Source organism: Oncorhynchus gorbuscha, linkage group LG26 (genome assembly GCF_021184085.1).
Source record: "Oncorhynchus gorbuscha isolate QuinsamMale2020 ecotype Even-year linkage group LG26, OgorEven_v1.0, whole genome shotgun sequence".
NCBI lineage: Eukaryota > Metazoa > Chordata > Actinopteri > Salmoniformes > Salmonidae > Oncorhynchus > Oncorhynchus gorbuscha.
Window position 1 is genome coordinate 21,977,135 of NC_060198.1, and position 60,948 is coordinate 22,038,082.

Here is a 60,948-nt window from a genome sequence, read left to right on the forward strand (position 1 = left end):
CACTGTCAAACATGGTGGTGGCAGCATCATGGTTTGGGCCTGCTTTTCTTCAGCAGGGACAGGGAAGATGGTTACAATTGATGGGAAGATGGATGGAGCCAAATACAGGACCATTCTGGAAGAAAACCTGATGGAGTCTGCAAAAGACCTGAGACTGGGACGGAGATTTGTCTTCCAACAAGAAAATGATCCAAAACATAAAGCAAAATCTAAAATGGAATGGTTCAAAAATAAACATATCCAGGTGTTAGAATGGCCAAGTCAAAGTCCAGACCTGAATCCAATCGAGAATCTGTGGAAAGAACTGAAAACTGCTGTTCACAAATGCTCTCCATCCAATCTCACTGAGCTCGAGCTGTTTTGCAAGGAGGAATGGGAAAAAATTTCAGTCTCTCGATGTGCAAAACTGATAGAGACATACCCCAAGCGACTTACAGCTGTAATCGCAGCAAAAGGTGGCGCTACAAAGTATTAACTTAAGGGGGCTGAATAATTTTGCACGCCCAATTTTTCAGTTTTTGATTTGTTTAAAAAGTTTGAAATATCCAATAAATGTCGTTTCACTTCATGATTGTGTCCCACTTGTTGTTGATTCTTCACAAAAATATACAGTTTTATATCTTTATGTTTGAAGCCTGAAATGTGGAAAAAGGTCGCAAAGTTCAAGGGGGCCGAATACTTTCGCAAGGCACTATACATCCGGACCGTCCTTGGACACTGTGCTATCTAACCTCCAAACGAGCTTCAATGCCATACAACACTCCTTCCGTGGCCTCCAACTGCTCTTAAACGCTAATAAAACCAAATGCATGCTTTTCAACCGTTCGCTGCCTGCACCCGCACGCCTGACCAGCATCACCACCCTGGATGGTTCCGACCTTGAATATGTGGACATCTATAAGTACCTAGGTGTCTGGCTAGACTGTAAACTCTCCTTCCAGACTCATATCAAACATTTCAATCTAAAATCAAATCTAGAGTCTGCTTTCTATTCCGTAACAAAGCCTCCTTCACTCACGCCGCCAAACTTACCCTGGTAAAACTGACTATCCTACCGATCCCCGACTTCGGCGATGTCATCTACAAAATTGCTTCCAACACTCTACTCAGCAAACTGGATGGAGTTTATCACAGTGCCATACGTTTTGTCACTAAAGCACCTTATACCACCCACCACTACGACCTATATGCTCTAGCCGGCTGGCCCTCGCTACATATTCGTCGCCAGACCCACTGGCTCCAGGTCATCTACAAGTCCATGCTAGGTAAAGCTCCGCCTTATCTCAGTTCTCTGGTCACGATGGCAACACCCATCCGTAGCACGCGCTCCAGCAGGTGTATCTCACTGATAATCCCTAAAGCCAACACCTAATTTGGCCGCCTTTCGTTCCAGTTCTCTGCTGCCTGTGACTGGAACGAATTGCAAAAATCGCTGAAGTTGGAGACTTTTATCTCCCTCACCAACTTCAAACATCTGCTTTCTGAGCAGCTAACCGATCGCTGCAGCTGTACATAGTCTATCAGTAAATAGCCCACCCATTTACCTACCTCATCCCCATACTGTTTTATTTATTTACTTTTCTGCTCTTTTGCACACCAATATCTCTACCTGTACATGACCATCTGATCATTTATCACTCCAGTGTTAATCTGCAAAATTGTAATTATTCGCCTACATAGCAGTGTGAACAGACAACACAGAGTTACACATGGAGTAAACAATTGACTTGTTAATTGTTTACTCCATGTGTAACTCTGTGTTGTCTGTTCACACTGCTATGCTTTATCTTGGCCAGGTCGCAGTTGCAAATGAGAACTTGTTCTCAACTAACCTACCTGGTTAAATAAAGGTGAAATATATATATTTTTTTAAATGTCATCGCATGTGTGCCTGGTGGAACTGAAAGGTTGGATAAGGTATAATGAGCAGGGCTAGAGGCTCTACAGTGAAATAAGCCAATAAACACTAACCAGAACAGCAATGGACAAGGCATATTGACATGAAGTAGAGGCATGCTTAGCCGAGTGATCAAAAGGGTCCAGTGAGTAGTGAGGTTGGTTGGGGTCACGGCGATTCAGACAGCTAGCCGGGCCATCGGTAGCAAGCTAGCATAGGATGGAGGTCTGTTTTTAGCCACCTTGTGCGTTTCCGTCGGTCGATTAGTGGGGTTCCGTGTGATAGAGGGGACCAATCCAATTGGCAAAATAGATATAGTTATAGTGACCCAAGAAAATTGTCCGATAGACCTATTCAGATAGCAGCCGATAAGACAGCTAACGATTAGCAGGCCGCAGATGGGCATTCAGGTAACGTCGTGACGGAGGGGCCAGTTGGATAACTCCCTCGGGCAGATAACGCCGGTAGCCCAGGAGTGGCTGATGGAACTCTTCAGCTGGCTAGCTCCGGAATAATTGATGTTTGCCCCGGGATCGACGTAAGCAATAGTCACTCGGATAGCAGCTAGCTCGCGGCAAGATCCAGGTGTAAATATCCAGAGCTTGCGGTTGAAATCCGGGGATATGGAGAGAAAATAGTTCCGATATGCTCTGGTCTGAGTCGTGTTGTACAAAACGGGTAATAGCTTTTCAAGCTAAAGGATAGCCGATGACCACCAACCGTGGTTAGCTGAATACTAACATTAGCAAGTAAACTGGTTAGCTTCTGGCTAGCTTCTGGCTAGCTTCTGGCTAGCTTCTATTGTGGATTTGAGGTGAATAATACTTTTTTATATTTTTTATCGGTGAGACATGGTCAAGTGAGAAACAAGTAAACATGAACACAGGTAAGAGAGTAAGGAACACAAGACGGAGAAGGTTGAAAAACAGAGATTATTCATTTGTCCCAATGCCTAACCCAAAACCTTTATAGTGTTGCCATGCAGCTGCACAACTAAAGTGAAAATCCTTATAGGATCTCATAAATTAAAGACGTCAGATCAACTGGGATTCTTGGAAGACATTTATACACAGCAAGTCACATCTGCACTTACATCAACACACACACACGTACTGTGTATACACACCATGCAAACACACAGTGGAGAAGGAGGTGTTGACTGGTTCACCTCAGGACCCAACAATCAAAGCAAATAATCAGACAGGCCCAGACAGCACTGAGCCACTGCGGAATAATCACAAGAGACAAAAAGCAGTAACCGCATCCGAATATCTGCCATGTTTATACGCCTGTGTCTATATACACCTCATTATATATAAGTGAAATGATCGTTTATTAAATCGTTTTGGGGAGACAGCTGCCGGTAAAGAGATGATGATGATCATTGAGTGAGTTCCATGGGCAAGCCAGACCTGGGTTCAAATAATACTTTCTGTTTTGGTTGAGCCTGCCTGGAGTGCAGACACCACAGAGTCCCAGTGTTTGGGCTTGTGGGACCATTCCATTGGTCCCATTGCACTAAGATCAATCAAGGGCATCTTAAGTAGTTGAACGAAAACACTTACACACAACACAGGTGTCTACACTGTAAAACGGTGACCTCCCTGCCAGTGACCTCCCTGCCTAGAGCAGAGGAATGGTAAAGAAGCAAGAGGAGGAAGAACCTCATGAAATAAAACACATGATGTTTTACCAGCGAGGGAAGGAAATGAGAGAGTAGGAGTGAGCGTTAGTGGTTAAAGAGGGAGAGAGGGAAAGAGAGAGAGAGAGAGAGAAAGAGGGGAAATCCACATCTCACCTCTAAGGAGGAGAGGGAGAGGGTGCGCCACCTGTTAGGTGTGAAGCCAAAAGGCTTGACTACATTCCTAGCCAGCTGCTCTCCTCTCCTGCAGGGCTTTCCATTGGGTTGCTCCCTCTTGGCACTCCAAATACAATGAAAATTGTGTCGGAAAACAATGTGAGCTCTCGGCAATGTGGAAAGAAAAGGTTTGGAGTGGCCTACTTTGACAGGGGTAGCAGAGAACTGTGTCAAGGATGTGATGCTTGACTGCATGCACAACAGAGCAGGGGACTGACTACGTCGTTTTATAATGTAGGGCCTTGCTATTTAACCTCAGATCTTAAAGTTTCTTCATTCACAGTGGTAGCACCTCACCATAAAGTTAGCTGTAAATGCAACACCCTGGCAAACTCACCTTGTGCATTTTGCTAGCCCGTACAAACGGAAACATTTGTGAAGTCAACATTTTCAGGTTGGTGTTCTGGGTTCATGAATCAATGCAGGCATGATGGGCTTGATTCCAAATTGACCTTTGATCCCTGGATGATAGTCAAATCAACACGTTTGAGCTACGATAAGAACTCTTTCCATCGTTGGTCTGCTTTCATACATTACAGAGCAGCCAAATCCTGCCCCACCCTTCCGCGCTACTCACAGCTCCATATGGCTTTCACATCAGCTCTCCTCTCGCCTCTTCCTCTCCTCTCGCCTCTCCTCCTTCAGCTTCCTCTCCTGTGTTTGTTTGTCCTCTGTTCAGGTCCCAGGTGTTTTCCTCCGCTGGCTCAGGATCTGCGTTCTGTAGCGGAAAGAGTTGGTTAAGCCCGTCATCCTCTGACTCAGGTACAAGTGGTTCCCCTCCCTCTCCTTCGCTTCTCTTCTCCTCCTTCACCGCCGTGGTCCTACACCTCCCGTATCCGCCCCGGAACCCTGCTCCCGGCTTCCTCACTCTTTCCCCGCATCCAACAATAACACAACAAACTCCACTTCCTGTCAGAACGGGAACAATAGTAGGATAGCTTTGATGGCGTGTGGTAGGTTGTTGTAGGTGCTGGCTTATCAACCCTGAAATCACAACCTGAGTCATAGATTTGGAGTCAAACTCAATCTTGGTTGCTCTTATGTTCCTAATATCTTTGAAATAAATCGTTTTTGTTCATATGATGTGGTCATTTTACTGTAGCAGACACTATTATTCAGTCAACACATATATCCAGTGTATAAGGGATGAAACCCAGAACTGTGCCCTAACAACAGCTGTACAGATTAGTTGGAGTTGTGTATGTGTTATGAAACAAACCCCAGCGAAGCACAAAGAGGTGTATGTGTTATGATGCAAACCGCAGCTAGGCAGGTGCTGCAGATGACAGAGGTAGTCATTAAGAAATGCATCAGGAGACTACTGTGTAAACACTGAATACTGCATCAGCTCTCTCCCTCTGCCATATGGTGCCTTCAGCCTCCGGCCTCCAGTGCTGAGCCTTCAGCCTTCAGTCCGACTAGAGCCACTAGAGCCTGGACATTACCTCTCCTGGACTTTACCTAATAAAACAGCTATGCGTGTCTGAAATTGCACCCTATTCCCTATACAGTGAACCACTTTTGTCCAAAGCCCTAAGGGCCGTGGTAAAAAGTAGTGCACTACATAGGGAATAGGGTGCCATTTCGGACACAGGTCCTAGACAGCCAGTGGACTCAGTTCACTCATTGAGCCTCTCTGATGTGTTAGTCATAAACATCTCTCTCTCTCTCTCTCTCTCTCTCTCTCTCTCTCTCTCTCTCTCTCTCTCTCTCTCTCTCTCTCTCTCTCTCTCTCTCTCTCTGCCTCCCTCCGACTCATTCTCTCCATCTATCAATGCCTCCATTTATTCGATTAGGCCCGAGTCCTCCCAGGGTCATCCTTGTGTTAGGATTCCGAGTTGCCCATGGCAACAATTTGATCATCCCGCCTCCGCAACCAAGGCCCTGTCCCTTTTGTCCACACACACAGTGGACGGACGGAGGGAGTGGAGGTTTCGAGGGGTGTTTGGGAAGGTTAGAGAGGGGAGGGAGGCAATGACTCATGCCACATACCAACCTGCAGGGCACAACAGCACCCCCTGATGATGGTTACCCCGTGGCGTGGGTGTATTGTCTCTAGAGAGTGCAGACATGTCATCACATAACAGGATATCTCCCACTCACCTCTTTGGTTTATGTGGCTGGGGTGCGAGTGGGGGGGGGGGGCACAGGTGGGAACTAGTGTGTTGTTCTTTCTTTCTACTGTACCCACGGCGATAGGCTACTCTTACTCGATCAATGCCCTCCATCGTTTAATTTCATGAGCATTTAGCAGGATTAACATTGCACAGCATTGATGGATATATACTGTATAATTGCACAAACAGATATTCTGACAGACGGTACAGATTGAGGAGTGTGAGGCCGCTGCTGTAACATTCGCCTTGGAAATCAGAATCCTTGGCAGACTCATTATACAACTAGCTGTTCTGTGATGTGACCGCATGTCTTGACGTTTTGACGACGTCATAATAATAATGGACTATTATCATCGTCATGTGTTACGATGTGTTGCTACGTGTTACTATGCACTACTTGTTGTTTTGTTATTTTTGTAACAGTTCTGTTAGGCATTGACGTCATCCCTTGTTATGACCATCTGTGCCCTCATACAGGAAACATAGTGTTTATTGAGTTGTGAGAACGATGGATCGTCTTGTCAACAGGTGTACCTCGGGTCTCGTCTGAAACATGTGCTAAGTGAGTGTGAGTACCCTCCCTCTCTGCCGTCACACTAGCCCTGTCACACACACACACATACACACGCATGTGCACAGACACACACACAAACGCATGCCAGCATGCACATACACACACACACACACCCACCAAGACACACACACACTCGCGGCGCGGCAGGGAGAGGAAACTGCAACACAATGATAAGGTCTCAGAACACAATGGGTCCAGCAGAGCTCACACAGAGCCAGGACCAGTTTAGCTCTGAAAGGTCAACAAGCCTCTCCAGGCTTTCATTCGGTTCCCGACGTTATTATTGTTCACATTCTAATGATTACTCTGATGGTCTTTATTTTGCAAATGTGGAACCATCCGGAAATACCAATGAAATATGAAAATGCAGGCCAGAAAAAAAAGAGAGACGGCGAATGTGTTTGACGTCGAGCTTCCCGTTGCCTGTGAGTTGTTCAGCTCTGTGGCTGCTGCTGCTGGGATCGCTGGTGAGCTGCCAGAACAACAGCCCTTAGTCCTTTTGTCTTTGTCTGGGCAGCTAACGGAACAATACCCATCACTGGACAATGCATGGGGCAGTTTTGGAGGTTTGGGTTGTGTTTTAGGAGTTTTCCACTATTCAGACTGAATACGGCACAGTAGAATGTCTCGTGTGGTGATGCTGAATGTCAGGAGAAGGTCATGGATTGTGTCCATATTTTACCCTCCGATGTTTTAGAGTAGCTACAGTGTATTACAAAATCCAACTTTTTCAAGGTACTATATAAAGATACTATATATGGAGCGTTTGCCTCCGGGGGTGCTCATGAGCCAAAAAGGGGTGCCTAAATAGAGGAGTGAAACTTTCCCTTTAGATTAGTGATGAATCACCCTATAGACAGAATACAGAGAGAGGACCCGTCTTAACTTCGGTAAGACCGGATCGAGAAAGACAGCAATTCTTCTCGACAACAGTGGCCATGTAGCAGCATCTGTCTGCTCTATCCTCAAAGGAGAGGGGAGCAGGAGCACGTCAGCCCACCCAAATGTCATCCCCGGCTGTTACACAAGCCAGCACTGTATTCTGTTCTCTATTATGGCACATATGCAACTAACATTCTCCATTCTGAACACTCCCAATGCAGCGGGAAAGGTCACGGAATAAAAAAAGAAGAAGGTATTGTCGCTGACCACTGGCGTCAGGCAAAGGTTATCGTGGAGAGATGACGACTGGGGGTGCGTTTTTGGAGGCTGTTTACCCCCCTGGTGTTATGTCTGTGATTCATTAATTATGTTTTATCTGCAACGAATGGATTGCACTCATTTATCAATACCATAATACGGGTTAACCGTTAACGTGAGCCGTATGGACATAAGGCCATTGTTGACCATTATATCTCAATAATCGGTTATCTGTAATTAAAGGATAACTGCAATAGAATTTGTAAAACTACCCTCTGTGTTAGTTTGAAACGTTCCAGGTCCATGAAGATGGCATTCTTTAGAACGTGGGTAATGACTGCAATTTCACATTGTACACAAAGACAGGCAGTGCATCACAATAAAAATGTCAGAAGAACAAATATAACCCCAACTATAACTGGTGGTTATGAATTCATCATTGTTTTTTGTTGTTAAAGCCCGCTTTTGATGAACCTCAGAAAACGACTGATCCTATACTCTTACTCCTGCTGCTACTGGGGAGGCTGGCAGTCAGAGAAATCCGACCTAAAGACAGAGACGCTCTTTCTTGGAGCCTCTTTAGTTCTAATTACATGGTGATAAAGACAACAACAATGACACATTTACCAGAGGAATAAAATAAGAACAGTGGAGGAGATAAAGTGTTGGCTCCACTCTTTCTCATCTCCACCCTTTCTCATCTCCACCCTTTCTCATCTCCACCCTTTCTCATCTCCACCCTTTCTCATCTCCACTCTTTCTCATCTCCACTCTTTCTCTCTCTCATGATCTCTCTCTCTGTCTCTCTCTGTCTCTCTCTTTCTCTGGCTCTGTCTCTCTCTGTCTCTCTCTCATGATCTCTCTCTCTCTTTCTCTGTCTCTCACTCATGATCTCTCTCTTTCTCTTTCTCTCTGTCTCTCTCTCATGATCTCTCTCTGTCTCTCTCTCCCTCATGATCTCCCTCTCTCTCTCTCTCTCTCTCTCTCTCTCTCTCTCTCTCTCTCTCTCTCTCTCTCTCTCTCTCTCTCTCTCTCTCTCTCTCATGCACGTACACCCACACGCACACGCACACGCACTCATCAAGCTTCTCATTAGATCAAACAACTGCCTTTGTGTGAACTACGGTGAGGTGTGGAATTCAGCCTCTGTTTGACTGTCAGCTTGTCACAACAGAGCTAAGTCAAGACAGACGGAGAGGGAGATTTGTGTGAATGATAAGAGAAGTAGAGAAATTGATACAGTATGATATCTGACCAGAGCAGAATATAGGATTATTAAAATGTCAGTGTTTCTTAATCCTGATTGTTAATTTTGCCCTGGCACTACACACCTGATTCCACTAATCAAAGGTAGGATTTGTTGATTAGTGGAATCAGGTGTGTAGTGCTAGTGAAAAAACTCAAATGTGCACCCATTTGCGTCCCCAGGACCAGGACTAAGGAGCACTGGGTTAAATGCTTCCCCAGGTATTGGAAAGATTTGTCGATCTACTTACGCCTGCGAAGAATCTGTGCCTCTCAAACCCGCACATTGACAGTGGGTTGTGGGATGACAAGGGGAGGGGACAGAAGGCAGAGAGATGGATGGGAGAGGTACATTGTCCAAATAGCAAGGTTGGCAAGAAGACGAGGCAGTGAAGGGGTGAAGGACACAGAAAGTGGACTTCAATATTCAGGGATGGACATGTGAATAACAGTGTCAGAGAAGAGAGTCAAGCCAATATAAAGGAACAAGCATGTTCATTGTCTCTCCATTACTCTTGCCTTCCACTCTCCTCCTAATGCATCAGTGTGCAACCTGTGTGTCTGTGTGTGTTTGTTTTGCACACACTACAAGAAGGGGGAAGCTCTGCATTGTCTAAGATCTCCACTCAGTCATCTCTCCCCACCATCATCAGCCTACCCCCTTCCACCCCCACTCCCTGTCTTGTGCATATTAACAATAGTCTATTCTGTGGCGCCCCGTGCAAGAAGGGACACACCCAACCCAAGGCCGTGCTGCAGGGAGAGAGAGTTGGGAGGTGGCCAGTCATCAGGGACAGTGGCTCGATTCTCGTCTGGGAGCGGGGACAGGGGGCGGTGGTCTGTCTTAACTGTCACATGCTGATTCTCATGGTGTGTTTGAGTGAGAGAGCGAGCGAGATAGAGTGAGAGATAGTGTGTGTGTTTATGCGTGCCTATGTGCATGCGTGTGTGTGTGTCATTATTATGTCTCAGTCTGTTCATATCAGCCCAGTACATCTATAGCATGGGGCATTTTTGATTCACTGTGAACTGATTTGGTTTCTCTCTCTTTCTCAATCCCTCCCTTTATCCTTCTCTTTCAATCCCTCCCTTTCTCTCTCTCACTCACTCACTCTCTCTCTCAGTTCAATTCAATTCAAATGTATTTTTTGGCATGGGAAACACATGCTTACATTTCCAAAGCAAATGGAATAGGCAATAAACACAATAGAAATAAACAAGGGAAACATTAGTGAACATTGCACACACAAAAGTTAAAGAATATAGACATTTAAAATGTGCTAAAAATCTTTCTGCTTTGATTGCACACTGTGGGATTTCGCCTAACAGATATGGGAGTTCATCAATGTTTGATTTGTTTTCAAATTCTTTGTGGGTCTGTGTGATCTGTGGGTATTTGATGTCTCTAATGTGGTCTCTCTCTCTCTCTCTCTCTCAATCCCTTCCTTTCTCTCTTTTTGTACATTACATGGGCCCCCGTGTCCAGCAGCTAGTGCCGATTGGGCCGCTGACCCAAAAAAAGTCCCCACCCGCGTTACATAGAATCACAATGCACCCCATTACAGTGGGGGACAGACCAGACAGAAGGTCACTCCCTCGCCCTCATGCTCCGACACGACAATCTCCCTCCCTAACTACACAGACCACAGTCTTTTGAGCCAGACTTCTTCCATTGTCACATACGCAAATATACCGTTTCTGAGTGGCTGGGTCTGCACACTAGTGCAATTATATAATTATGTGATTGTCGCGCGGGGGGGAAAAGAAAGAGACGAGGGCTTTTGTGTGCCGGTGGATGGAATGTGGTGCACATGGCATTTTTCTGCAAAAGGGCAGTTTTCTGGAACCTTGTGCCAAGGAGAGGAGGGTGAGATCACAGCTGGTAGTGCCCACTCTGTATCTCTCTCCCTCTTACTCTCCCGACCCCCCCCCCCATTCCGTTTTTCTCTCTCATCTCTCTCTCTCTCTCTCTCTCTCTCTCTCTCTCTCTCTCTCTCTCTCTCTCTCTCTCTCTCTCTCTCTCTCTCTCTCTCTCTCTCTCTCTCTCTCTCTCTCTCTCTCTCTCTCTCTCTCTCTCTCTCTCTCTCTCTCTCTCTCTCTCTCTCTCTCTCTCTCTCTCTCTCTCTCTCTACCTGTCCCGTAGAGTTCCAGGTTCGTGCCGCTGCTCTTGGACAGATCTGGCCTTTCGCTGGGTCTGGAGCAGTATTTTGGGAGTCAGAAGATAAGGGTTAGGGCACACTGTGAGACCACGGTCCGAGGGCCTGGGGCGAGTGCTCCGTTCTGCGATAGTGGAGCAGCACTATTGTTGCTGGTCAAGAGCTGTTAGTGGGATAAGAGCCATTTGAATCGAGGCAGGTGTTTATTGAGATTACAGTAGGCTGCAGCACGGCGGCCTATTGAATGAAAGTCGAGACTAACAAATCAGGCATTTCATCAACCATTCTCTTTTACTGGAAGAGAATGTCTCACTCTCAACCGTTGCAAGATTTTCATCGATGACCTCTCTATTTTAACTCAGTTTTTTTTATTAGGTGTTATTGCTTTATCAGGGGGCCTCCTTTGCCATTTAATGAAAACAGCAGGACCCAAGGTTCTGTGGCACCACGACCAGTTTAGGAATTCCTCCTCATTAGATGTACCGTACACAATTTCAATCCCGTCTCGTGAAAATATCTATTAGTCTCTGCTACTTAATCCAAGTTATGTTCCCACTCTACTTGCAATGGTTCACAGTACTAGGCCTGCAGTGGCCCCAATGTCTTACTTAGTACACTATAAACAATAAACCAAGTTTGAAACGAAACCAAAAAGAAAAAAAACGGGTACTTGGGGGAAAATTCCCATCGAATTCCAGCATGTCTGATCCCCTCGCCTCTCGTCAAAGGCCCCGTCACGAGATCACACAGCGTGTAGTATGTGAAAGAATGCCAAAGGGGGACGGGGGGGCAAAAAGAGCTAGGGGCCTTGAGATTCCCCGTCTAAAACCGATTACGCCGCATTCGAATGGACGCCAAAGGTATTTTATAGCGGCAGTAAAAGTTGTGAAGTACAAAGAAGTAGAATCAAAGGTCATTTAATATCATCCTATTGTCCACACAGACTGAACTGCATAAACGTGGAGATGAGTCAAGGACTGGACCCCTGCGATCACCCTGGCTGGCCTTGTAATCAAGATACTCAGTTCATCTTAAAATACCCCTAACACATTGTTTGCGAATGCAAAATGTCTGGCTCGACCAGGGGTATCTTCCAAAATGTTTTGGCATGTCACCAGAATGACATTTTCCCATCAGTATGATCATGCAATGCAGCTCCATGGTGCTCCATAGTGCAGTGCCTCCGGTGGCCATGTCTGTCCCTACAGGGCTGACGGAGAACATCTATGGAGTGGAGTAGAAGGCGCTAAACTAACATTAGACGAGGAGGTGCAACCTAAAATCATGAGCACATTTGAAGGGTATATGCGCAACTCTTTCTCACATTTTAAAAACGTTGTGTTTCATTAGCTGCTTGAAATAGCTCACAGAATATATTGTACCCACAGAAGTAAGTTATGTGGCACAGTCGGGCTAGGCTGTAAAGGACATGGGAGATAGGACCAGAACTCCGTGTTGTATTAACCTTGAAATTTTTGTAATATAAACGCAACATTCTGTATTTCTACGTTATGACAAAATTGTCCCTTGCTGCTAAAGAAAATGTGACATTACATTTATTTAACAGTGACATTTCACATTACATCATTGTGAACTTTTCCTTTCCTGCAGGCTCAAACATCCCTCCAGTCTCCCTCCATCCTCTCTTTCTCTCTCTCACCCCCTTATTCATTGTTAGCCAGCTGACAGGTGGAATAGACAGACAAAGGCCAGACTTTTCCTGATGTGGTGACAAAATGCTACTGCCACGTGTTCAATACACACGTAACACAACATTAGGCAAACACACTATTGCTCCATAAATAAGGTTGCAGAACATCAAAACCATCCAATCTGTAAGGCATGTTATATTTAATGAGTTTACTTGATTTTTGTGACACCGAAAGATATGTCGTATACTGTAAAGCTTCAAAAGTGTTCAATACGCTCAAGTGAGTATAGGTCAGTCGACGTAAATGGCTTGGTGGCGCCACCATGTGGTATAATTAACTAAATTACAGTCCAGCACCTCTACGTCATCCTCACATAATTAAATATACGATAAATAAAAATGACACATGACACTCTCCATGATGTATTGTATATTGAATATGAATCAGGGGTCATTTTCCCCATTACCGCCCTGCTAGCTGTGCTACCATACATTCTAACATACATTCTTACCACAGGAGGCTGCTGAGGGGACGACGGCTCATAATAATGTCGTCCTCCCCTCAGGGTGTATAGAATGGGAAACCATGTGTTTGATAATATTCCATTTAATTCCACTCCAGCAATGAGCCCGTCCTCCTCAATGAAGGTGCCTCCGGCCGCCTGTGACTCTGATGAGACCGTTGGTGCTCTGGGTCTCGCTGAGACCTTGCTTCTGCATAGTGAGCTGGTGACAGTCGATTGAGACGGAGCTCAGAGCAAAACAGGTCAAACAGGCCAAAGAAGGACATGATCAGAGCCCACTCAGAAATGGCTGCTCCAGAGCAGAAGGGCACATGAGAGAGTATGCCTACAGACACTAAAGTAGGGAAAGGGCAGTCAAGATATTGGTTTCTGTGTTGACAGTACGTGATCTTCCTCATTCTGTATAGACAGATTCTGATTTGATTGTGCTGCCATGGAATCATATACACTTCACCATACAAAACAGCTAGGCAACAGCATGTTTAACTCAACAGAGTAAACAGTTGAGAAAATCGAATCAAATCAAATGTTATTTGTCACATGCCCCGAATATGTTTACTTACAAGCCCTTAACCAACAAAGCAGTTAAGAAAAATAATATTTACTAAATAAACTAAAGAAAACATTTAATCAAAGAGCAACAATAAAATAACAATAATGAGCCTAAATATAGAGGGTACCGGTACTGAGTCAATGTGTGGGGGTACAGGTTAATATGAGATAATATGTACATGTAGGTAAGGGTAAAGTGACTTTGCATAGATAATAAACAGCAGCAGTATAAAAAAGGGGGGGGGTCAATGCAAATAGTCCTGGTAGCCATGGTGCTCTGGTACCGCTTGCCATGCGGTAGCAGAGAGAACAGTCTATGACTAGGGTGGCTTGAGTCTTTGACAATTTTCAGGGCCTTCCTCTGACACCGCCTGGTATAGAGGTCCTGGATGGCAGGAGGCTTGGCCCCAGTGATGTACTGGGCTGTACGCACTACCCTCTGTAGTGCCTTGCGTTCGGAGGCCGAGCAGTTGCCATACTAGGCGGTGATGCAACCAGTCAGGATGTTCTCGATGGTGCAGCTGTAGAGCCTTTTGAAGATCTGAAGACCCATGCCAAATCTGTTCAGTCTCCTGAGGAGGAATAGGCGTTGTCGTGCCCTCTTCACCACTGTCTTGGTGTGTTTTGACCATAATAGTTTGTTGGTGATGTGGGCACCAAGGAACATGAATCTCTTATCTTGCTCTACTATAGCCCGATGAGAATGGGGACGTGCGCCTCACAAGTCCTCAACTGGCAGTTTCATTAAATAGTACCCGCAAAACACCAGTCTCAACTTCAACAGTGATGTGGCGACTCCGCGATGCTGGCCTTCTAGGAAGAGTTGCAAAGAAAAGGCCATATCTCAGACTGGCCAATAAAAAGATTATGATGGGCAAAAGAACTCAGACATTGGATAGAGGACTTCTGTCTAGAAGGCCAGCATCCCGGAGTCTCCTCTTCACTGTTGACAGTGAGAGTGGTGTTTTCCAGGTACTATTTAATGAAGCTGCCAGTTGAGGACTTGTGAGGCGTCTGTTTCTCAAACTAGACACTAATGTACTTGTCCTCTTGCTCAGTTGTGCACCGGTGCCTCCCACTCCTCTTTCTATTCTGGTTAGTGCCAGTTTGCACTGTTCTGTGAAGGGAGTAATACACAGCTTTGTACGAGATCTTCAGTTTCTTGGCCATTTCTTGTATGGAATAGCCTTCATTTCTCAGAACAAGAATATACTGATGAGTTTCGGAAGAAAGTTATTTGTTTCTGGCAATTTTGAGCCTGTAATCAAACCCGCCAATTCTGATGCTCCAGATACTCAACTAGTCTAAAGAAGGCCAGTTGTATTGCTTATTTATTCAGAACTGTTTTCAGCTGTGCTAACATAATTGCAAAAGGGTTTTCTAATGATCAATTAGCCTTTTAAAATGATAAACTTGGATTAGCTAACACATCGTGCCATTGGAACACAGGAGTGATGGTTGTTGATAATGGGCCTCTGTGAGAAACTGCTATGTAGATATTCCATTAAAAAATCTGAACAGTAGTACACGTGTACAGGTTGGAGAAGGGGGCTGTCACACTGGGCGCCTATGGAACAGTTGTTGTGGGTGGTTAGGTTCCTTGCTCAAGTGCACAACAGCAGGCAATGGCATCTAGCATTGGATAGTAGCAACCCTCCAGTTTCCAGCTCACTTCCCACCCGACCTGGATTCAAACTGGCAACCATCCGTTTGCTGGCATGCCTCTCTAACCGCTAGGCTACCGGGCGCACTGACGATTTAAAATGGAAGTATTGCCATTGTACTTTTCCTCTCTATGCCCAGTCATAGAATTCATAAACTTAATCTCCACTTAAATTGGATTATTAGTGGCAACATGATTTGTGTACTGTAGGTCTGCGTTACTCTGGAGTCGTGAAACACTTTACAGTGTGGTAAAGACCAGTGTGACTCCTACCTGATGTAGGGGAATCTCTCTGTGATATTAAAAGTCTCAGCAATACCCGGCAAGAACAAGAACTGTGTTTAGTATTTCAACACTTCAGTGAAAAAAAATCATAATCAGAACACACTGTGGAGTTTGACACCAACAGAATGTAGCTATTCAGTTCGTGTTTTGTTTCTCGCTCTCAGAACGTACGTTTCCTGTGTCTATTACAACAGACACCAATCGACACCATTTCATTGTACATTAGCTTGAGATACCGGTGACCGGTATACAAATTCTCCCCTTTCAACAGAAACAAAGATGTAGGCTCTAGGTGAATAGATGCTGCAGACTACTTACTCCCAAACAAATCTTCACATAGAATTGGGTGTCATGCCATGTCTATAAATTGTATTTCTATCTGCAATGTTTTTAATGGGTAGTTCTGAAGAAAATGAAGGGCAGCACAGCTGATCACAGCCACCCCCCGCAAACAGCCCTCACCTAGAGTAAATCAGGAAGTGGTAAGTTTCCCAAAGGTATTCTTTATGTTTTTTGGTAACCCACACCCAAGGCTGCTTGTCCTAAAGGCTTGGACACATAATGCTAATATGATTTGGTACTATATATTGGTACTATATATCAGCAATATGGACCTTTGCAACTGCACATTGATTGTTTAAATGTTTGTAAAAATACATCTGATATAACTGCTGTTTTAAAATGTTTTTAGATTCTGTTTTAAATGTGTTTGCACTGAGAAAACAAATGTCATGTTTTATTTTTTTGACGTGACAGACACTGAGGGAAAGCTCGATATTCTCTGTACAGTATGTTTAAAGTTACATTTGATTTAACATCAGCAAAATAAATTAAAAACACTTACAGTTACGTAAACCCTCATCAGACACTTGTGTAAACCCCCATGACTGTATCACATCTTCTTCTACATAAATAGTGTAGATATGTTTACAGTGTTCATGTCTTGATGTGCTCATTTAAATCATTTATGTTGGTACAAAAATAAAGGCAAAAGGGAGAAAATCTTAGATCTGCTTGACTGAAAACCAGTACAAGACGACAATTAGATTTGTGATACAAAAATCATTATCTGAAAGCCACGCCCCTAATAGGCCAAGCCTCATGAAAATAGCCTGGGTTACATTAAAAAAAAGACCCAGCTGCTGGGTCAACCATACTGGCGGTTAAAAAACTACAAATGGTTAAATTAACCCATGTTTGGGTATTCCAAACAACTTGTTGTTTGTTTGGAATACCCAAACATGGGTTAATTTAATCATTGGTAGTTTATTTAACAGTCAGTTGGGTTATTCACGCAACCCAACTAGCTGGGTCAAAATAACCCAGTGTGTGTGTGTCTTTAGATGTTAAGCTATGAACAGTGTATCAATGCATGGTCACGGGCTCATTGTTATGTATTTTTTAACCTTTATAGGCAAGTCAGTTAAGAACAAATTCTTATTTTCAATGACGGCCTAGGAACTGTGGGTTGTTCAGGGGCAGAACGACAGATGTTTTTTTTTACCTTGTCAGCTCGGGGATTCAATTTTGCAACCTTTCGGTTACTAGTCCAACACTCTAACCACTAGGCTACCTGCCTCATTGGCTGTACTATGAAACATCATTCATTCTGACCACTCCGTTGGTTCTCTGAGTCTTCAGACGTTGTTTCTGCATGGTGAGCTGGTGGAAGTCGATGTGACGGAACTCGGACCCAAAGAGGCCAAAAAGGACAAAGAAGGACATGACCAAGGCCCACTCACAAATGGCCGCTCCAGATTTGTAGCCGGTATTATGAAGTATAGCCACTGGGGAGGGAAAGGCCAGTCAAGGAGCAACAACACAAGCAGATGACCTGTCAATGTCTAAACGATACAGTTTGTATACAGTCTCATTCCCAGCTAAGTGTTCTGCCAGTCTGGCCAGGGAATATACACTACAGCCTCCACTGTATTTGTGTCATATTTTCACCGGTATTCAAGTTGATATATTTTGCATACTCACTTTTGATGCATGCTAAACAGTGTTTATGTATGCACACATGACTGTAAGTCGCTTTGGATAAAAGCGTCTGCTAAATGGCATATATTATTATTATTATATATTCCTACATGAAGAGACATTCTCTGAGAATGGAGTGTTATATCTGTAAGGATACTGGTGATGACCAGGACGGTGCAGATGCTACAGAATGTAGCTCGAAGAGGTCCAACCCAGTGACGGTCTTTCAAGGGATGGGCTTTGTAGCAGAGCCACACCTGCAGCCAGAAGTAGGCCAGGCCCACGAAGAACGCCAAGAACGCTCCCAACAAGTGGATCCCCATCACTACAGATTGCTGAAAGAGAGGGATGAAGAGAGGGAGGGAGGGATGGGAGAGAAGATGGAATGAAGGAGATATTGTCAGCAATTATCAGGGTATAACAATATGTCAACTTTCCATGTGTACATGCAAGATGTGGAGGATATTTAAGCAATAAGGCCCAAGGAGGTGTGGTATATGGCTGTTCTTATACACGACGCAACGCAGAGTGCCTGGACACAGCCCTTCGCCATGATGTATTGGCATTATAACACAAACCCCCAAGTTGGGGCGGCAGGGTAGCCTAGTGGTTAGAGCGTTGGACTAGTAACCGAAAGGTTGCAAGTTTGAATCCCCGAGCTGACAAGGTACAAATCTGTCATTCTGCCCTGAACAGGCAGTTAACCCACTGTTCCTAGGCCGTCATTGAAAATAAGAATTTGTTCATAACTGACTTGCCTAGTAAAATAAAGGTCAAATTAAAAATAAAAAAATAAAAAGTTGCCTTATTGCTATTACAGTGGCTTGCGAAAGTATTCACCCCCTTGGCATTTTTCCTATTTTGTTGCCTTACAACCTGGAATTAAAATGGATGTTTGGGGGGTTTGTATCATTTTATTTACACATCATGCCTAGGCACTGTATAAACTGGTAACCAGTGGCTGTCAACCAATCAACATTCAGGGCTCGAACCACCCAGTTTATAATAGGACTTGTATCAGAATAATACAGAGATATTATAATAGTATTGCGATAACTTCAGTTTACACTGAAGTGAGATTCTAAACGATACCTGGAAGTTTCCGATGAGGGAGATGCCCACACAGGAGATGAAGCCCAGTACGATACTGGCGATGTTCACCTTGCTGTTCTGACCATAGTCCCTGACCTGCTGAAACCGGATCACTACAACCCACAGGGCTGACACAGAGAGAGAAGGGGGTGTTAAAAGTGCCTGCCTGCCTGCCTGCCTGCCTGCCTGCCTGCCTGCCTGCCTGCCTGCCTGCCTGCCTGCCTGCCTGCCTGCCTGCCTGCCTGCCTGCCTGCCTGCCTGCCTGCCTGCCTGCCTGCCTGCCTGCCTGCCTGCCTGCCTGCCTGCCTGCCTGCCTGCCTGCCTGCCTGCCTGCCTGCCTGCCTGCCTGCCTGCCTGCCTGCCTGCCTGCCTGCCTGCCTGCCTGCCTGCCTGCCTGCCTGCCTGCCTGCCTGCCTGCCTGCCTGCCTGCCTGCCTGCCTGCCTGCCTGCCTGCCTGCCTGCCTGCCTGCCTGCCTGCCTGCCTGCCTGCCCTGCCTGCCTGCCTGCCTGCCTGCCTGCCTGCCTGCCTGCCTGCCTGCCTGCCTGCCTGCCTGCCTGCCTGCCTGCCTGCCTGCCTGCCTGCCTGCCTGCCTGCCTGCCTGCCTGCCTGCCTGCCTGCCTGCCTGCCTGCCTGCCTGCCTGCCTGCCTGCCTGCCTGCCTGCCTGCCTGCCTGCCTGCCTGCCTGCCTGCCTGCCTGCCTGCCTGCCTGCCTGCCTGCCTGCCTGCCTGCCTGCCTGCCTGCCTGCCTGCCTGCCTGCCTGCCTGCCTGCCTGCCTGCCTGCCTGCCTGCCTGCCTGCCTGCCTGCCTGCCTGCCTGCCTGCCTGCCTGCCTGCCTGCCTGCCTGCCTGCCTGCCTGCCTGCCTGCCTGCCTGCCTGCCTGCCTGCCTGCCTGCCTGCCACTTACCCAAGAAAGCGCAGACGTTGCAGATCTGAGCAAAGATGCAGCTCTGTGGATTATAGGTGCCACACTCACTGTGGAACACAAAATTCACATTTCAATTCTCTACGATTAGAAAAACAACCTCATAATGTGTATTGGTTAATTTAACAATACAAACCTTATTGTTTCCCCTCTCATACTTTATGTAAAAATGATAGTGTAACTCAATGAAGTTGCTTCTACATGATTTGAACATGAAGCGCAAAAAGCTAATATAAGTACCATTGTCATGGAGACAGGTAAACACAACCAAAGTATGGATTGCTGTCATACCTTGTCCATAGAAAACCAATGTCATTTTGTAATTTGGGTGAACTTTAATGCTCCATGCTAGCTACGGTATCGGAGCATGAGGTCTGATACCAACAGGCTCAGAGACAGTTTCTATCCACAAGCTATCAGACTGCTTAACACTTGTACTGGACAGAACGCCTGCTCTGATTCTCCACACCTTAGCACACACAACAGCTGCTGTTACCAGACTCGTATTATACTGCTCCATTTATACATGTGCACCCTTCACCCTTCCCCAATACATGTGTAAATATTGGACTATAAATTGTGCTTTCCTGTATTATACTTACACTGAGTGTACAAAACATTAGGAACACCTGCTCGTTCCATGATATAGACGGACCAGGTGAACCTATGATCCCTTACTGATGTCACCTTTTAAATCCATTTCAATCAGTATAGATGAAGGTGAGGAGACAGGTTAAAGACAGATTTTTTTTAAGCCATGGATTGTGTATGTATGCCAATGGGCAAGACGAAAGATTTAAGTGCCTTTGCACGGGGTATGGTATTTACGTACCATGCTCACCAATTTGATTGTTTTCAAAAACTGCAAGGCTGCTGGGTTTTTCACGCTCAACAGTTTCCTGTATATCAAGAATGGTCCACCACCCAAAAGATATCCAGCCAACTTGACATTGTAGAGTCCATGTCCTGACAAATTGACGCTGTTCTGTGTATGCTAAAATGTTTATTTTATTCATTTACTTTATGTTGGTATTCTTATATTTTATTATTTGTTATAGTTGTTGCATTGTCGAGAAGGAACCTGTAAGTATGTTTTTAATTGGACGATGTATACCATGCGTATCCGGTACATATGACTAATACAATTTGAATAATGTTATAATCTTAATATTAAAGTTATATAGTGTTGATTCCTCAATGATTCACTTTTCATTTTGATCCATGCCTTTGGGAATATTTAAGAAGTACTGTGAAACATTGACTTGATTGAAAGACCCGTGTGACTCCTACCTGATGTAAGGGAATCTACCTGTGATGTTAACAGTCTCATTCGATACAGCGATACCAAACCTGGCAAGAACAAGAACTGTAGTTAGTATTTTAATACCTTCGGAAAGTAATTCAGACCCTTGGACTTTTTCCACATTTTGGTAGGTTACAGCCTTATTCTAAAATGTATCAAATAGTTTTTTCCCCATCAATCTACACACAGTACCCTAAATTACAAAACAAAAACAGGATTTTTGTTGTTGTTGCTAATTTCAACAACAAAAATACAGAAAACAAAAATCACATTTACATTAAGTATTCAGACCCTTTAATCAGTACTTAGGTGAAGCACCTTTGGCAGTGATTACAGCCTCAAGTCTTCTTTGGTATGACGCTATAAACGTGGCACACCTGTATTTAGGGAGTTTTCTCCCATTCTTCTATGCAGATCATCTCAAGCTCTGTCAGGTTGGGAATAGGGAGCGTCACTGCACAGCTATTTTCAGGTCACTCCAAAGACGTTTGATTGGGTTCAAATCCGGGCTCTGGCTGGGCCACTCAAGGACATTCAGAGACTTGTCCCTAAACCACACCTGTGTTGTCTTGGCTGTGTGCTTTGGGTCGTTGTCCTATTGGAAGGTGAACCTTTTCCCCAGTCTGAGGTCCTGAGCGCTCTGGAGCAGGTTTTCATCAAGAATCTCTCTGTACTTTGCTCCGTTCATCTTTCCCTCGATCCTGACTAGTCTCCCAGTCCCTGTCAGAGTGACCATTGGGTTCTTGGTCACCTCGATGACCAAGGCCCTTCTCCCCCGATTGCTCAGTTTGCCCAGGCGGCCAGCTCTATGCAGAGTCTTGGTGGATCCAAACTTCTTCCATTTAAGTATGATGGAGGCAACTGTGTTCTTGGGGACCTTCAATGCTGCAGAAATTGTTTGGTACCCTTCCCCAGATCTGTTCCTCAACACAATCCTGTTCCGGAACTCTCTGGACAACTCCTTTGACCTCATGGCTTGGTCTTTGCTCTGACATGCACTGTCAACTGTGGGACCTCATATAGACAGGTGTGTGCCTTTCCAAATCATGTCCAATCAATTGAATTTACCACAGGTGGCCTCCAATCAAGTTGTAGAAACATCAAGGATGATCAGTGGAAACAGGATTCACCTGAGCTCAACTTCGAGTCTCATAGCATGGGGTCTGAATATGTATGTAAATAAGGTATTTCTGTGGGGGGGGGGGGGTTATTTTGTCATTATGGGGTATAATGTGTAGATTGCTACACATTATGCCCCATAATGTAGGATTTTAGTATTTAAAAAATATATATTTTAGAACAAGGCTGTAACATAACAAAATGTGGAAAAAGTCAAGGGGTCTGAATACTTTCCGAAGGCACCGTGCATCTTTCAGCCCAAACCCTGTGGAGGGTGACAGAAGCAATCATTTGATGTTTGTTTTGTTTATTGCACTCAGAGCACAAGTGTTCTATGTTTGTTACTTCTACTGGAAGCAAGTAAACATGAACATTTTCCTCATCATCATCGCCATAGCATTGAAGCATGAGACCACAGTATTCTTCTGCCTATCACTAATAAAGAAGTGGCTGAAGAGGAGAGCACACGTGGATGTCAAATAAATACTTACACCACCCATATGCCCACAGTGCCAAATACCGCCAAGCAGATCGGAAGCAGTGCCCAGAGCCACATAATGGTACACTAAGGTCACCTGAGAAAGACACAATTACTCCTTTGTAGTTTCTTTGAATGCCATGTAGTATCCTGACCTGAGTTTAAATACATGTGTATTTAATGATTTTTTATTTAAATACTTGTTTTCTGTGTATTTTAGTATTTTCAAATAATGTGGTCAAATCAACTATTTGAATCTATTGTCAAATAATTTCATATAAAATGCAAATTCATGATGTTAAATACTCCTAGGACCTGGGATCAAATGCATTGGAGTATTTAGTTGTATTTGAGCATTTTCAAATACATGCCAATACTTTCCAAGTAAACATCCAAATACATTCCAATATGCAACTTCTTGTATTTTCAAATATCTTAATTCTTAATTTGAAGTGGATGTGAACGTAATTGAAATAGTATTTGAATCCAGGTCCGGTAACATTAGTATCGGTTGATTATCTGTTCATACACATCTTACATGATCAAAGCTGATGAGGTGAAAAGGACATTTTGAAGCTATAGCCTACCCACTTGAGAAATCACTGAGTGATTCAGAACGACAGATTTTTACCTTGTCAGCTCGGAGGATTCGCTCTAGCAACCTTTCGGTTACTAGTCCAACGATCTAACTACTAGGCTACCTGCCGCAATAACGACAAAAGACACACTTTACACAAATAAAGATACATTGACAAGTTTCACGTTACAAGTTAATGTCACATGCACAAGTACAGTGAATTACCTTTCCCGCAAGCTATATGACAAGATATCATAGTAACATACAAGAGAAGAATATTTAAGCCAGAGAAAGAGAAGTTTAGTAAAAAAGTGGTTTAAACTCACAGAGGTTTTCTTGTATGTACAAGGAAGGAGGGAAGCTGACAAACTCTAGATTTTTTTCGCCTCTTAACTCAATTCGAAATGCCTCTCCCCCTTGGCCTTGATTGTCAAATATACCGTAATAACACCAGTAGAAAGTTATTTCTCACTCGCTTTACCAGAGGTTGTATGGTAGAAGTATTATGTTGGGTCAGGGCTGGATTAAGAAATATGCCCCGGGGTTTAGATATTTTATATTATTATAACGGTGATAATGAAGATTGGTACGAGGATGACGGTATTGATTGAGGTGTGAAGATGTGACCCGATAGTGATTTTGACCATGGCAGTGTTTTGATTAATTCAAATAAAGTTGCCACGAATCACCATGAATAAAAAGGGTAAGGACATAGCCCATGTTTGAGAATCAGATCATGCCCAGGTCAGTGGAACTGGGGAATTTGGGTTTAAACAGATACGCGAGTTTCCTTGGTAATACTGTACTTGATAGGATTTTTTCTATTCATGTGTGTTGTGTATATCTGTAGATAAAAACGATTTTATTTTAAAAACATCGTGCAGGATACGGCAACGGTGCCCGAGGAAGAGCTGACACTTCTCCCTCCACTACCACTGCTTTCTGAACTGCCTAAACACCCCACAGCAGTGGAACACCATCACTTGCCACTGCCAGAACCCTAAATGTATTATTTTTAAAGCGTATTTGAAATTCTCTTTGTAATGAAAAGCGCTATATACAATACACCTATTCTTTTTAGAATGTGTAACTATTCTACTTAGAATAATCATTTTTTAAAGTACATTTTGAAGGGGTTTGCTATGCAAGACATTACGGTAACAGCGTGGCCAACTATATGTTTTTTTATTTACAACTACTTGCTTGCCAGTAACATACTGTACAAGCTGTGGGCTTCCTCTGCACACCTCGTTCTCACGCTCCACATTACCCTTTCTTTCCATTTCAGGTACCTATTTTCTAAATATAAACTGTCATAAATAATTCATATTGTACATCCACAAACATAGTGAAACCAAAGTATATCAAACACATGACTTCATATAGTCTTCTTTCTCTCCAGACTAAAAGCTGTAACAGGGCGTCTGCTGTTGAGTATTAGATCATTCAAATACAAAGCAATAAATGAGTGTAATAATGGTTCCACTGAACCAATATTATCAACTTCATATGATGACACTCTTGGTAATAAAGACTGGTAGGACAAAGGACCTTTGATCCCAACCATTTGAAGAGGAAGCTGGGTCCTTTAGTCTAAAAGGTTTACTGTGCCTCAAATAGGTAACAAGGAATTTCATTAACAACAATGTTTATTTTTTGCTTAGTGAATCATACATTAAGTTAGGAAAATACAGTTTTGGAACAGTATGAAATATATAGACGTAGGGCCTGAAATATTTCAGAGATTTCATATGTTCTAACTCTGCTAGATTCACATTACATCATTACAAACTCACTGACTTCTGATTTCAGTCTTTTATTTTCGTACAGTAAAGCATGCAATGTCAGTCATGAGGTTTATTTGTGTGTAACCGTATGTGTTTGTTTTAGTGAGAAGGCCACTTTTAACTTGCTAAACAATATTTCAGAATTGGTTTAAACTAAGTCAGGGTTAAATTAAGGGTCAGTTTTAATATTTTGGCTAGTCGTTTTACAGGTCAGGGTTGTCCCCAATTTTAGAGCTCCAGCTCGATCTTGACGTCAATGTCGGCCTTGTAAGGTTCCAGCAGAGGGCGTACCTCCTCAGAGAGAAACCTCGCTACCTGAGTGAGAGAATGATGTTAGGTTGCGTCAACTATAGGTACATGGAGAAAAGCTGTATAATGTAATAAATACAAAACAGCACGTGATTCTGATGCTCAACAGATTGAATGGATCTTTTTGCCACCATTAAATCTGTGCCAAGATCCTGTGCTGGATATTATTTTCTGTTTAACTACAGGTATTTTAAAATGATATTACAAAACTGAGACAAAGTTGAGAAAAACAAAGATAACAGGTGTTCTGTATAGTACCTGTTGGGGGGCGCGGCCGATGAAGGTCTTGGGGTCCAGGATGTTGTCTAGATGGCCGAGGATAGGGGCGAAGTAGGGGTCAGCCTGGACCCTGGCCAAAAGGTCATTGTCCCCCCCCTCCTGTTTGACCACTGTTGCAGCCTGCTGGGACAACACACGGATCTTCTCGTGGCAGTCCTGGTGAAAGAACACAGATACGAGAAACTGTTACTGTGTGATTACACAATAATAAACTGAACATAAATTACAAATGCAACAATTTCAAAGACTTTGACTGGGAATACAGATACGCATCTGTTGGCCACAGATGTAGAGTGGATCAGAAAACCAGTCAGTTTCTGGTGTGACCACCATATGCCTCATACAGCGCAACACATCTTCGCATAGAGATCCCCTAAGACTGTTTGTGCAGAAATTCTCCGGTTGTGCAAACCCAGTTTCATCAGCAGTCCGGGTGGCTGGTCTCGGACGATCCCGCAGGTGAAGAAGATGAATGTGGAGGTCCTGGCTGGCGTGGTTACATATGTTCAGCGGTTGAAACCGGTTGGACGTACTGCCAAATTCTATAAAATGACGTTGGAGGCGGCTTTGGGTAGAACAATTAACATTACATTTTTTGGCAACAGCTCTGGTGGACATTCCTGCAGTCAGCATGCCAATTGCATGCTCCCTCAAAACTTGAGACGTGTTATTGTGTTGTGTGACAAAACTACACATTTTAGAGTGGCCTTTTATTGTCCCCAGCACAAGGTACACCTGTGTAATGATCATTCTGTTTAATCAGCTTCTTGATATGCCACACCTGTCAGCTGGATTGATTATCTTGGCAAAGGAGAAATGCTCAATAACAGGGATGTAAACAAATTTGTGCACAAAAGTATAGAGAAATTAGCTTTTTGTGTTTATAGAATATTTCTGGGATATTTTATTTCAGCTCATGAATGACGAGGATCAACACTTGTTGGGTTTATATTTTAGTTCAGTATACATGCAATCTGGGGATTAAAATGTCATTTGATTCAGTTACTGTACTGTTTAAGAAAATAAGCACACATACAGGAGGTAGCAGTATTGTCACGGTAACAAGTATCCATTAGCCTCTATCACACACACAGTTCACAACTTAGGCACCAAACTAAAAGCATTAGGCAACAAACAGAATTTAAGGAGCACCAGAAAGAGATTGATTTTTGGTATAGTTTATGCTTACATTAGGCCTGTACGAATCATACCTTTGAAGCACATATCATAAATAGCAGAGTCTATTCCTTTCTGCTAGTGCCAGTCAAATTTGACTAGATCTACTGTCAAGTCACCAGGTTGTTAGCCGGCTAGTTAATTAAAACTTCTTATGGCTGCAGGGGCAGTATTGAGTAGCTTGGATGAAAGGTGCCCAGAGTAAACGGCCTGCTCCTCAGTCCCAGTTGCTAATATATGCATATTATTATTGGTATTGGATAGAAAACACTCTGAAGTTTCTAAAACTGTTTGAATGATGTCTGAGTATAACAGAACTCATATGGCAGGCAAAAGCCTGAGAAGAAATCCTAACAGGAAGTGGGAAATCTGAGGTTGGTCGATTTTAAACCCAGCCCCTATTGAATACACAGTGGGATATGGATCAAGTTGCACTTCCTAGGGCTTCCACTAGATGTCAACCGCCTTTAGAAACTTGAATGAGGCTTCTACTGTGTTGTGAAGCTGGGTGGGAGCTCTTTGAGTCAGTGGTCTGGCAGAGAGCCAGGTCCTGGTCATGCGTATTTCACATGATAGCAACCTGCGTTCCATTGCTTCTCTACAGACATAGGAATTCTCCGGTTGGAACGTTATTGAAGATTTATGATAACATCCTGAAGATTGATTCTATACTAAGTTTGACAAGTTTCTTCGACCTTTAATATAACTTTTTGAAGTTTTCGTCCGACGTTCGGCTGGACCTGCACAACCTTTTGGATTTGTGTACTAAACGTGCTAACAAAAGTAGCTACTTGGACATAAATAAATGGACATTATTGAACAAATCAAGCATTTATTGTGTAACTGCTATTCCTGGGAGTGATCATCAAAGGTAAGGGAATATGTATCATGTTATTTCTGATTTCTGTTGACTCCAACATGGCGGATAATTTTTTGAGCGCAGTCTCAGATTATTGCATGGTTTGCATTTTCCGTAAAGTTGTTTTGAAATCTGACACAGCGGTTGCATTAAGGAGAGGTATATCAATATTTCCATGTCTAAGAATTGTATTTTCATCGACATTTATAATGAATATTTCTGTAAAATGATGTGGCTCTCTGCAATATCACTGGATGTTTTTGGAACTAGTGAACGTAGCGAGACAATGTATACGGAGATTGTTTTATATAAATATGCACTTTATCGAACAAAACATACATGTATTGTGTAACATGAAGTCCTATGAGTGTCATCTGATGAAGATCAAAGGTTAGTGATTAATTTTATCTATATTTGTGCGTTTTGTGACTCCTCTTTTTGGCTGGAAAAATGGCTGGGTTTTTCTGTGAGTTGGTGGTCACCTAACATCGTTTGTGGTGCTTTCGCTGTAAAGCCTATTTGAAATCGGACACTGTGGTGGGACTAACAACAAGATTACCTTTAAAAACGGTATAAGATACATGTATGTTTGAGGAATTTTAATTATGAGATTTGTTGTTTTGAATTTGGCGCCCTGCACTTTCACTGGCTGTTGTCATATCAATCCCGTTAACCCTAAGAACATGACTGAACAACATCGTTGTTATCAAACTAATAATGTAATAATTAGCAACCTAGGATTAGTTTAAAAAGGGACTCATGGTTTGTGAATTTCTCAAATGTGCATGAAATCACACCAAAGAAAAAAGGTCATTTTATTAACCTTTTAATCTAGAGACGAGCCATTTTCTTTGCTTTAAAGCTGCAAGCATGCCTGTCGAGAAATGGTGCTTCATTGTTCCGCTATGTCACTCAGAGGCTACATGACAGCGAACTTGCAACTGAAAAGCCTACTCAGACTGTCCTGTGCTCTTGGTTATGCCAGGTGATGAAATGACACAATGTATCAACTCTGCTCACCCTGCTCCAATGTATAAAATGCACATGTAACAGAAAACTTATTGGGGTTTGCATCCCCACTTGCCACCACAGATCAATTATATTTTGAAAACTGATGGGAGGAATAGATGTGCTACACTAATTATGCAATGTGCGACTAATTATGCAACGTGGAGTCTGAGAAATACGTTCTGTTCTAATAAGTTGTGGTGTCATGCTGTACTAGAAGGGTGCGTACCTGTCTGTTGCCTCCAGCCTTCACCATAGCCATGATTATGTTCTCTGTAGCCATGAAGGGAAGCTCATGATGGATGTGTCTCTCGATCACCTGACAGAGAGAGCGAGAGGGAAAGAGATAGATGAAAATTATAGTGACGAGAAAGGGATACATAACATTAGGGGTGAAACGGTTCACCAAATCCAGGTTTCGGTACGTATTGCGGTCACGGTTTAGTTTCGGTACAGCAGGAAAATTAATGGCCAAGTTCATTTTAGTTTGGGCAAAATATGCAAAACTAACCCAGGAATAGACCATATACAGTGGCAAGAAAAAGTATGTGAATCCTTTGGAATTACCTGGATTTCTACATAAATTGGTCATCAAATTTGATCTGATCTTCATCTAAATCACAACAATAGACAAAGTGTGCTTAAACTAACACAAATTGTATTTTTATTGTCTATATTGAATACATAATTTATACATTCAGTGTAGGTTGGAAAAAAATTGTGAACCCCTAGGCTAATGACTTCTCCAAAAGATCATTGGAGTCAGCTAACCTGGAGTCCAATCAATGAGACGAGATTGGAGATGTTGGTTAGAACTGCCTTGCCCTATAAAAATGAATAAAAATCACAAAATTTGAGTTTTCTATTCACAAGAAGCATTGCCTGATGTGAAAAATGCCTCGAAAGAAATAGATCAAGACGACCTAAGATTAAGACTTGTTGACTTGCATAAAGCTGGAAAGGGTCAAAAAAGTATCTCTGAAAGCCTTGATGTTTATCAGTCCACGGTAAGACAAAATGTCTATAAATGGAGAAAGTTCAGCACTGTTGCTACTCTCCCTAGGAGTGGCCGTCATGCATCGATGACTGCAAGAGCACTGTGAAGAATGCTCAATGAGGTTAAGAAGAATCCTAGAGTGTCAACTAAAGATATCCAGAAATCTCTGGAACATGCTAACATCTCTGTTGACGAGTCTACGATACGTAAAACACTAAACAAGAATGTTGTTCATGGGAGGACACCACAGAAGAAGCCACAGCTGTCCAAAAAAGAAAAGAAAACATTGCTGCATGTCTGAAATTTACAAAAGTGCACCTGGATGTCCCACAGTGCTACTGACAAAATATTCTGTGGACAGATGAAACTAAAGTTGGCTTGTTTGGAAAGAACACACAACACTATGTGGGAAAAAAAGGCACAGCACACCAACATGAAAAAACCTAATCCCAACTGTAAAGTATGGTGGAGGGAGCATCATGGTTTGGGGCATGCTTTGCTAACTCAGGGCCTGGACAGCTTCCTATCAATGACGGAAAAATGAATTCCCAAATTTATCAAGACCTTTTGCAGGAGAATGTTAGGCTACCTGTCCGCTAATTGAAGCTCAACAGAAGTTGGGTGATGAAACAGGACAACGACCCAAAACACAGAAGTAAATCAACAACAGAATGGCTTCAACAGAAGAAAATATGCCTTATGGAGAAGCCCAGTCAGAGTCCTGACCTCAACCCGATTGAGATGCTGTGGCATGACCTCAAGAGAGCAGTTCACACCAGACATGCCAAGAATATTGCTGAACTGAAACAGTTTTGTAAAGAGGAGTGGTCCAGAATTCCTCCAGACCATTGTGCAGGTCTGATCCGCAACTACAGAAAACATTTGGTTGAGGTTATTGCTGCCAAAGGAGGGTCAACCAATTTTTATATTCAAGGGTTCATATACTTTTCCCACCCTGCATTGTGAATGTTTACACAGTGTGTTCAATAAAGACATGAAAACATATGGGTGTTATTAGTTTTATGCAGACTGTCTATTGTGACCTAGATGAAGAATAGATCCAATTTTATGACAAAGTTATGCAGAAATCCAGGTATTTCCAAAGGGTTCACATACTTTTTCTTGCCCCTAATGTAAGAGCCCAATAAAATGGCTTTATTTTTGCCTAATTCCGTTTTTCCAGGTTTCTGATTTTCCACTGTCAAAATCACTTTAATAGAAAAAACAACATTGGAGACATTTTCATTTTTGGGTGTAGCTACCCTTTCATTTAGGTGCACACCAGCAAGTGCCTTGTTTGGTTAACAGTGTTTATGTAGCACAAGTGATTGCAGAGTTTGCTGAACTAATCACCACTGAATTGATGCAATAATCGAGATATCATTCTGCTAGGTATACAGTATCTTCGGAAAGTATTCACGCCTTGACTTTTCCCACATTGTTAGGTTACAGCCCCCCCCCCTCCCAATCTACACACAATACTCCATAATGACAAAACAAAAAACAGGTTTTTAGAAATGTTTGCTAACTTATTAAAAATAAACTGAAATATTACCTTTACAGAAGTATTCAGACCTTTTACGCAGTACTTCATTGAAGCACCTTTGGCAGCGATTACAGCTTCGTGTCTTCTTGTGTATGATACGACAAGCTTGGCACACCTGTATGTGTGGAGTTTATTACATTCTTCTCCGCAGATCCTCTCAAGCTCTGTCAGGCTGGATGGGGAGCGTCCCTGCACAGCTATTTTCAGGTCTCTCCAAAGATATTCGATCAGGTTTAAGTCCGGGCACTGGCTGGGCCACTCAAGGACATTCAGAGACTTGTCCCGAAGCCACTCCTGCGTTGTCTTGGCTGTGTGCGGAGGGTCGTTGTCCTGTTGAGAAGGGAACCTTCACCCCAGTCTAAAGGTCCTGAAAGCTCTGGAGCAGGTTCTCGTCAAGGATCTCTCTGTACTACGCTCTGTTCATCTTTGCCTCGATCCTGACTAGTCTCCCAGTCCCTGCCACCACCATGATGCCACCGTAGGGATGGTGCTAGGTTCTCTAGACGTGGCGCTTGACATTCAGGCCAAAGAGTTCAGATAAACGTGTTTCAGATAAACAAGTCTTTAGGTGCCTTTTGTCAAACCCCAAGCGGGTTGTCATGTGCCTTTTACTGAGGAATGGCTTCAGTCTACCATAAAGGCCTGATTGGTGGGGTTCTGCAGAGATGGTGGTCATTCTGGAAGGTTCTCCCATCTTCACAGAGGAACTCTAGAGCTCTGTCAGTGACAATCTGGTTCTTGGTCACATCCCTGACCAAGGCCCTTCTCCCCAATTGCTCAGTTTGGCCGGGCGGCCAGCTCTAGAAAGAGTCTTGGTGGTCCCAAACTTATTCCATTTAAGAATGATGGAGGCAACTGTGTTCTTGGGGACCTTCAATGCTGCAGAAATATTTTGGTACCCTTCCCCAGATTTGTGACTCGACACAATCCTGTTTCAGAGCTCTATTAACAATTCCTTCGACCTCATGGCTGGATTTTTGACATGCACTGTCAACTGTGGGACCTTATATTGCTAGGTGTGTGCCTTTCCAAATCATGTCCAGTCAATTGAATTTACCACAGGTGGCCTCCAATCAAGTTGTAAAAACATCTCTAGGATGATCAATGGAAACAGGATGCACCTGAGCTCAATTTCAAGTCTCATAGCAAAGGGTCTGAATACTTATGTAAATAAGGCAGCGGTTTTTAATTTTAATACATTTGCAAACATTTCTAAAAACCTGTTCTCTCTTTGTCATTATGGGGTATTGTTGTGGATTGCTGAGGATTTTATTTCATCCATTTTAGAATAAGGCTGCAACGTACCAAAATATGGGAAAATCAAGTGGTCTGAACACTTTCCAAAGGCACTGTCCATAGATTACTTTATGATTAACATTTCATTGAGAACGTTTATGGGAAAGACTTTCCATCTACCAGAAGACCGTTGTCATTAGCATTATTGTGTACAGCTATACACAGACAGGGGCATTCTCGCACCATTACCTCTTCAGAAAGTTAAAGGAAAAATACAAATGACTTGTGCATTCTGTTCATGTCTTATCATCATCTTGGGCAAATGAATTAATGTTCTAATAAATTCAATACATTTAGTTGATTTCCTCATAAGTTAAATACATTTGTGTGTCTACTGGGAAGCCAAAATGTTGCCAAACTGGAGATTTAAATGGAGGAGCGCTCTCTCTCCCACACACAACCGTTACACTACTACATAACATACAAGACCGTTTGAGTTGAATGTTGTTTCTCTGTGATGTGCCAACATACATACTGTGGGATAAGTGCAGTTGTGTGTGCATTACTCATGAAATGACAAGGTTTAAAATGGTGGTGATAACACCTTATGAGGACAACAATGGAAATAAGCCTCCTGGTTTATTGTGTTTTTTATCCTCAATCACTTCTGTCTGGACAAGCCTACTACTTCTAATTATCTAATAAATTCAACAAATTTACCTTGGGGTAGACCACCAGGCCTTCGGTGATGTTCTGCAGGGTGCTGAGGATGATATCAGCGGTAAGGAAAGACTCAGGGAGAGAGATTCTCCTATTAGCACTGTCATCCAGTGTTCTTTCCAGCCACTGGACAGAGGCGGTCTGGAGGGGGTCAGCGAGCAGCGCTATCAGGTGGCGGGCCAGACTACAACAACGCTCACAACGCATTGGGTTCCTCTTGTAGGGCATGGCACTGGAGCCTGGGGGAGAGGCAGTCAGAGGGACCCAGACAAGTAACAATGGGTTGGCATTTAGGAAATAACTTAAAACTAACTAACTAACTAACTCTGAAACATCAGAATGGTTTACCAGTTGGTGCCTTAAATCAAAGTGAAATCTAGGGCTAAAACTCAATTGTATTTTATTGATTCCTCACATCCTCTCTCCTTGCCTCTTTCTCAAAGTACATTGGAGCGGAAGATCAGAGGTGAAGGTTCTTCTGATATTTTGCTCCAATCTGCTTCGAGAGGTAAGGAGAGAGGATGTGAGATATCAAGGACATGCAAAGGAAATCAACCCTCGTTTTGGGATTAGATACCTTTATACCTGGGTAGGAAGTGGACCAATTTCCTTCTTATGACTCACCAATCTGCTCCTTTTCAAAAGGCTCCTCAATCTCTTTAAGGTTAGCCAGCAGGCGGATGTCAGTGCAGATCTGAGGAAGAGAGTATAATATATTACCTGTGGGTCATTCCACTACTGTCAAAGACCACCAGGAGGCATTGTTTCTCCATAGACAGACTTGTGATTTACGGTAGTAAGAATAACAAATTGATGTCCAGTCAAATCTCATCCCAACCTTGTGGATGGTGGCTCCCATGCTGGCCAGGGGAGAGAGGGAGTCGATGTCTACCTTACGACTGTACGTCTGTCCAGTCACCATGTAAGCCCTGGGAGAAAAAAAAGGTATTTCAGGGATTTGCTTGTACTCAAATGACAAAACGTGTGGCAAATAGGAAACTCAAGAGACTTAACATAAAAGTATACATTTAACTCACTTTTTGAAGCCTGCCATCTCCGTGACCATTCTGTCCAGATCCTCCACCTTATCATGGTCCCCCTGGAAGAGCTGCAAAAAGCTGGCCTGGGTGCCCGTAGTACCCTTCACACCCCGGAAACGCAGGTCTTCGCGGGCGCGCTGAAGGTTCCGCATGTCCATGGCCAGGTCCTGGAGCCACAGACATGCTCTCTTACCCACTGTGGTCAACTGGGCTGGCCTGGTAGAGGTAGGTAGGTTATATATATGAATTTATGAGAGCGATAAAGATGAAAAGAAAACAAGAGGGGTGGAAAAAATATAAATGGCGAGAGGAGAATAAAAGTTCAAATAAAATGTGGAGGGGAAAAATAAAGATTCATATAAAAAATAAAACAGAAAGAAATATAAGGCAGAGAGATAAAAGTGGACTCAGAAGCACTGAATACATCACTCTTTAATCTGAGAGGAACATAAGTGTTCATAGACAAATGGGATATATCCACAATGGCACATAGTCCATGAGCCGGGGGGATTGGTCAGGCTCACTTAGGCTCTCATAGTGATTTTATTCCACACACAGATGTATACAAAGCTCTCTCCCGCCCTCCATTTGGAAAAATCTGACCATAATTATATCCTCCTGATTCCTGCTTACAAGCAAAAACTAAAGCAGGAAGTACCAGTGACTCGCTCAATACGGAAGTGGTCAGATGACACGGATGCTACACTACAGGACTGTTTTGCTAGCACAGACCAGAATATGTTCCGGGATTCATCCAATGGCACTGAGGAGTATACCACCTAAGTCATCGCCTTCATCAATAAGTGCGTCGGCGACATTGCCCCCACAGTGACCGTACGTACATATCCCAAACAGAAGCCATAGATTACAGGCAACATCCGCATCGAGCTAAAGGCTAGAGCTGCCACTTTCAAGGAGCAGGACACTAATCCGGACACTTACAAAAAATCCCGCTAAGAATCCTACTCGTCAGATGTTGCAGGGCATAAACTATTAAGGACTACAAAAGGGAAATCTAGATGTCACGCAAGCATACCAGACGAGCTAAATGACTTTTATGCTTGCCTCGAGGCAAGTAAGACTGAAGCATGCATGAGAGCACCAGCTGTTCTGGATAACTGTGTGATAACGCTCTCGGTTACTGATGTGAGAAAGACCTTTAAACACGTCATCATTCACAAAGATGCAGGGCCAGACAGATTACCAGGACATTTACTCAAAGCATGCGCGGACCAACTGGCAAGTGTCTTCACTGACATTTTCAATCTCTCCCTGACAGAGTTTCCTTTTTTTTAAGCAATTTACACAGGTAATTCTTATATGTACCCTAGGGGTCAAAGGTCAAGGTTCTGTTGAACACTGTTGAATACTGACCTGATGGATAGCTGTGAAACTAAGCTTTTCAATGATATTTGATTTACATTTACATTACATTTAAGTCATTTAGCAGACGCTCTTATCCAGAGCGACTTACAAATTGGTGCATTCACCTTATGACATCCAGTGGGACAGTCACTTAACAATAGAGCATCTAAAACTTAGGGGGGGTGGGGTGAGAGGGATTACTTAACCTATCCTAGGTATTCCTTAAAGAGGTGGGGTTTCAGGTGTCTCCGGAAGGTGGTGATTGACTCCGCTGTCCTGGCGTCGTGAGGGAGTTTGTTCCACCATTGGGGGGGCCAGGGCAGCGAACAGTTTTGACTGGGCTGAGCGGGAGCTGTACTTCCTCAGTGGTAGGGAGGCGAGCAGGCCAGAGGTGGATGAACGCAGTGCCCTTGTTTGGGTGTAGGGCCTGATCAGAGCCTGGAGGTACTGAGGTGCCGTTCCCCTCACAGCTCCGTAAGGCCATACGTGAGCAATAACTTGTTCTATACTGACAATGTTTGTCATAGGGTAAAATCCCTATGGGGAAAATGTATGGGATGGAGGGATGAATTTAAGGAGTGATAACACAGAAAGCTACCATTGCTGTACTGCTACCACACATTTTCCAACTCTAGAGACATAGACCTTGAAGAAAATCACTGAGATCGTCAGCCCAAGCGAGCCCGACAGCCCAAATTTGAGGATTACGCTCATGGACCAATATAGAAGTTATTGTTAAGTTCATTTTTTAAGTATCGCTATATTTCTGTTTTTCTCGATTTTCCTGGTTCAATTCTGAGATGATCTCCAAGTGACAGGTCAGCTGACCCTGTTGTACCAGCAAGTGTAGCTGGTTCAGAGTACTGCAAGTTGGACCAGTTCTGCTGTTTTCCTTTTTCTACTCGTCCAATGACGGTTGCTGTATGTGGAATACTACTTTCTCTGTCAGCAAGCTGTTCCTTCATCTGCTGGATTCTGTGGTCGACCACAGAAGCAGGAAGGAACAGCTTGCTGACTGACTAAAAAAGGAGCAGGCTCTCAGTAATGGAAAGTGGCAGCTTGAGTAATACAAATAAAAACTGTCACGCAACCCATTTGTAATGGAGAACTTGAATAATACTTGGACATTTAATTATGCTGTTGATGTTTTATTTGTCTTTAAAGAACAGAGGAAGATTGCTATTACGGGGCTATCACTCTGTCAAGAGTGCGCCTGCGCGGGAAGTTTGGTTGTTGATGGACCTAGCCTTGAGTGGAATGGCTACCTTGTAGTGTGTTCATACGTTATAGTAAACTTTGTTGAACTGGAACCTTGTCGTTGTGTCATTTCGAGTTAACAGTTAGAAACTCATGAGGTGTTCATACTCACTGGTAATGTGTGAAACCCAGGGTGGGAAGACCAGCGTATTTTTCAGCAAAGTTTGATAGTCTGTCGATCACTCTGGCCAACTATAAAGACAGACACTTGTTTTTAGTTTACAGAAGAGATGAGGGATATACAGGATCATACTTGGCTGACTTTCTCAGACATTTTCAACACAAAGTTGCACATAACTACAGCATACTATCTGTATCTAGTGCAGGCCTGGGGGTGGTACAACTAATCCTCCCTGGTCTATAACCACTAACTTACCTTCGGCAGGAGAATGTCAAAACCGTCACGAAGCATGATCAAATCCTGAAGGGAAATAATGGGGAAAAAAACAGCAGGCATATCAGTCTTCATGCATAAAAATCTATATACACACACTAGAGGTCAACCATTTATGATTTTTCGATACCGATACAGATTATTGGAGGACCAAAAAAAGCTGATAACTATTAATCTTGTTCAATTTGGTTTAAATAATGCAAAAACCATGTTGGAGAAGAAAGTAAAAGTGCAATATGTGCCATGTAAAAAAGCTAACGTTCCTTGCTCAGAACTTGAAAGCTGACTATTGGATTGCCAGCCTAATCTCTGGAGTTGATATGCTTGAAGTGATAAACAGCGAAGAGCTGCTGGCAAACGCAGGAAAGTGCAGTTTGAATGAATGCTTACGAGCCTGCTGCTGCTCAGTCAGACTGTGCTATCAAATCATAAACTTAATTATAACAACACACAGAAATACGAGCCTTAGGTCATTAATATGGTCAAATCCGGAAACTATCATTTAGAAAACAAAAGGTTTATTCTTTCAGTGAAATACGGAATCTTCCATATTTTATCTAACGGGTGGCATCCATAAGTCTAAATATTGCTGTTACATTGCACAACCTTCAATGTTGTCATAATTTTGGAAAATTCTAGCAAATTAGTTTGAAACGAGCCAGGTGGCCCAAACTGTTGCATATACCCAGACTCTGCGTGCAATGAACGCAAGAGAAGTGACACAATTTGCCTAGTTAATATTGCCTGCTTACATGAATTTCTTTTAACTAAATATATAAGTTTAAAAAAATATACTTCTGTGTATTCATTTTAAGAAAGACATTGATGTTTATGGTTAGGTACATTGGTGCAATGATTGTGCTTTTTTCGCAAATGGCCTTTTGTTAAAGTTGGCTGTCTTTGTTAGGAAGAAATGGTCTTCACACAGTTCGCAACGAGCCAGGCGGCCCAAACTGCTGCATATACCCTGACTCTGTTGCACAGAACGCAAGAGAAACGACAGAATTTCCCTAGTTAAAATAAATGAATGTTAACAGGCAATATTAACTAAATATTCAGGTTAAAAAATATATACTTGTGTATTGATTTTAAGAAAGGCGTTGATGTTTATGGTTAGGTACACATTGGTGCAACGACAGTGCTTTTTTCACGAATGCACTTGTTAAAAATCACCCGTTTGGTGAAGTAGGCTGTGATTCAATGATAAATTAATGGGCACCGCATCGATTATATGCAACGCAGGACAAGCTAGATAAACTAGTAATATCATCAACCATGTGTAGTTAACTAGTGATTATGTTAAGATTGATTGTTTTTTATAAGATAAGTTTAATGCTAGCTAGCACCTTACCATGGCTCTTTTTTGCACTCGCATAACAGGTAGTCAGTCTGCAACGCAGTCTCCTCGTGGAGTGCAATGTTACCGGCCATAATCGGTGTCCAAAAATGCAGATTAAAGATTGTTATGAAAACTTGAAATCGGCCATTCCGATTAATCGGTCGACCTCTAAGATATACCCATGAGAAACAAACGTAACCATTAAGCACACTCATCCCAAAATAACGTGGTCCTTTTGGTCTAAAAGTAACTGTCTGCAGTCTGTTGCATGTAGAATACATGGCCCAACCCAACATTAACACACAAGCCTTGTGCCCTTGTGGAGATCTAAGAGGATTTGATTGGTATAAGCAATATGGTGAAACTGTCACCTAGTCTACCAGAGGCTAAGTAACAATGCCTACACCTGTCAAACCATCTCAGATCTAGAGGTCTATTTGGGATTGGGCTTCTCTTACCGTGTTGTCTCCCACGTAACAGGAAGTGGCACCCAGGTGGATGATGGGAGCAGCGGTTGGGCAGCAGTGGGCAAAAGTGTGGACGTGGGCCATGACATCGTGCCTCAGCTTGCTCTCCTCCTCCGCCGCCATGGCAAAGTCGATGTCCTCAGCGTGGCTCTCCATCTCTGCTACCTGGGCTTCGGTGACGGGCAGGCCAAGAGCCTGGAGAAGGGAAAATAAGAGGACGAGATGGAGTCATAAGGAGCAGACCAAAAGCCTGGAGGTCAACAGGAAGGACAAGAGGAGCAGAGAAAATTAGAGCTGGTACCCTAGAGGCGTAGTGAAAGCACTGCAGCCTGTCATTGTAGGTTTTTAACTGATACTCTGGGACATGCATTCAGTTTAAGCGCTAGCTACTTTATCATGTGTTCTCTGGCATTTATTAATTTGTTGCTACATTGCAGTATTTATTTGTTGCTACATTGCAGTAATTGCACATTGTATGGTACTATATAATAAAAATTGTGTCAATGGGATGTTTGGTGGAACTGTCCAGAAAGTGGGTCAACATTTTCAGATCACTTTCAAACAGATAGTTACAGGTGGTTGCTTTGCTCCGCTCCATATCTCGCACAGAAACTAGGAAAACTATTCCAGCACAATCTTCGTTATGGTAGCAGGTCTATTTAAAACCATTGAAAAATAGAATATGTTGTTTGAGTAAGCAAAGCAGAGGAGTTTGGCCCTGTGTTAATGATAATAGCTAGCGACACCCTTAGCCGTTAGTAACACTTAAATGTTTTTTACTTGGATCTGGATAGGTAGGCTAGAAGCAGTGCAGTGGTGGAGTTTCCACTAATAATCAGATGCAACTTACATATCTGAAAACATAGAAGGGTTATTTAGGGCCAAGGAAGGACAGTGAAGAGTATAAAGAGGCTAGGCTAACTCTCAGGGGGGTAGTGTCCTATTACCATGACATTTTGGCCTGGCTATTTTTGACACAAACCCACCCCAGCAGATTTCAGAGAGACATTGGAGACAAACTTGCTATTTGAAATCTGACGAAACAACATTTTGTATGGGAACACTGCCTGTACATTCATTTTCATGAGGGCACAAGACTATAGTAGGGACTAGCGAGTGTGAGAAGAGACAGATTCCACCACCATAGCCCTGCTGTGTGTGTGTGTGTAGCTTCTAAAAGGCCCCATAGGCAGTATTTCTGTTACATCTATTTGAAATACATATTTTAATTACTTCTGAGTATTTCATCATTTGAATTACACTCAAATGTATTTTGTATTTTCAAAATACTGAAAATTGTATTTTCAAAATACATTCTTTCCTATACCATTTTTGTATAGCGGTTCACATTGTGGCCCACCTTTCACCTTGGTATCAGAAGTCTGATAGCACTATGGGTGTGCTAAAAGCAGCTGCTAAATTAACTAAATATACAAATTGTAACAATTGCAAAGCACGCTGAGTATTATTTTAATAGCCCTGGCCCAAAACAATACACTGTGTGCTTTGTAGTTCATTTTCACATATGTAGGTGATTTAGCAGACACCCTTACCAGAGTAGACTTGCTCAACTAAGGTAAGTAAACAAAAACATAATACAGTCAATGTAAAACCATTACTGAGAATATTTTTGCTGTTTGGGCCAGCTACTTGCAAATATATTTGTCCAAGAATTTTGTCATTTATTTTGATACAAAATATCATAAAGATCACTGTATCTGTATTTTGTACTTTTTGCCCATAGTCTAGGCCCTGCCTATATCCTTATCTTTGTGTAGTCCATTTCCCCTCCACTAACAGATCAGATGAGCTGTTGCATGTGACAGAGGGTCTGATAGTAAGGTTAATTACAAACACACAGCCTCCCTGTAAATTAGAAGAGTTGTGGAAGTCATTTTTGTCTTTAAAAATAGCCTAGTGTTTCTCTCTTAAAAAAAGTATTTGCTGGACAATTCTTTCATAGGTTTCACTGTTTGCAGGTTTGTTTATCATGTGGAATAGCTGGAAATCTATATCCAGTTTCCAAATAGTGTAGGCCAACAGTGGGGTCAATGAACTAGCTGAAAGTGATTTGGAACCCTGATGTCAAGTTAAAGAGAGGCTAGATTATTGAAGATTTGGGTATACATCTGAAGGACTTCTACAGGGTTGATTAACTAGCGTAATTTACTATACCAACCATCCTGGTCACTTTCCAGACTTTGCCAAAAAACTGGGTAGTGTTGATGGATAACTACATGCATTGTTACATCCACATTCCACAACCATGCATCAATACTCCAGTTTATCACAAGACCCTGCATCCTACTAGCTAGTTTGTTTGGTTTGCATCTTCTGTCTTGTAAGGCAAATACAGTAACGTTATAATAGATGAACAGCTTCAGAATATAAGGTCCTATATTTCGAGCAGGGAACTTGAGAATGATCTCTCAAGGTCGCAAACTTAAAAGACTTCATTTTGTAGCAGAAACTGCAAACAAAATATGGAAAACGATAGCTACTGAAACACAGACAATGACATGCATGCTCATTCACGATAACTAGCCAAGATTACAGCTAGCTGGCTAAGTGGCTAATTAGAGGCAAAACCTTTTCCGCTTTGGCCAAATAGATCCACAGTTTTCTCCACGTTGTGAATTTCTTCTTGTCACTGAAGTTATAGGCCATTTCCTTGCTGGCATATCGTGACACCAGCGGCGAACGATACTTATTAAATTCGTCTCCAAATGTGTCCATGACTGAAACGCGGGTTTACAAGCCTCCGGCAGCACGCAGGTTTAACCTCATCTTCTTTGATGAGGTTTAACGGCGGTTGGCAATTCAATAAATGTTGCATTACCGCCATCTACTCGACTGGAGTACAACTCCCTTATACTTTGCTTGAAAAAAATAAATCAAAATAAAACAAATACCCTACCATCTAACAATACTCACAATTTTTTTTATATATATAATAAGAAGAAATAACACAACCCTACTCGACTATTTACATCTATTTAGTCCTAACTAAGGCTGACATCCTGAAAGGATGGGACACCACCACTTAACACACCCTGTCACTCTTCTGATGTCAAGTCTCGCACACCCAAATTACCTCTCTGCAGCTGCCACCACAACCTCCATTCTCTGTGACTTGATAACCATTGCTATAAATGCAAAAAAATCCAATCTTACTGAAACATATATCACTTGTTGGCCTATCCCTCTGTACTGGTACTACTCACACCACTCTTCTCAGGAACCCATGACCCATCTTCCTCTACATTCTTCACTGCCTCAGCATATTACAACTTATGCACTACTCTAACCCTAGAAACCTCAACCTTCCTCTCGCACACGGGACATTTCTGATCCCCAGCCCCATGGGCACCCCCACAATTAACACATACCACTACCTTCCCCAATGCTACACATTCCTTTGTCTCATGCCCTTCTTCACCCTTCTCACACCTACAAACCTCCCTCTAACACACTGTTGCCACATGCCCATAAGCGTAATGTATTCAGTAGAAAATCTCATACACGATAACCTAATATCACTTTGTACGGCAAAGACTCAACATCAAAACTCAAAAGAACAAGCAATGGCTCTTCTGCTTCACCACTCACGCCACCCTGTCTGTGTCGCACAAAATTACAAGCATCACAAACACTGGGAATCTTCCCCTTCAGTTGGTCAACTTTTATATTTACTACTATCCCAGTAATTACTCCTTTCAACGGCACCCTTTTCTTGAGTGCAAAACAATTCCCGTTTCTTGCAATCATTCGTTTACCGTGGAGCGCCTTTTCCCTCTGACCTGCAGAAACACAAACAATTATCACAAGACCACAAGACCCTAAGTGATTTCACAACACCAAACTCTGTTTTCACCCACCCTGAAACCACACACTTCGGGGTCTTCTTCTTTAAGTTTTTATTGTCGGATTGCAACCAACTGACAGGTGCATACACTGCCACATACTGTACTGGAGTGTGAAGCCGGTCACAACTTATCTATAGCGCTATATTCTCTTAGGTAACCCTTCATTTCTAATAAAATAAAATCATTTCCTACAAACCTCACTACTCCCTGTCATGTTTTGTCTTATATTGTCTTGTCATTTTGCTTTCCCTTCTGTTCGTTTTCCCCCTGCTGGTCTTATTAGGTTCGTTCCCTTTTTCTCTCTCCCTCCCTCTCTCTCTTCTCTCTATCGTTCCGTTCCTGCTCCCAGCTGTTCCTATTCCCCTACTCAATCATCTAGTCTTTTCACACCTGTTCCGTATCTTGCCCTCTGATTAGAGTCCCTATTTCTCCCCTTGTTTTCCGTTTCTGTCCTGTCGGATCCTTGTATATTGTTCGCCGTGCTGTGTCTTTGTCTCGCCCTGTCGTGTCTTGTTTCCCTCAGATGCTGCGTGTGAGCAGGTGTCTGAGTCTGCTACGGTCGGTGCCTTCCCGAGGCAACCTACAGTTAATGGTCGAGTCTCCAGTCTGTCCTCGTCACTACGAGTGGAATTAAGTTTTTTATGTTTTGTTTTCTGCTCTGATTGTCCAGGAGTATTGCCTATTTCCTTTACTGGAATAAAGACTCTGTTTTCGCCAAGTCGCTTTTGGGTCCTCATTCACCTGCATAACAGAAGGATCCGACCAAGAATGGACCCAGCGACTACAGATTCTCGTAACACTGCCGTCGAGATCCAAGGAGCCATGCTCGGCAGACACGAGCAGGAATTGTCTGCTGCTCGTCATGCCGTTGAGAACCTGGCCGCTCAGGTTTCCGACCTCTCTGGACAGTTCCAGAGTCTTCGTCTCGTGCCACCTGCTACTTCCTGGTCTGCCGAGCCTCCGGAACCTAGGGTTAATAACCCACCTTGTTACTCCAGGCAGCCCACGGAGTGCCGCTCCTTTCTCACCCAGTGTGATATTGTGTTCTCTCTCCAACCCAACACATACTCTAGAGAGAGAACTCGGGTTGCTTACGTCATATCACTCCTTACTGGCCGGGCTCGAGAGTGGGGCACAGCTATCTGGGAGGCAAGGGCTGATTGTTCTAACAATTACCTGAACTTTAAAGAGGAGATGATTCGGGTTTTTGATCGTTCAGTTTTTGGTAGGGAGGCTTCTAGGGCCCTGGCTTCCCTATGTCAAGGTGATCGATCCATAACGGATTACTCTATAGAGTTTCGCACTCTTGCTGCCTCTAGTGACTGGAACGAGCCGGCGCTGCTCGCTCGTTTTCTGGAGGGACTCCACGCAGAGGTTAAAGATGAGATTCTCTCCCGGGAGGTTCCTTCCAGTGTGGACTCTTTGATTGCACTCGCCATCCGCATAGAACGACGGGTAGATCTTCGTCACCAAGCTCGTGGAAGAGAGCTCGCGTTAACGGTGTTTCCCCTCTCCGCATCGCAACCATCTCCCTCCTCTGGCTCAGAGACTTAGCCCATGCAGCTGGGAGGTATTCGCATCTCGACTAAGGAGATGGAACGGAGGATCACCAACCGCCTGTGCCTCTATTGCGGACTTGCTGGACATTTTGTCAATTCATGTCCAGGAAAAGCCAGAGCTCATCAGTAAGCGGAGGGCTACTGGTGAGCGCTACTACTCAGGTCTCTCCATCAAGATCCTGTACTACTATGTCGGTCCATCTACGCTGGACCGGTTCGGGTGCTACATGCAGTGCCTTGATAGACTCTGGGGCTGAGGGTTGTTTTATGGACGAAGCATGGGCTCGGAAACATGACATTCCTCTCAGACAGTTAGGGAAGCCTACGCCCATGTTCGCCTTAGATGGTAGTCATCTCCCAAGTATCAGATATGAGACACTACCTTTAACCCTCACAGTATCTGGTAACCACAGTGAGACTATTTCCTTTTTGATTTTTCGTTCACCTTTTACACCTGTTGTTTTGGGTCATCCCTGGATAGTATGTCATAATCCTTCTATTAATTGGTCTAGTAATTCTATCCTATCCTGGAACGTTTCTTGTCATGTGAAGTGTTTAATGTCTGCTATCCCTCCCGTTTCTTCTGTCCCCACTTCTCAGGAGGAACCTGGCGATTTGACAGGAGTGCCGGAGGAATATCATGATCTGCGCACGGTCTTCAGTCGGTCCAGAGCCAACTCCCTTCCTCCTCACCGGTCGTATGATTGTAGTATTGATCTCCTTCCGGGGACCACTCCTCCTCGGGGTAGACTATACTCTCTGTCGGCTCCCGAACGTAAGGCTCTCGAGGATTATTTGTCTGTGTCTCTTGACGCCGGCACCGTAGTGCCTTCTTCCTCCCCTGCCGGGGCGGGGGTTTTTTTTGTTAAGAAGAAGGACGGTACTCTGCGCCCCTGCGTGGATTATCGAGGGCTGAATGACATAACGGTTAAGAATCGTTATCCGCTTCCCCTTATGTCATCAGCCTTTGAGATTCTGCAGGGAGCCAGGTTCTTTACTAAGTTGGACCTTCGTAACGCTTACCATCTCGTGCGCATCAGAGAGGGGGACGAGTGGAAAACGGCGTTTAACACTCCGTTAGGGCATTTTGAGTACCGGGTTCTGCCGTTTGGTCTCGCTAATGCGCCAGCTGTTTTTCAGGCATTAGTTAATGATGTTCTGAGAGACATGCTGAACATCTTTGTTTTTGTCTACCTTGACGATATCCTGATTTTTTCACCGTCACTCGAGATTCATGTTCAGCACGTTCGACGTGTACTCCAGCGCCTTTTAGAGAATTGTCTCTACGTGAAGGCTGAGAAGTGCTCTTTTCATGTCTCCTCCGTCACTTTTCTCGGTTCTGTTATTTCCGCTGAAGGCATTCAGATGGATCCCGCTAAGGTCCAAGCTGTCAGTGATTGGCCCGTTCCAAGGTCACGTGTCGAGTTGCAGCGCTTTCTAGGTTTCGCTAATTTCTATCGGCGTTTCATTCGTAATTTCGGTCAAGTTGCTGCCCCTCTCACAGCTCTTACTTCTGTCAAGACGTGTTTTAAGTGGTCCGGTTCCGCCCAGGGAGCTTTTGATCTTCTCAAGAAACGTTTTACGTCCGCTCCTATCCTCGTTACTCCTGACGTCACTAAACAATTCATTGTCGAGGTTGACGCTTCAGAGGTAGGCGTGGGAGCCATTCTATCCCAGCGCTTCCAGTCTGACGATAAGGTTCATCCTTGCGCTTATTTTTCTCATCGCCTGTCGCCATCGGAACGCAACTATGATGTGGGTAACCGCGAACTGCTCGCCATCCGCTTAGCCCTAGACGAATGGCGACAGTGGTTGGAGGGGGCGACCGTTGCTTTTGTCGTTTGGACAGACCATAAGAACCTTGAGTACATCCGTTCTGCCAAACGACTTAATGCACGTCAAGCTCGTTGGGCGTTGTTTTTCGCTCGTTTTGAGTTTGTGATTTCTTACCGTCCGGGTAGTAAGAACACCAAGCCTGATGCCTTATCCCGTCTCTTTAGTTCTTCTGTGGCTTCTACTGATCCCGAGGGGATTCTTCCTTATGGGCGTGTTGTCGGGTTGACAGTCTGGGGAATTGAAAGACAGGTTAAGCAAGCACTCACGCACACTGCGTCGCCGCGCGCTTGTCCTAGTAACCTTCTTTTCGTTCCTGTTTCTACTCGTCTGGCTGTTCTTCAGTGGGCTCACTCTGCCAAGTTAGCTGGTCATCCCGGCGTTCGAGGTACTCTTGCTTCTATTCGCCAGCGCTTTTGGTGGCCTACTCAGGAGCGTGACATGCGCCGTTTCGTGGCTGCTTGTTCGGACTGCGCGCAGACTAAGTCAGGTAACTCTCCTCCTGCCGGTCGTCTCAGACCGCTTCCCATTCCTTCTCGACCATGGTCTCACATCGCCTTAGACTTCATTACCGGTCTGCCTTTGTCTGCGGGGAAGACTGTGATTCTTACGGTTGTCGATAGGTTCTCTAAGGCGGCACATTTCATTCCCCTCGCTAAGCTTCCTTCCGCTAAGGAGACGGCACAAATCATCATCGAGAATGTGTTCAGAATTCATGGCCTCCCGTTAGACGCCGTTTCAGACAGAGGTCCGCAATTCACGTCACAGTTTTGGAGGGAGTTCTGTCGTTTGATTGGTGCGTCCGTCAGTCTCTCTTCCGGGTTTCATCCCCAGTCTAACGGTCAAGCAGAAAGGGCCAATCAGACGATTGGTCGCATACTACGCAGCCTTTCTTTTAGAAACCCTGCGTCTTGGGCAGAACAGCTCCCCTGGGCAGAATACGCTCACAACTCGCTTCCTTCGTCTGCTACCGGGTTATCTCCGTTTCAGAGTAGTCTGGGTTACCAGCCTCCTCTGTTCTCATCCCAGCTTGCCGAGTCCAGCGTTCCCTCCGCTCAAGCGTTTGTCCAACGTTGTGAGCGCACCTGGAGGAGGGTGAGGTCTGCACTTTGCCGTTACAGGGCACAGACTGTGAGAGCCGCCAATAAACGTAGGATTAAGAGTCCTAGGTATTGTTGCGGCCAGAGAGTGTGGCTTTCCACTCGTAACCTTCCCCTTACGACAGCTTCTCGTAAGTTGACTCCGCGGTTCATTGGTCCGTTCCGTGTCTCCCAGGTTGTCAATCCTGTCGCTGTGCGACTGCTTCTTCCGCGACATCTTCGTCGCGTCCATCCTGTCTTCCATGTCTCCTGTGTCAAGCCCTTTCTTCGCACCCCCGTTCGTCTTCCCTCCCCCCCGTCCTTGTCGAGAGCGCACCTATTTACAAGGTACGTAGGATCATGGACATGCGTTCTCGGGACGGGGTCACCAATACTTAGTGGATTGGGAGGGTTACGGTCCTGAGGAGAGGAGTTGGGTTCCGTCTCGGGACGTGCTGGACCGTTCGCTGATTGATGATTTCCTCCGTTGCCGCCAGGATTCCTCCTCGAGTGCGCCAGGAGGCGCTCGGTGAGTGGGGGGGTACTGTCATGTTTTGTCTTATATTGTCTTGTCATTTTGCTTTCCCTTCTGTTCGTTTTCCCCCTGCTGGTCTTATTAGGTTCGTTCCCTTTTTTCTCTCTCCCTCCCTCTCTCTCTTCTCTCTATCATTCCGTTCCTGCTCCCAGCTGTTCCTATTCCCCTACTCAATCATCTAGTCTTTTCACACCTGTTCCGTATCTTGCCCTCTGATTAGAGTCCCTATTTCTCCCCTTGTTTTCCGTTTCTGTCCTGTCGGATCCTTGTATATTGTTCGCCGTGCTGTGTCTTTGTCTCGCCCTGTCGTGTCTTGTTTCCCTCAGATGCTGCGTGTGAGCAGGTGTCTGAGTCTGCTACGGTCGGTGCCTTCCCGAGGCAACCTACAGTTAATGGTCGAGTCTCCAGTCTGTCCTCGTCACTACGAGTGGAATTAAGTTTTTTATGTTTTGTTTTCTGCTCTGATTGTCCAGGAGTATTGCCTATTCCCTTTACTGGAATAAAGACTCTGTTTTCGCCAAGTCGCTTTTGGGTCCTCATTCACCTGCATAACACTCCCATCACCCCCATCCAAAATACCACCCAATCCCCATTCCCATCCAACCTATCTGACCGTGTCAAACAACCTCTCCCTTTCTACATGATACATTTCACAAAATAATAATACACGCTCAACCGTTTCCTCTACCATACAGCCATTACAGATTTCACTGCCATGTTTCCCTATCAACTTCAAAGAAGAGTTAAATCCTGTATGCCCTTATCTCATCCTATACAACATAACATCCTGCCTTCATATCCCATTACATGACACTATCTCCTGTACAGATTTCCTTGTACTGTAAAAATGTCTGCCATCGCTACTTTCATCCCATTTTCCAATTCTTCAGAATCAATGTTTTAATTCCCCCTCTGCCCAACTGCATATGTATATCCACAATGTCATTTTTGTACTGTTTTTTTGCTATTATATCTACTATATCATCCAACAGAACTGAATTTCAATACCATTTATTTGTAAGCCCAACAACTGCATCATTATTTCTAACCATAAATCCTCAGGTTCTGACTTTCCAGCTCTTAAACTACACAAAACCGATGCAGAGTCCCAACATAATTTACGACTCTTCTTGGTTGCACCTCCTCTATCGATAGCAATCCAACAATTATCACAACCGTTTCTGTTGAATATATATGGATCCCACCCTGACTTGGAAGGTTCGGTCAAACAAGAAACCCATAAACCATTTGCACATTCCCCCACTAAAACCCATTCCATTCAATTTGATCAGTAGACCTTCCCGCCACATTGTGTGAAATGCTTTTTCAACGTCAAAATATACTATTCATATCACTCTCTTCATTGCCAAAGCTTTGGTCATCTACATTTACATTACATTTAAGTCATTTAGCAGACGCTCTTATCCAGACTCATCTCAGTACTAACTGTAACAAACGCATCAAGGGTAGTTCTTGCTTATCTGAATCCACTTTGGGATGGATTTAAGAGAACCCTATGTTCCCGATAATATCTACCTGTACTGAACAAAAATATAAACGCAACACGCAACAATTTCAAAGATTTTACTGAGTTACAGTTCAGATGAGGAAATCAGTCAATTGCAATCAATTCATTAGGACCTAATATTTGGATTTCACATGACTGGGAATACAGATATGCATCTTTCGGAAGGATGTTGCACAGATTGTGCAATGGCCAACTGCTACACAAAAAACACAGAAAGGATTAGTGTCAGGCGGCTTACGTGGCTGTGGAAAGGTGAGAATGGTGATGTACTGTAGGCCTATGCGTCCATTTTATGCAGCTAAAGGAAGGAGAAAGCAGGGATAGTTAGGTCGTGAGGCAAGAACTATGTACAGTGGTGGAGTCTGTGCCGGGCACTGTTGTTAATCAGGTGCTTGAATGAATTGAGTCACAGGAAGGAGTAGTAAAGGCTGTAACTAGTGCTAGGAGTTGATAGTGACGCTGTTTGTCTTTAGTGATTTTGTTATCTGTGGAGGTGACCGTACTGATAAAGGCATAGATCTGAATAATCTGACACAACAGATGATAAAATACTGTTGAACCACCAAATTTAACACCTACATTGTATGGGGGTGGTCGTGATGTTGGAGAACACCAAAAAGTTAAGACCTGGGGGGAAAAATACAATAAATGTCTGGATTATCATGCTATTTCAACGGCAATACATGCCGTCATGCAGCATAATGGAACATTTGATTTCCAATTTTGGGAGGAAGTTGAGAAAACTTTGCAAATGCCAACTGAAACAACCATTGTCACTAATTGTAGTGTCAAAACTCTTAGGAATATGTGGAACTAGAATAGAATATTCAAAGTCTTGTTAATCTGATTGAGGAACAGGTCGAGTTCACAAACTCTTTGAGCCTGCCCCCAATTTGTAATGAGATAGGAGATAAGGGTGACAGCACAAACTTAAGCCATTGCAACACCGTCAAAGACAGTAAACAAACTGATACAAAACACACAGGAGTCGGGAGGAAAAACGTAGTGTTGTCTGCAGTTCAGAGGCCTGGACACATCTTTAAGCACTGTGAATTAGAGCAGGTTTAGATAGAGATAAACTAGACCATTCCATCATTGGTAATAGGTCAGCATAATGACCCACTGGATTTTTATATATCCATTACTCCCCTGGTTACAAGATTTGGGCATCAAAAGAGTGGTCAGTGCTATGCATACTGATAGCAGTGAAACTTGCAAATACAGCATCTCACACAATGAGCATTACTTCAGTTACATTTTTTCAGGTTCGACCAAATACACACATCATCGCTTGATATTCTATTCAGGCAATGAATCACTAAAGGAGCTGCACCCACAAAATGCAGTCAATGTGATGGCGTATTGATTAGACAGACTGTTTGAATCACCACACCGGATATTGTTGTTATTTTTGTGCCCCGAATAGCAGGAAATGGTTCTGTTATGAGAGACCCCATTTTTCAATAGAGTACGATTGAAATCCCAGTGGTTGGCAACAAGAAACAGATGTACAGATTGAGCTCTGTAATATGTCACTCAGGCACAAAATGTACAAGGGGGCATTTCTGGTCAGAGCTAGATTTGGACACTTTTAAGATACTGTACGGACAGATGACTTAGACATGTCTGTTGGCGCGAATAAGGAAGAGGTTGTCACAAGGGAAGAAGGGGTTGTATATTTATTTGAAGTAGTTCAAGAATCTCAGAGGCAAACAAATTGCAATGATGTACAACCACTTGATTCAGAATCAGAGAATTATGTCATTCCACAGTATGAATACTCCAATCACACAGTGGATAAAACATTACTCATGAGTTTTTTATTATTTAAAAAAATTGGGTCGTTGACAATCACGCCACCCACACAATTATTTGTATCTGCATTTATTTATTTGACAAAGTCTTGTAGCATACACAGAAATCCCCTACACATTCATTACCTATAATACAGGTGAAAGAGGCTGTGAGTTCAAATCCCACGTGAAGACATATTAAATAATAATACTGTATAAATACATTTATGTCATATATGTAAGTTGAAAACACTATGTTCTGGTGACATCCTAACCACCCCTTTTTGTTTTCAGGCTCATCACCTGTTAAATCTCATGTGAAAAATATTCACATTTGAAAACTGTTATCCACGTGAAACTTCATGTGAAATATCATCACATGTAAAGTGTTCCAAAACTACATCCACATGTAGTTCTAAATCCACATTCTAAATCCACATGTAAAATTGAATGTGAAATATCACCCTCCTCCGGCCTGGCCCCCACACCCTTCTCCTGGTGCTGCCCATCATCTCCACCCTCACTTCACGCAAGAGGCGGACCCTGGAGGCCCACCTGGAGGGCCTGTTTGGTGATAGGGTGTGTCTCCACACTATGGTGCTGTTCAGCTGCGGGGATTGGCTGGGCCGAACGCCCGTCGAGGAGCACATTCAGAGGGGAGGGCGGGAGCTCCACAGGTTGTTGGAATATTGTGGGAACTATTATCACGTGGTGGACAGCAAGATGCCGGGGAAAGACACAAAGAACATCTCAGATCTGCTGGACAAAATAGAGGAAATTATCAGAGAGAACGGTGACGAGGCCTTCTTGCCAATACAGAGTGAGTAGACGGTAAATGATACTGAACTGCACTATTCTTTCCCTGCTGTGATTAATTCACTTCTGGATGAAATTCAAACACTTACCGTTCAAAAGTTTGGGGTCGCTTAGAAATGTCCTTATTCTTGAAAGAAAAGCACATTTTTTGTCCATTCAAATGACATCAAATTGATCAGAAATACAATGTAGACATTGTTAATGTTGTAAATGACTATTGTACCTGGAAACGTCTACATAGGCGTACAGATGCCCATTACCAGCAACCTTCACTCGTGTGTTCCAATGGCACATTGTGATAGCTAATCCAAGTTTATCATTTTAAAAGGCTAATTGATCATGAGAAAACCCTTTTGAAATTATGTTAGCACAGCGGAAAACTGTTGTCCTGATTAAAGAAGCAATAAAACTGGCCTTCTTTAGACTTGTTGACTATCTGGAGCGTGTGGTGGTTCATTTCTTTACTATCAAATGAGGAGAGACAAACTTATCACACAAGTCAGAGTTATACCTAAACTAAATCTTTGCAATAGCAATGACTTGTCAACGATTCACCATTTCTAATGGTCCGTTGAGAGTGGTGAGACAAAAGTACAAAGGTCTTTTATAGCCAAGATACACCCCTTTCAACCTACATGACGAACAACAGATACATAGAATGGGTCACAAGGGGAGACTTTTTAAATTAGAAAGGAGTATCCCGTAGCCAGATAGCATTCGCTATAAATTATCGTTCAGTTTGGTCCCTAAGACGAGGTTCCGATCTCGTTCCTGGTACTAGCACAAATAGCACAAATAGCACAAAAACACCAACTCGACCAATGACATAAATCAATTGTCAATTCCAGACACTACCACAAACATCCCCCAAGGCCAAAGGAGGCAGGGACTGGCTCACACACATTGTGGAAACCAGTAATTGGTTCCCCATTAATCACGCCATCCCTTCACATGGTTTAGAATAGGTAAAGACACATTCACATATCAAGACAATGTTCCCTCCTGTCCTCTTCCCTTTCTGATATTCTGCATAGCACCAGGGACATGTGAAAGACAATCCTGACCTCTCCCCTCTCTGAGCCCCAGGTGACTGAGCCCCAGCTGAGGGAAGAAGTGCAACTGCCAACACCAGAGTCCGAAGGGATACATTCTAATAACAAGTATATCACATAAGAATATTACGCAGATAAGACATCTTAATAATCTATGTTACACAACTAATTCTGATTCATCCGCCACAAGCGTCAGCAATTGTGGGTTCGATTATATGCTTAAAATGGCCAGAAACAAAGAACTTTCTTCTGAAACTCATCAGTTTATTATTTTTCTGAGAAATGAAGGCTATTCCATGCGATAAATTGCCAAGAAACTGAAGATCTCATACAACGCAGTGTACAGTCGTGGCCAAAAGTTTTGAGAATGACACAAATATTCAATTCCACAAAGTTTGCTGCTTCAGTGTCTTTAGATATTTTTGTCAGATGTTACTATGGAATACTGAAGTATAATTACAAGCATTTCATAAGTTTCAAAGGTTTTTATTGACAATTACATGAAGTTGATGCAAATAATCAATATTTGCAGTGTTGACCCTTCTTTTTCAAGACCTCTGCAATCTGCCCTGGCATGCTGTCAATTAACTTCTGGGCCACAAGGCAGCACATTCTTGCATAATCAATGTTTGGAGTTTGTCAGCATTTGTGGGTATTTGTTCGTCCAACCGCCTCTTGAGGATTGACCACAAGTTCTCAATAGGATTAAGGTCTGGGGAATTTCCTGCCGATGGACCCAAAATATCAATGTTTTGTTCCCCAAGCTACTTAGTTATCACTTTTGCCTTATGGCAAGGTGCTCCATCATGCTGGTAAAGGCATGTTCGTCACCAAATTGTTCCTGGATGGTTGGGAGATGTTGCTCTCGGAGGATGTGTTGGTACATCTTTATTCCTGGCTGTGTTCTTAGGCAAAATTGTGAGTGAGCCCACTCCCTTGGCTGAGAAGCAACCCCACACATGAATGGTCTCAGGATGCATTACTGTTGGCATGACACAGGACTGATGGTAGCGCTCACCTTGTCTTCTCCGGACAAGCTTTTTTCGGGATGCCCCAAACAATCGGAAAGGAGATTCATCAGAGAAAATTACTTTACCCCAGTCCTCAGCAGTCCAATCCCTGTACTTTTTGCAGAATATCAGTCTGTCCCTGATGTTTTTCCTGGAGAGAAGTGGCTTCTTTGCTGCCCTTCTTGACAGCAGGCCATCCACCAAAAGTCTTCGCCTCACTATGCATGCAGATGCACTCACACCTGCCTGCTGCCAATCCTGAGCAAGCTCTGTACTGGTTGTGCCCCGATCCCGCAGCTGAATAAACTTTAGGAGACGGTCCTGGCGCATGCTGGACTTTCTTGGGTGCCCTGAAGCCTTCTTCACAACAATTGAACCGCTCTCCTTGAAGTTATTGATGATCCGATAAATGGTTTATTTAGGTGCAATCTTACTGGCAGCAATATCCTTGCCTGTGAAGCTCCTTTTGTGCAAAGCAATGATGGAGGCACATGTTTCCTTGCAGGTAATGCAAGGAAACATGGTTGACAGAGGAAGAACAATGATTCCATGCACCACCCTCCTTTTGAAGCTTCCAGTTTGTTATTCGAACTCAATCAGCATGCAGTGGAAATGTTTTGGGGGGATTGAGTTCATTTGCATGGCAAATGATCACTCTTCATAACATTCTGGAGTATATGCAAATTGCCATCATACAAACTGAGGCAGCAGACTTTGTGAAAATTAATATTTGTGTCATTCTCAAAACTTTTGGCCATGACTGTACTACTCCCTTCACAGAACAGAGCAAACTGGCCCTAACCAGAATAGAAAGAGGAGTGGGAGGCCCTGGTGCACAACTGAGCAAGAGGACAAGTACATTATAGTGCCTAGTTTGAGAAACAGACACCTCACAAATCCTAAACTGGCAGCTTCATTAAATAGTACCTGCAAAACACCAGTCTCAACATCAACAGTGAAGAGGCGACTCTGAGATGCTGGCCTTCTAGGCAGAATTGCAAAGACAAAGCTATATCTCAGACTGGCCAATAAAAATAAAAGATTATGAAGATGGGCAAAAGAACAGATATTGGACAGAACAGACATTGGGCAGAGGAACTCTGCCTAGATAGAAGGCCAGCATCCCAGAATCACCTCTTCACTGTTGACGTTGAGACCGGTGTTTTGCGGGAGACACTCTAATGTACTTGTCCTCTTGCTCAGTTTTGCACCGGGGCCTGTCACTCCTCTTTCTATCCTGGTTAGGGCCAGTTTGCTCTGTTCTGTGAAGGGAGTAGTACACAGCGTTGTACGAGATCTTCAGTTTCTTGGCAATCTTTCAAAAACAAGGACATTTTTAAGTGACCCCAAACTTTTGAACGGTAGTGTATGTTGTTATGATTGTTTTTGTCAAGCATTTTTTTGTTATACAGTGAGTTCGGAAAGTACTCAGGCCGCTTTACTTTTCCACATTTTGTTACGTTACGGCCTTATTCTAAAATGGATGAAATAGTTTTTTCCTTCATCAATCAACACACAATACCCAATAATGACAAAGCAAATACAGGTTTTAGAAATGTTTGCAAATGTATAAAACCAAAAAACTGAAATATCACATTTACATAAGTATTCAGACCCTTTACTCAGTGCTTTGTTGAAACACCGTTGGCAGTGATTACAGCCTCAAGTATTCTTGGGTATGACACTACAAGCTTGGCACACCTGTATTTGGGTAGTTTCTCCCATTCTTCTCTGCAGATCCTCTCAAGCTATGTCAGGATGGATGGAGAGCGCCGCTGCACAGCTATTTTCAGGTCTCTCCGGAGATGTTTGATCGGGTTCAAGTCTGGGCTCTGGCTGAGCCACTCAAGGAAAATCAGAGACTTGTCATGAAGCCATTCCTGTGTTGTATTGGTTGTGTACTTAGGGTCATTGTCATGTTGTTAGGTGAACCTTCACCCCAGTCTGAGGTCCTGAGTGCTCTGGAGCAGGTTTTCATCAATAATCTGTATGTACTATGCTCCGTTCATCTTTGCCTCAATCCTGACTTGTCTCCCAGTCCCTGCTGCTGAAAAACATCCCCACAGCATGATGCTGCCACCACCATGCTTCACCGTAGGGATGGTGGCAGGTTTCCTCCAGATGTGATGCTTGGTATTCAGGCCAAATAGTTCAATCTTGGTTTCATCAGACCAGAGACTGAGAGTCCTTCAGGTGCCTTTTGGCAAACATGAAGCGGCCTTTTACTGAGGAGTGGCTTCTGTCTGGCCACTCTACCATAAAGGCCTGATTGGTGGAGTGCTGCAGAGATGGTTTTCCTTCTGGAAGGTTCTCCCATCTTCACAGAGGAACTCTGGAGCTCTGTCAGAGTGACTATCGTATTCTTGGTCCCTTCCCTGACCAAGCCCCCCCCCCCCCCCACCCGATTGTTCAGTTTTGCCAGTGATTCCAAGTCTCTGTATAGAGGGCAGCAGCCTCTAAGGTGCAGGGTTTCATAACCGGATGGAAGCCGGCTAGCGATGGCTATTTAACAGTCTGATGGCCTTAAAATAGAAGCTGTTTTTCAGTCTCTCGGTCCCAACTTTGATGCACCTGTACTGACCTCGCATTCTGGATGATAGCAGGCTGGTCCTTCTGTAGCTCAGTTGGTAGAGCATGGTGCTTGTAACGCCAGGGTAGTGGGTTCGATCCCCCGGGACCACCCATATGTAGAATGTATGCACACATGACTGTAAGTCGCTTTGGATAAAAGCGTCTGCTAAATGGCATATATTATATTATTATTACTGAACAGGCCGTGGCTTGGGTGGTTGATGTCCTTGATGATCTTTTTGGCCTTCCTGTGACATCGGGTGCTGTAGGTGTCCTGGAGGGCAAGTAGTTTGCCCCCTCTGGAGAGCCCTGCAGTTACGGACGGTGCAGTTGCCATAACAGGCGGTGAAATATCCTAAAATGATGCTCTCAGTTGTGCATCTGTAAACGTTTGTGAGGGTTTCAGGGGCCAAGACAAATGTCTTCAGCCTTCTGAGGTTGCGTCCTCTTCACCACACTGTCTGTGTGGGTGGACCATTTTTAGATCGTCAGTGATGTGTACGCCAAGGAACTTGAAGCTTTCCCCCTTCTCCACTGCAGTCCTATCGATGTGGATAGGGGGGTGCTCCCTCTGCTGTTTCCTGAAGTCCAAGATCATCTCCTTTGTTTTGTTGGCGTTGAGTGAGAGGTTATTTTTCTGCCACCACTCTCCCAGGGCGCTCACCTCCTCACTTTAGGCTGTGTCGTCATTGTTATTCAGGCCTACTACTGTTGTGTCATCTGCAAACTTGATGATTGAGTTGGAGGTGTAGCCACGCAGTCATGGGTAAACAGAGAGTACAGGGCACGCACCCATATGGGGTCCCTGTGTTGAGGATCAGCGAAGATGACCTGAGGGTCATCTGACAGGAAGTCCAGGACTCAGTTGCACAGGGCGGAGTTTCAGAACCAGGGAACCAAGCTTAATGATGAGCTTGGAGGGTACTATGCTGTTCATTGACTATATGCTGAGTTATAGTCAATGAACAGCATTCTTAGGTATTCCTCTTGTCCAGATGGGGCAGTATGCAGTGCGATGGAGATTGCATCGTCTGTGGATCTATTGGGGCGGTAAGCAAATTGAAGTGGGTCTAGGGTGTCAGGTAAGGTAAAGGTGATTTGATCCTTGACTAGCCTATCAAAGCACTTTATGATGACAGAATTGAGTGCTACGGGACGATAGTCATTTTGTTCCCTTTGCTTTCTTGGGTACAGGAACAATGGTGGACATCTTGAAGCAAGTGGGGACAGCAGACAGGAACAGGAATATGTCCGTAAATACTCCAGCCAGCTGGTCTGTGCATGCTATGAGGACGCGGCTAGGGATGCCATCTGGGCCGACAGCCTTGCAAGGGTTAACACTCCTAAATGTCTTAGTCACGTCAGCCACGGAGAAGGAGAGCTCACAGTCCTTGGTAGCGGGCCACGTCGGTGGCACTGTGTTGTCCTCAAAGCGGGTGAAGAAAGTGTTTAGACTGTCTGCGACATGGCTTGTTTTCCCTTTGTTGTCCGTGATTGTCTGTAGACCATGCACATACGTCTTGTGTCTGAGCCATTGAATTGGGAATCCACTTTGTCTCTGTATTGATGTTTTGCCTGTTTGATTGCCTTACGGAGGGAATAACTACACTATTTGTATTCGGCCATATTCCCAGTCAACTTGCCATGGTTAAATGCTGGTGTTCGCACATTCAGTTTTGCGCGAATGCCGCCATCTGTTTTGGGTAGCTTTTATTGGTCACAGTGGGTACAACATCTCCTATACACTTCCTGATGAACTCAGTCACCTTATCTGTGTATTCGTCAATGTTATTCTCAGAGGCTATCCAGAACATGTCCCAGTCCAACTGATCAAAACAATCTTGAAGCAGGAATTCTGATTGGTCAGACCAGCATTGAATTGACCTTAGCACGGGTACTTCCTGTTTAAGTTTCTGCCTATAGGAAGGTAGGAGAAAAATGGAGTCGTGATCAGATTTGCCTAAGGGAGGGCGGGGAAGCTGAAAAGTTGATTAGCAGTGGTCCAATGTTTTGGTCCAATGTACTACAGTTAATGTATTGCTAGAACTTCATTAGCGTTTTCCTCAAATTTGCTTTACAAAAATCTCCAGCTACAATAAATGCAGCCTAAGGATATGTGGTTTCCAGTTTGCGTAAAGTCCAGTGTAGTTCTTTGAGGGCTGTCATGGTATCGGCTTGAGGAGGAACATACATGGCTGTGACTCCCAAGAGAATTCCCTTGGGAGGTAAGATGGCCGGCATTTGATTGAGGTATTCTAGGTCGGGTGAACCAAAGAACTTGAGTTTCTGTATGTTATCACAATCACACCATGAGTGGTTAATCATGAAACATACACCCCCTCCTTTCTTCTTTATTCCTGCCTGCACGATGCACTGAGAACCCAGATGGCTGAATGGATGGGGACAGTATATCCCGAAGGAGACCCTCGCCCTTAGCTCGTCTACTTAATTATTCAGAGACTGAACATTAGCAAGTAATATACTTGGTAGATGGTGTGCACGAGTCGGACTAGAATTCCACTCCGAATACGTCTTCTCCATTGTCATGGGGGGTATGAACAAAGGATCCAATTTGGGAAGTCGTATTCCTAGGTTGTAATGCTGGTGAGTTACCGCCGCTCTGATATCCAAAAGTTATTTCCGGCTGTATGTAATAACACAAAACATTTTCTGGGCTAATAATGTATACTATAACACAGATAAAAAATACTGCAAAGTTGCTTAGTGTAATGAACTTCGTCTGCTGTTAGAAGAGAGTCAGACCGAAAAGCAGCGTGTAGGTTACTCATGACTTATTAATGAAGAAAATACGGTACATGAAATAACTGAAAATACGAAAACAACAAACGAGTGAAACTAATTACAGCCTATCTGGTGACTAACACAAAGACAGGTACAATCACCCACGAAATACAACGCGCACTCAGGCTACCTAAATACGGTTCCCAATCCGAGACAACTAGAATCAGCTGACTCCAATTAGGAATCGCCTCAGGCAGCCAAGCCTAACTAGACACACCCCATATAATACACACTCCCAATTAATACAAACCGTAATACGAAATACAACATATAAACCCATGTCACACCCTGGCCTACCCAAACATATAACAAAAACACAAGATACAATGACCAAGGCGTGACAGAACCCCCCCCTAAGGTGCGGACTCCGGGACGCACCTCAAGAGCATAGGGAGGGTCCGGGTGGGCGTCTGTCCATGGTGGCGGTTCTGGCTCGGGACGTGGACCCCACTCCATAAATGTCCTAGTTCCTCCCCTTCGCGTCCTAGGATAATCCACCTTCTCCGCCGACCATGGCCTAATAGTCCTCACCCTGATCCCCACATAACTGAGGGGCAGCTCGGGACAGAGGGGCAGCTCGGGACAGAGGGGCAGCTCGGGACAGAGGGGCAGCTCGGGTCAGAGGGGCAGCTCGGGACAGAGGGGCAACTCATGATAGAGGGGCAGCCCGGGACAGAGGGGCAGCCCGGGACCGAAGCAGCCCGGTACTGAGGGGAAGCTCGGTACTGAGGGGAAGCCCGGTACTGAGGGGAATCCCGGTACTGAGGGGAAGCCCGGTACTGAGAGGAAGCTCGGTACTGAGAGGAAGCCCGGTACTGAGAGGGAGCCCAGTACAGAGAGGGAGCCCAGTACAGAGAGGGAGCCCAGTACAGAGAGGGAGCCCAGTACAGAGAGGGAGCCTAGTACTGAGAGGAAGCTCAGTACTGAGAGGAAGCTCAGGCAGGTAGTAGGCTCCGGTAAATCCAGGCTGGCTGGTGGACCTGGATGATTCAGGTTGTCTGGCCGATCTAGAAGATCTTGGCAGACTGGCACTTCTGGCGGATCCTGGCAGACTGGCACTTCTGGCGGATCCTGGCAGACTGGTGACGCTGGGCCGACTGGCGGCGCTGGGCAGACAGGAGACTCCGGCAGCGCAGGAGAGGAGAAAGGCTCTGGCTGAGCTGAACAGGCGAGGCGCACTGGACGCGCTGGGCCGACTGGGAGCACTGGTGGCGCTGGACAGACAGGAGACTCCGGCAGCGCAGGAGAGGAGAACAGCTCTGGTTGCGCTAAACAAGCGGGAGACTCCGATAGCGCAGGAGAAGAGAACAGCTCTGGTTGCGCTAAACAAGCGGGAGACTCCGGCAGCGCAGGAGGGGAGAAAAGCACTGGCTGTGCTGAACAGGCGATGCGCACTGGACGCGCTGGGCCGACTGGGAGCACTGGTGGCGCTGGACAGACAGGAGACTCCGGCAGCGCAGGAGAGGAGAACAGCTCTGGCTGCGCTAAACAGGCGAGGCGCACTGGAGGCCTGGTGCGTGGTGCTGGAACTGGTGGTACTGGTGCGAGGACACGCACAGGAAGCCTGGTGCGGGGAGCTGCTACCGGAGG

General features: G+C 44.2%; 2 protein-coding genes across 3 annotated transcripts; both read right to left on the reverse strand.

Moving 5' to 3' along the window:
• Positions 1-16,366: 16,366 nt before the first annotated feature.
• Positions 16,367-24,619, reverse strand: tmem150b (transmembrane protein 150B). Of its 2 annotated transcripts, none has more exons than XM_046330710.1 (7): positions 23,462-24,619; positions 22,572-22,655; positions 20,949-21,008; positions 19,641-19,708; positions 18,735-18,862; positions 17,800-17,977; positions 16,367-17,449 (listed from the first exon to the last, which is right to left on the reverse strand). In XM_046330710.1, the coding sequence occupies exons 2-7, from the start codon at positions 22,634-22,636 to the stop codon at positions 17,253-17,255; spliced, it is 696 nt and encodes a 231-aa protein (XP_046186666.1). In that variant the 5' UTR covers positions 22,637-22,655; positions 23,462-24,619; the 3' UTR covers positions 16,367-17,252. The 2 variants fall into 2 exon arrangements, with proteins under 2 accessions (XP_046186666.1, XP_046186665.1); XM_046330709.1 differs by lacking the exon at positions 23,462-24,619 and adding an exon at positions 23,190-23,447.
• A 316-nt stretch (positions 24,620-24,935) lies between these two features.
• Positions 24,936-41,716, reverse strand: LOC124015487 (adenylosuccinate lyase-like). The gene is made up of 11 exons (XM_046330708.1): positions 41,504-41,716; positions 38,906-39,109; positions 37,091-37,135; positions 36,827-36,906; positions 34,090-34,308; positions 33,891-33,981; positions 33,677-33,746; positions 33,053-33,291; positions 28,783-28,872; positions 25,490-25,666; positions 24,936-25,237 (listed from the first exon to the last, which is right to left on the reverse strand). The coding sequence occupies exons 1-11, from the start codon at positions 41,648-41,650 to the stop codon at positions 25,151-25,153; spliced, it is 1,449 nt and encodes a 482-aa protein (XP_046186664.1). The 5' UTR covers positions 41,651-41,716; the 3' UTR covers positions 24,936-25,150.
• Positions 41,717-60,948: the final 19,232 nt, after the last annotated feature.

Excerpts from the sequence above, each read along its gene's own strand:
- tmem150b (XM_046330710.1), bottom strand. The coding sequence starts at position 22,636 with ATGTGGCTCTGGGCACTGCTTCCGATCTGCTTGGCGGTATTTGGCACT. Across the intron at positions 19,709-20,948 it reads GGTAGATTCCCTTACATCAG|TGAGTGTGGCACCTATAATC; the intron begins GTAGGAGTCACA and ends TGTGTTCCACAG. Across the intron at positions 17,978-18,734 it reads CCCTCATCGGAAACTTCCAG|CAATCTGTAGTGATGGGGAT; the intron begins GTATCGTTTAGA and ends CCTCTCTTTCAG.
- LOC124015487 (XM_046330708.1), bottom strand. The coding sequence starts at position 41,650 with ATGGACACATTTGGAGACGAATTTAATAAGTATCGTTCGCCGCTGGTG. Across the intron at positions 33,982-34,089 it reads GAGATGGCAGGCTTCAAAAA|GGCTTACATGGTGACTGGAC; the intron begins GTGAGTTAAATG and ends TTTTTCTCCCAG. Across the intron at positions 33,747-33,890 it reads TGGGAGCCACCATCCACAAG|ATCTGCACTGACATCCGCCT; the intron begins GTTGGGATGAGA and ends TCTCTTCCTCAG.